Source organism: Lotus japonicus, chromosome 4 (genome assembly GCF_012489685.1).
Source record: "Lotus japonicus ecotype B-129 chromosome 4, LjGifu_v1.2".
In the NCBI taxonomy this organism is placed as follows: Eukaryota; Viridiplantae; Streptophyta; class Magnoliopsida; order Fabales; family Fabaceae; genus Lotus; species Lotus japonicus.
In genome coordinates, this window is record NC_080044.1 from 55347659 (window position 1) to 55414543 (window position 66885).

A 66885-nucleotide genomic window follows, 5' to 3' on the forward strand; every position below is an offset into this window, starting at 1 on the left:
TTTGGGGACAGGGTAGTTTTCCTACCGGTAGCTTTGTGTGGTTTCCTATGGAGATCACAGAGAGCTGGTTGGATTTAGGGGGTCTTTTCTTAGGCCGCTGGGCCAACTTGCTCTCAGTTTTTGTAGGTTAGTGTTGCGGACACAGTATCTTCATCTTGGACTGTACATATTGCCTTCGGGCGTTACTCTTTTCTGTCACCCGACACGAGGCATGTATATATAGTTGTATAGTAGTTCCTTTTATCTTTGTTGGGGAGTTTTATTGCTTTTTGTCTTTAGTTATATTGTCGAAAAAATAATTCACGTTTTTCCGCTTAAAGTATTTTCTTTTGGTTACTAAAGTGACGCCACCGAAATCGGGGTGTTACATTTGTGGTATCAGAGCTTAGTCGAGTCTTTCGGGAGTCTTTGGGGAATAGGTCTTCTGTGCTAGGTTGTGTGACTCTGCAAAGAGTAAAAATTGATTGTCTGCCAAGCGATTTTTCGCTTAGAATTGTTTGAAGTTATTGCTTAATCATATTGTATAGTTATTTTGGATGCTATCTTATGATGAGCACTAACTGTTTGTTAATTTAGCAGAACATGGTGAACGCTAACCAACTAGCTGAGATGATGGCCACTATGGCCCAAGCTGTGACTGCACAGGCAAACGATAATGCTATGAGGCGTGCTGCTGAGGAGGCACGTGATCAGCACCAACGCCAGAGGGAAGTGGCAATGGATCAGAACAGAGGCCTGAATGATTTTAGGAGACAGGATCCACCTAAGTTCTCGGGGGGTACGGACCCGGACAAAGCGGATCTCTGGATCCAGGAGATTGAAAAGATCTTCGGTGTATTGCAGACTGCTGAGGGGGCCAAGGTGGGAATGGCAACCTTTCTACTGTTGGGTGATGCTGAGTACTGGTGGAGAGGCGCCAGAGGAATGATGGAAGCAAACAACCTGGAAGTGAACTGGACTTCGTTTCGTGCTGCTTTTCTGGAAAAGTATTTTCCAGATAGTGCGCGGGACGAGCGTGAGTCGCAATTCCTGACACTTCGTCAGGGTAGCATGTCCATCCCGGAATATGCTGCCAAGCTGGAATCGTTGGCCAAGCACTTTCGATTCTTCCGCAATGGGGTCGATGAACCCTACATGTGCAAGCGCTTTGTGAATGGGCTGAGGCCCGATATTGAAGACTCGGTGAAACCGTTGGGGATCACTCGTTTTCAGACTTTGGTTGAGAAAGCCACTGAGGTGGAGATAATGAAGAACAGGAGACTGAACCGTGTTGGGACAGGAGGGCCGATGAGGTCGGGCTCTCAAAATTTTCAAGGCAGAGGGAGATTTCAGAGTAGGAAGCCGTATCAACGTCCTGCAGGTAGAGGAATTGCTTCAGGATCTTATAGGCCCATGGTGGGTACTGCTGGAGGTTCTGGAGGTCAGACTGTGAACAGGGAGATGACCTGTTACAGATGTGGGCAGCCTGGGCACTATGCCAATGCTTGTACTGACATGAGGCCCAAATGCTTTAACTGTAACAAGTTGGGGCATACTGCTGCTCAATGCAGAGCACCTAAGACAGAACCAGCTGTAAACACTGCTCGTGGGAAGCGTCCTGCTGCCAAGGCAAGAGTCTACACCATGGATGGTGAAGAAGCTGAAGATGTTGATGGTCTGATCAGGGGAGATTGCGAGATTGACGGTAATCTCCTAACTGTACTTTTTGATTCCGGAGCAACGCACTCTTTTATCTCTAGGGAATGTGCTACTAGATTAAAACTTCCCGTTACTGCTTTGAGTTTCGATCTTATAGTTACCACACCTGCCAAAACTCTGCTTGCCAATACTGCATGCATGTATTGCCCAGTAACCTATAGGGATAAAGTTTACCATGCTAACCTAGTGTGCCTAACTCTCAAGAACCTAGATGTTATCCTAGGGATGGACTGGTTGTCTCACTACCATTGTCTTCTGGACTGTAGCCGAAAGAGAGTGGTATTTCCTGACTCGGACCTTTCCGAGTGTCTATCCGCCAATCATATTAATGTCTCTCTGAATGAAGGATCTCAAGAGTATTCAGTTTTGTTGAGCTTGGAGAGTAAAGGAAATTCGGAAGTGAGTAATATTCCAGTTGTGAGGGACTTCGCGGATGTTTTTCCTGTCGATGTACCTGGTTTGCCGCCTGTACGCGACATTGAGTTTGCTATTGACATCGTACCGGGAACAGGACCGATTTCGATTGCACCATATCGGGTGGCACCTGCGGAATTGGTGGAGTTGAAGTCTCAACTTGAGGATCTTCTGTCGAAAGGATTCATCCGACCAAGCGTTTCACCTTGGGGAGCACCCGTCTTATTGGTGAAGAAGAAGGATGGGAAATCTAGACTTTGTGTCGACTATCGACAACTGAACAAAGTAACCGTCAAGAATAGGTATCCGCTACCCAGAATTGATGATTTGATGGATCAACTACGAGGAGCTGCGATATTCTCAAAGATAGACCTGAAGTCGGGTTACCATCAAATTAGAGTAAAGACTGAGGATATCCAGAAGACGGCATTCCGGACTCGTTATGGACACTATGAGTATCTAGTGATGCCATTTGGGGTGACAAACGCACCTGCTATCTTCATGGATTACATGAACAGGACATTCCATCCGTTCTTGGATCGATTCGTCGTGGTGTTTATCGACGACATTCTGATCTACTCAAAGAACGCTGAAGATCATGAAGGGCACTTGCGTCAGGTTTTACAAGTGTTGAGAGAGACAAAGTTGTACGCCAACCCTTCTAAGTGTGAATTTTGGCTCGAAGAGGTAAAATTCTTGGGCCATGTGATTTCTAAAGAAGGTATAGCTGTGGATCCAGCAAAGGTAGAGACGGTGTTGTCATGGGAACGGCCAAAGACCGTGACTGAGATCAGGAGTTTTGTCGGTTTGGCGGGATACTATCGTCGCTTCATTGAGAATTTCGCCAAGATCGTTGGACCCTTGACTCAACTCACGAGAAAGGATCAACCTTTTGCATGGACCGAAGCGTGCGAAACTAGTTTTCAGACAATGAAGGAACGTTTGACGACGTCACCTGTACTCGTCTTACCGCAACCAGAGGAACCGTATGAAGTGTACTGTGATGCTTCGCATCAAGGTTTGGGATGTGTGCTGATGCAGCATCGGAAAGTGGTGGCTTATGCTTCACGACAACTGAAGACTCATGAGAAGAACTATCCGACTCATGACTTAGAACTTGCTGCCATTGTGTTTTCGTTGAAGATCTGGAGACATCACTTATATGGATGCAATTTCACCATATTTAGCGATCACAAGAGCTTGAAGTACTTGTTTGACCAGAAGGAGTTGAACATGAGACAACGACGTTGGATGGAGTTTCTCAAGGATTACGATTTTACCTTACAATACCATCCTGGAAAAGCTAATGTTGTTGCTGATGCATTGAGCAGGAAAATGCATATCTCGTCAATGATGGTGAAGGAGCTACAACTGCTGGAACAATTCCGAGATTTGAGTTTGGACGTAAGATTATCCGAGGGAGAACTGAGGTTCGGGATGATCAGGATTACCAATGGATTGATGGAAGAAATCCGAGACCAACAGTTACAAGATGAATTTTTACTCGGAAAAAGGAATTTGGTAATTCAGGGTAAGGACCCGGAATTCAAGGTAGGAAGTGACAATATCCTACGGTGTAAGGGTAGAGTTTGCGTACCCAACAACCCTGACCTAAGGAGGTTGATACTGGACGAAGGTCATAAAAGTAAGCTGAGCATTCACCCTGGAATGAAAAAGATGCACCAGGACTTGAAGGTGAATTTTTGGTGGCCAGGAATGAAAAGACAAGTGGCAGAATATGTAGCTGCATGTTTGACCTGTCAAAAGGCGAAGGTGGAACATCAGAAATCTGCGGGTATGCTACAAAGCTTGGATGTACCTCAATGGAAATGGGATAGCATATCGATGGATTTTGTCGTGGCATTACCAAGAACTCAAAGAGGATATGACTCGATTTGGGTAATCGTGGATCGACTGACTAAGTCGGCTCATTTCATACCGGTGAGAACTACGTACAACGTGGATAAGCTATCAGAGATTTATATAGCTAAGATTGTGCGACTTCATGGAGTGCCAACAAGTATCGTTTCCGATAGAGACCCGAAGTTTACTTCACATCTGTGGGGAGCTCTTCATGAGGCTTTGGGAACGAGGCTGAGATTAAGCTCTGCTTATCATCCACAGACTGATGGGCAAACTGAGAGAACTATCCAATCATTGGAGGATTTGCTACGAGCTTGCGTGTTAGACAATAAGGGCAGTTGGGACACCCTATTGCCACTGATTGAATTCACATATAACAACAGTTTTCATACGACCATAGGTATGGCACCGTATGAGGCATTGTATGGCCGCAAGTGTAGAACACCTTTATGTTGGTATCAAGATGGAGAGAATTTGTTAGTAGGACCGGAACTTCTGCAACAGACAACTGAGAAGATTAAACAGATCAGGGAGAAGATGAAGGCTTCTCAGAGTAGACAGAAGAGCTATGCAGATCAAAGGCGCAGAACCCTGGAATTCGAAGAAGGAGATCATGTGTTTCTGCGAGTTACCCAGACTACAGGAGTTGGTCGAGCAATCAAGTCAAGAAAGCTGACGCCAAAGTTCATTGGACCTTATCAGATTACTCGTCGTGTAGGACCGGTAGCTTATCAGATCGCATTACCGCCTTTTCTATCAAACGTTCACGATGTATTCCATGTGTCACAACTGCGGAAGTATATTGCTGATCCGATGCACGTCATCGAGCTGGATGACATTGAGTTGAAGGATAACTTGTCTTTCGAGACACCGCCAATCAGCATTGGTGACACAAGGGTAAAGCAGTTGAGGGGTAAAGAGATCGAGTTAGTGAAGGTTATTTGGAACAAGGACACCGGTGATGCAACGTGGGAGCTGAAGGAAAAGATCAAGGAACAGTATCCAGAACTTTTTACTGACCCTTAAGTTTCGAGGTCGAAACTTTCTTTTTGGAGGGTAGTAATGTAAGGCCCAAGTTTTAACGTTTTGGATAAGTGAATAAAATAAATAAGTTATTTGATTAAGATAAATTTGGGAAGGAAAGAGGTTCAGGAAAAGTCCAAGAATGTATCGAAAAACCGAAAGAGTTATAGCACGACTAACATACGCTTAATCCTAGGTCGAAGGTATTAGTGAATAGTTAATTTACGCTTTAGGACACGATGGAAACTAATTCCAAAAATCCTCAGAGAAATGTTAGAACTTCTCTTTTCCGTCCTTAAACAACCATTTCGATGCGAAATCCTGGAATGTACGAACGTCAAATTCCAATTCTCGGAAGTTTGCCGAAACGGAATCCCTGATAGTTCGGAAAACCTAAGATCGACAGACGATGAAGACTTTTTCTATCCGGAAACTCAAACGAAGATTCCACCCGCGTTCTCCTACATCTCTCATCATTCCTAATCTTTCTTCAGAAGGAAGTTTTCTCATCCGACGATCACTGCAAAAAGTAGTTTTTCGGGATAAACCGACTTACACCGACTTATGCCGATTTTGGATCTTTTGGTTTAATTCCAAGAATTCTATTTTGAGTTCTGGAATTCTGTCGCCAGAACCTATCTTAGAATGCGCAGAGGAACGCGCAGGAAAGATCGGAATCGCAAAAAAATCATTTTTCCGTTTTTTCCAAAACCTATAAATAGTTGAAAAATTAGATTTTTTTCACAAAACCCATTTTCCCCACCCCCCAAAGCCGCGAGTTTCTAGAGAGAGAGAGAGATCCGGATCTTCGTCGATTCTTGCCCGTTTGCTTCACCGTTCGTCACTAATCGAAGACCTCGAGGTAGGTAATCTATACTCTCCTTCGAATCGTCGTTTCTGTCCATTTCTCCTGCGACTTTCTGAGTTCAAAATTTTGAGGTTTTTGAAAAACTGTTCAAATCAGTTGATTTCAGCGTCTAAACTTCTTCCCTGCATGCTCCTGAGCGTGTTCTGCGGATTAGATTTTGTCAAATGTCGACGAAATGCCGCCGGGATCAATTTCTACCCTAAATACCCATTTTTCGCCAAAGTCGCAACCTTTACGCTCTAATCTATCGACTTGGCTTAGTGCTAGTAGGATTTGTCGTCATAAACGTCGTTGTGGACGTCCCCATCCAATTTGTTTTTCAAAAATCCAATTTTGAAATTCTGAGCTAAAAATAATGACCAAACTACCCCTATATCAGTTTTCGATCCGAAAATTTTTCCGAGCCTAGAACCGTCTTAGTTACGGCTTATGTTAACCTAGGAACCAAGTTTGATCGAAGAAAAATCGACCCTCCCAATTAAGGAAAGTGGCCGAGAGCTATATCAAGGGGGGAGGAGAATCCGATTTTTCGAAAACTTGTCTTAACGCGTTAGATTGTCGTACCACGGAGGTAGTAGTGTACTGTGTAACCCTAGGACTCTTTGATTGCTGAGTTTCTGACTCTTGGTGTTGATTTCTGTGATTTTTGCTTAAGGTTCGTTTGAGGAGATTCCAAGAAACCAAGGAGAAGAGCTTGAAGAACATTTGGAGGAGGAAGCTGGAAGACCCACCGGTGAGGGCTACTCTCTGAATTACTAGATAATGCTTTAGGTGTCGATGAAATTCGACTTGATTTATGTGTTATGCACCTAATTGCTAAATGTCTGAAATGATTTCTGAGGCTTCGGCCGAACTTGTTGAGTACTTGATGCCATGATATTGTGTGCTAAATGATTCACATGCTATGTGCTACATGGTTAACTTAGGATGTGTTGGAATATGCTGTTTATGTCTTTTGGTTGAGCTGTTTCAATGATGCTATTCCACTTGTACCTGAGATTCTGAAAAGTGAGGATTACGGGCAGGTCATGCCGAATTTTTATGAGATTTTGAGAGAGTTTTAAAAGGACGAACGGAGTTCGGACCTTGTCATGCTCCAATGGATCGAGACCTTCTCAGGGAATTACTTGGGTTTATGGGAACTTTGAACTCATAGGGAATACGATAAGACTAAAAAGAGCTATTTTTATAAAGAAATTCATAAGATATTAAACAACCTCTAAACCTTTAAATAAAGATAACAATCTCGGATGCAAGCTTTGGATTGAAGTTTAGTTTTGGAAAATGAGAAGTGTCGTCGGATCCAAGTGTTGGGAAGATTTCGAGTTTTGGGTATGTTGATACTCATTCGCTCTGGGAGCAGTTTGTTTAGCCATCCAAGGGATGAGCCGAGAAGCTTCACGGAGGTGTGAGACCTTGTGAATGCGTGATACTCCACTGAGGCGTGAGACCTTGTGGAAAGCATGGATCTTCACTGAGGCGTGAGACCTCGTGAACAGCATGATACTTCATTGAAGCGTGAGACTTCGTGCAAGTGTGTAAATTCACTGAGGCGTGAGACCTTGTGAAAGCATAAAACTTCACTGAAGCGTGAGACTTTGTGAATGTGTGAGACTCCACAGAAGCGTGAGACTTCGTGAGAGCATTGATGACTCGAAGAGTTGTCGTGAGTGGTTGCACTCTTTTGTTTATGATTAATTGTATTTTGTCGCAGAATCGACATTTACCTTAGGGTATTCTTTTAGAGACTTTAAGTTAATCTAGAACACGTGGCGACGTGTCGGGTGAGGTCGGAGACGTTGTTTGGCTAATCACTTGCATTCATGCACTCATTTTGAGGTTAATACACGGCGTGATACCGGACCTCGGTGGATTCCAAAATGGTCATAAGACCCGGATTTCCATATTTAGGACACTACGGTGGTCCTCAGTAGCAGACGGAATGGCAGACCTACGGGTTCACTGCTGATCTGACTACTTTTGTGTGGTGTAAGAGACACGCGAGCAGGAAGGTACCCACCGTGGCTGGTGTTAGGGCCGTCTCGTTGATGTCCATCCTTCTTCCGGAATGCATTTTGTTACTCAGCATTGCATTTCATGCAACATACATGCTAACTTAGTTGCTGAGTGTGATTGGTAACGGTTTATCCTATTTTTGAGGCATGCTACTTGTTTTTATGGCTCTTTATATTTATTGTGATACATGCAACCCTAGGAAGCTATCCCAAAACTTATAAGCCTGAGAGGCTAGTATTTATTATCCTATAATTATATCTGGTTTTATTAATTATATAATTCTTTGGAGTTGACCCTCGCGTCTGCTGTGTGTGTTTGGGCGGACTACGCCATTTGTCAGATGAGTATGGGGGATTGGTTTACCATGGTCAGCCCGTCAGGGGGGACCAGGTACGAGATGCTTGACCAAGACGACCCAGGTGCATGGGTGGTCGATCCCGAGGGCCACCGTGCGACCTACACCGGTCGGATCATGGAGGACCGTGTCGATCGATTCGGACGCTTGACGGAGGGAGTGATGAGGAGGCACATAGTGAGCTTCAACCTGCCTCCAGGAGTACACTGTGGACCCGGCTTGGGAGTACCTCCACCGCCACCATCTCCTTCAGATGATGAGGACCCTTCTGAGGAGTTGCCAGTAGGTGGGGCTTCGACGGAGTCTAGTCCGTCTACTGCTGCTGCTGTCGTTGCGGATCTCGTTCCGGGCCCCGAGCCCGAGAGTCCAGTGCGGGAGCGCATTAGGGTGGACAGAGAGGGCAGTGTTGAGTACGTCGACCTAGTCGTCCTGGATGCAGATTCGGATGACGACCGCGCTAGCATGTAGGATCGAGTGCTAGTGTGGGCTCCTCGGGTAGGGATAGTGTAGGAGTTGTGTCGATGCTCTGACCGTCATGCTTCCGTTTTGGGGACAGGGTAGTTTTCCTACCGGTAGCTTTTGTGTGGTTTCCTATGGAGATCACAGAGAGCTGGTTGGATTTAGGGGGTCTTTTCTTAGGCCGCTGGGCCAACTTGCTCTCAGTTTTTGTAGGTTAGTGTTGCGGACACAGTATCTTCATCTTGGACTGTACATATTGCCTTCGGGCGTTACTCTTTTCTGTCACCCGACACGAGGCATGTATATATAGTTGTATAGTAGTTCCTTTTATCTTTTGTTGGGGAGTTTTATTGCTTTTTGTCTTTAGTTATATTGTCGAAAAAAAATAATTCACGTTTTTCCGCTTAAAGTATTTTCTTTTGGTTACTAAAGTGACGCCACCGAAATCGGGGTGTTACATTATTTGTCTTAGTCCTTCTGTTTGTTGTGAACAAACCTTACTCACTGATTCTATAAAGCAATCACTATGGTAGTGGTTGAGAGAAAGTGAGAGGGACTCTCATACTTAGGTCGATATACTAAGTAGAAATACACTGGGTAGATTAGGAAGAGAACTATGAGTTGTGGTGTTCATGAGTGTTTGTAGTTCCTACATCTTGAGATAGTGGATGTCCTTTCTTTGGGTGAAAACCCTGCAGACGTAGGTGAAGTTTCACCGAACTGGGTTAACAACTTTGGTGTTGTGCTTTGTTTATTTTATGCTTGAATTGTTTACTGTTGTGCAATTGTCGAAGCAATTGTTCCAGCATTGCGTAGAACATCTGTCATACGGGAACCAGAGTTTCAGTTGCTTACTCATAAAGTTATCATCATTAGCTGGAATATACTTACTACTACTACTTTATTCAAATCCGACATCAACTTCTAGATAATTTTTTGCGAAATGGGATAAAGGTATGAAAGTTTGGGTGGTTATGGGGTTTTCCGACAATAAATTCCGGCAAGGGATTGCGCAGAAGCGAGGAAAAAAAAGTAATGAGTTAAAGAAGGAAAATTAGTTTTTTTAGATTTTTATTATGCATGACCTAAGAGCCTTTCTTGTGACATTAGGTTCCTTTTTTTTCTGTTTTTTTAGGCCTTCTTGGAAGCTCCTCTTTGATCTTAGTAAGGGGTGTTCTTTTTCCTTCACTATGTTTTCTCAAGGGGTTTTTTTAGTAAGGTTTTAATGAGACTACTTCCTAAGATATTTCTTCCAACGAGGGGGTGAGATACCATTAGCAATTTTTCTTTTCTCTGTAATTTTTATCTTCTATATTCAATTGTATTGCGTTGAAGTACTATTATACTTCTCTTCAATATATATATTTCATTTCTATAAATAAAAAAAATGATCTAAGAGCCATGCAAGAGGCAATTGTGTTTGGAGTATTTGAGGGATTTGTCTGTTGATGAAATTAAGGCTGAGCTCTCTGTTTTCAAAGGAATTGGTCCCAAAACAGTAATCTTCTTTTGCTCATTTCTCCTTTTTCAGCTTATTTGATTAGTAATGTTTGGTTCTTAGTCATGGTTCTGGTTTTAATTAATTGATGATGGCTACGATGCTCTATTGAACCACATTATATATGTGATTATCCTAAGTTTTCTTACACAGAAGTGGATCAAAGACAGGAGTAATCTGTAAGTTGAAATCATGTTTCTACTTTGGCTTTAAAGCAAAGAAAATTTTGTATTATTTTCTCTTCCACTGTTAAGCAATGGTGATATAAAAGTCAAGGGTAGAAGTAGAAGTGAAGTAGCAAAAATGTCAGTCCCAATTCTTAAGGTACGTTCAAGTGGGTTCCACAAAACCAGATACAGGAATGCTTGCTAGATTTGAAACTTGCTGCTGTAGGAATCGTAATTTGATTCCCTTATCTGAAAAAAATCTTTATAGTGAATTGTGGTTATGATGTCTCCATCAGATACATTTTATGAACAAGCATTTGATGATAAGAAATCTTCTAAAGGAGAAAACGGAGGACCATACCTGTGTTCGTGTGTTGAGTCCATGTTGCTGCCTCTTCTATCTGCTAGAACCCTGCCTGGAGGAGGTTGATCTTTTTTGGTTGAGGAAAAGCAGAAAATATAGGAGGGGATGGGGTGAGATGTGATGAATGAAAGCAAAATAGCAAATGAAATCCACATCGGTTTGAATTGGCACTCTTTGCATGTCTCAGGTAAGCATATCAATGTCGTTTTCTGTTATTTGTACTTTACCAGCAAGCTGACGTTATGTGAGAACGCTGAATATAATGAAATCAATCTAAGAATAAATCGTTAGATGCATTAGGCCACCAAAACATGAGAGAAAAGGAAGAAGACATATATACCTCGTAAAGTGATAAAGTCATAAAACTATTGTTCTTGACTTTGATTTGATACCCTTGAATGTCTTAATTGCTTTGATTTATAAGATGAGATCTTTCTCTCTCTTTTTTTCCCTCAAATTTAACTAGATTTTGATTTATTCTTTTTACAAAGATTTTAAACCTTGGAAGGGGCAGTAAAAAGTTGTTGCCATGAGATTGTGATCAAGGGACTCATTCCCAAACCCGTGCATGTGAGATCTTTATTCACTAGACTTTTGATCTTGACGAATGTCGTCACCCGTTCAGGAAACAGTTGCACATCTCTCCCAACATGTGTCTTTCCCAAGGTTCGAACTTATGCTTCATTCCTTGTGGAGGTTTAGCTTACTACCAGGCGAAGAAGTTGTTGGTTTTGTGCCCGAGACGACTGTTCACTTCAGTTGGACCACTGAGATGATATTGATTGTTGGGGACAAGCATATCCAGACAAAAGTTCCATTAAGGCTACTTTATCACATTCTACATCTAATCTTCATTCTGTTCACTTCTCCATTTGTACGTAGTTTTTATTGAGTTCTACACATTCGTCTCTCAATTATTTGAGGAAGTAAGGTTTTAAACTTATTTAATAATAAAACACTAAGCATATGTTCCAACCTGTTTGTGCAAGGCACGAGGGATATTGGTTTTGTTAGCGGAGTACCATTTTAAAATAATTGTGTTATTTTGTAGCGTTCATAAAAAGAAAGCTTATGAAAATAAAAAGCATATGAATTTAAGGGAAAAAATGAATTTACCATAAAAAATTATAACGTTGATTTCGATATGAGAAAACATAAATTTCCTTTTTTTTTTTTGCAATGCACGTATCATATTAAGTTTGCTAGTTGTGTAATATTTAAACTAGGTCGTGTTGTTTTTTGTTTGTATATCAGAATGGTGCATCATTTAATAAAAAAAAAATCATTCAATAATTTGATAATATATATTGCAGAGAGTTGTATAAAAAACATATATGAGCTAATAAAAGATGAGAAAGTTATTATATTAATTCAAATCTGTAACTAGAATAACTATATTGAGGAGAAAGCCGACAGTTATGATTGTTGTAACGTATTGAATGAAAAAAACAGGGAAAAAATAATAATTGGTATGATGTGATAAATTACTTGATTTTGCTTAGTAATTTGGATAAAATAAAAAGCAAACAAGCAGAGCCTGGGTTTAATTGTCACACCTACATGAAAGAGAATTAATTGTGAGTTTACGAACAGTGAAAATCCCACTCTCTCTAATGATGACTCAAATTTATAAGATATGCGTAGATTTATAACTGAGACAAAAGCAAATTCTCTTGAAAAGAGTACACACTGGCAAACTCTCTTGCACTAATATGTTTTAAAACAATAATCTCCTACTGAGAAAGGTAAGCTATCACATGTAGAGCACCTGTTGAGCTCAAACAAGCTAGCCTGCGATAGAAAAATTCTATTCTACCACGTCTTTCTTGCAGGGTGCAAAGAACTAATACTGAAGTTCAGTGTAAAATGGGTAATATCTGTGGTATATGTATGCAGAGAATGGATTCTTGTCCATCAATATTTTCAGGATAACTGATGCCTTCCCTGCTAGTTACTTGTTGGAAATTTGATCGAGTAGGTCCACGACTTGTTAGGGTTATTGGTTGATGGCGGAAAAGGCAATAGAGCAAATACATTGTTTCGTGGCGGATTTTATTGTTTAGTGCATGGAAAATTCTATTCCTCAGAATAAAAAGAAAAGATGCTGCATCCAATAATTGTGTCCATTGCATATTTCATATTTATAGAAATGGGGGCAAATGTTTCCCATTTTACATACCTACTAACATTACTCATTCTTTTTTTTATCAAAGGGAAGGGGGAAGAGCCAGAAAGCACAGGACCTAGCTGGATGCTACAATCATTCTAATAACTGGATATCAATATGAAGTAATATGAAGGTATTAACACAATCTTTTTCTACCTGCAAGCCACTGTTGCAAACCAGTGATATTATCCACAAAATTCAGATGTAATCCATTTACCGGAAAAGCCTAGGGACTGATCTCTTAAAGACTTTCCCTTCAAGCTTTAGTCGTCTATATGCTTCTCTCAGATGACATGGCCGGATAGGTCCAGATTCCTTCCTCTCTTTGATAACTATTCTAGCTGCAAGAATAGTAGTACCTTTGATTAATGGAAACAGCATACTGCAAAATTTTGAATTTAAAAACACTACATGCATAGAATGAAGATTCTCATGCTTGCAAGGAAAAACTAGCCAACCTGTTTCCACAACTTCACCAACAAACATTTTTGCGATCCCTGATACTACAATTGTTATTGGTATAGTAATTTTCTGGGTCCCAGTGATGCTTGCTAATAACTGCTTTCATGAATCAAGAAAGGAGAGAAGGCAGCTTGTGAGCAATCATATCTTATCTTTCTATAATATAAATTAATGTGCCGAATGGGATGCAACTCATGCAAGAATGGCAGTCTGTAAGTTACTACTAAAGCGCGTGAGTACCATAGCCGCGATAATGTACAAACCGTGGTCACAGAACCATTGTAGAATTAAATAACCAAGGAGAAAACACGAACAAGGTTACTCAAGTGGCTAAGCATGGGACAAATCTGATAGTAATTGTTGCAAATAATCTGAAAGGTTTAAAATTTCCACGTTTGACAATGTCTTATGCCATCAGAATTGATTTTTTTCCCAAAACATACACAGCGAAACGTTGGCTCATGATGCAGGACGCACTAGGAGCATCAAGAAAACTAAAGTTTAAAGACAAAATCATATGCTACATTTGTTTCATATTGTGTGACACAGCTTAGTCAAATCCCAATTTACCCACAAAAGAATGTAAAGCAAACAGCCCTGTTGTGAGCAATCATATCTTATCTTTCTATAATATAAATTAATGTGCCGAATGGGATGCAACTCATGCAAGAATGGCAGTCTGTAAGTTACTACTAAAGCGCGTGAGTACCATAGCCGCGATAATGTACAAACCGTGGTCACAGAACCATTGTAGAATTAAATAACCAAGGAGAAAACACGAACAAGGTTACTCAAGTGGCTAAGCATGGGACAAATCTGATAGTAATTGTTGCAAATAATCTGAAAGGTTTAAAATTTCCACGTTTGACAATGTCTTATGCCATCAGAATTGATTTTTTTCCCAAAACATACACAGCGAAACGTTGGCTCATGATGCAGGACGCACTAGGAGCATCAAGAAAACTAAAGTTTAAAGACAAAATCATATGCTACATTTGTTTCATATTGTGTGACACAGCTTAGTCAAATCCCAATTTACCCACAAAAGAATGTAAAGCAAACAGCCCTGTTGTGTCTTTCAAAAAAATTCAACAATCCATAAGAGTTGCCCATTATTCCTTTTTTTCTTCTCTTAAGAACCACCAAACCCCAAATGCTGATTCCACAAGGTACAGTTGATGGCAGTAATACAGCCACAGACCTGGCCATTGAAACTCACCCCATGCCTTCAACCAGACCAAATTACACTCAAATATATGTCTACTCTATTTGATTTTCAGTTAGGAAGTCCGTTTGAAGCATTGGAATTCGAGATCACGATTTCCAATGCACATTCAGCCAACAGAATGCACTTGTTGGGTTGAGTGAATGTGCTTTCACATTCACCCAACTGAAAACCAAACAGGCTCGACGTCATCCCGCTAGAAAATCCTAATCCTGACCTAAACTATTAACCCCAATCCTAAATGAAGTACTGGCATAATTTGTATAAAAAAAAGTGAAAAATAAAAAATACCCTTTTCATGTTAGCTTTCTGGAATCCAGCCCTCCTAAAAGACTCATATCTGCTCATCTGTTCTTCAGTGAATTGTGACAAAATAGCCCTGAGGAAGATAAACATTAAGAATTCATGAAATGATTATAGTATAAAATGATATTGGAGTGAAAAGTGATGTTACTGACTGCATCTTGGCCATTTTTTGGGGGTCACCGGTGGGCTGGAGCTTGGTAAGCTCAACATCCATGTTGTCCTCCTCCTCTTCCTCATCATCATCTTTATTCTTGCCACCACCACTTGTGCCTGTGCCTGTTTTACTCGGCTTTTTCCCGAGACCATAGTCTTCCTGAGCTTGGGTGACTTGTGCAACCCCAGAACTAGATGCAGGGTTTTGTGCCTCAGCATCTACCTCAGCCTCGATTTCAACAGGGGATTCAGGTGGTGATTCCACAAATGCAGCTTCGAATGGATCCTTTGATTGCTTCATTCTCTTCTAACAAACCTAGTCACATACACAAGCACTGATTGCATTGTATCGATGTTGGTAACACATGTTTAGTTAAGAACGGAATTATATGTCTGATCAATAAGATACCAAAAATCATCTAAAACAAAAATGCTATCATATGCAATCTGCCAAAAAAATTGAGAATACATGTCTAGGCAAGAATTAAGATCATAAGATGATAAATTCAAATTAACAAGCAATAAAGATCAAAACAGCAACAACTAAACCCATCAAGCAAAAACACAACAAATTGAGCACCGAGCAAAATTTCAACCATCACCATGCAAATTAGTTAGCAGAAACAGTACAGCATCACCATAGTCCTGCAAGCATGAATTATCCTCTTGAAAGCATGCATGAATCTCTTCTTTTCCTAAAGTACCCGATAATTTAATCACAATCAACCAACACTTCTTAATCCAGAAATCAGAAATTGTACTAGAATTTCATAATCCCTCATAAAATTCTACTACCCGAAATCAATTCAGCGTTGAAATCAAAAGACAAGTTTTGGGTAGTAGTATTACCTGGGTTGGTGAGTTCGACCGAACAACTGAGAGCACAGAATCGGAATGAGAGAGTGGAGAAGAGTTCGCCGCCGATTCGGGTTTGATGAAGTGGCTGAGATTGATACGGATGATTGATGTGGTGATGAAATTTGGGAATTAGGGTTTGTGCTTGGGAATTGGGATTCGTATGATATGAGAGGTGAGCTTCTTCTCTTCGAAACTTCAGGACGAGGGAGATTTCAGAATGAAATTGAAATATATATTTTCACTTGTCATATTTATAAGTCACTTTAAAATATTAATGAGTTAAATATTACAATTTTTTTCTTTCATCGGAACGATAAATTGTACATGTCAGAAATTGATTCATGGACCTTCCCGACTCAACCTATGTGTCTCGTAACTCTTACCACTTAAGATTTAGTATTTTAGATTCAATTTAACACTTACAACGACAAAAATTAGATTTTCAATGAGGTTCTTTTTTAAAAAATATCATTTTTTATAAATTTGAAATTAATAACTCATCTTAACTAGTTTTTTTAATTTGTGTTAATGTGTTAAAAGTGACTTGTAAATAGAAAAAAAAATTATTATCTAAGGCCCTGTTCGGGATGTTTTTAGTTTTATATTTTGAAAATTTTTAAAACTCGATTTTAGTTTTACATATCTAGTTTTTTTTTTTTTTTAGTTTTGAGTTTTAAAAAACTTGTTCTCAGCTTTGTAAGTTCATGATAGTCCCAACAATTATCAACTTTGTGAATTCACAACAATGAGTGGTAGAGGCAAGGCAGCGGTGGTAGAGTTTCGACGTTACTTAACAATAGTGACAATGGTGCGGGTGGCAGCGGCAACGGTGGAGGTGGAGTGTGGCAGTGTCCATTTTCAGTGGTAATGTGCTTTTTTTTTCCTGCGCATTTTTTGGCAATTTTTAACCAAAACTAGTTAAGAATGTGTCATTATCTTTGTACTTTGTAATACCCCTCAAACCCTAATAGTATATATATATGAGTAGAGGTTGCATCTAGCAGACACCTCTCATTCCACAATTTGTATGACTCTTGCTTCTCTTTTCCTCTTTGAGTCTCTCACCTATACTACATTCAATTCATAACAAAGTTAATATTATTTAGTTACTCATTAATTTAATTAAAAATGGACTAATTTAATAATGGTGAAAGTACTGAATTTACACATATAAAATGATGGATAAATTGGTGCTTACTTGTATACATTGATTCAATCCTATCCATTATGATCCAACCATCAATTGTTTGATATTATAACCTTATTCATGAGATTTGTCATTAATGCAAATCTTCAATAAATAACATGGACCATGCTCCTCTTTTTATCAATCAAACTCCACTCCAAAATCAACTCAATTCAAATCAATTTTTTTCCTCTTGACCACGGCAGCCTCTGAAGCCTCTAGCATCTCTGCCACCAAGAAAGAAGGAATTTTCATCTCCCACAAAGCTGGTATTGAAGACAACGGTGACGACAACAACAACAAGGTGCTGAAAATGAAGGAAAAGATAGACGAAGAGGGTTCCAACGGATCCAGTTCCAAGAATATTCTTGATTTTGAGAACCTCTCCAAAGATAATTTGGCTCGTGGATCAGAGGTGCAAGAACTTGATTTTTTCAACCTGGGAAAAAACGTGGTGGGTTCTTCGTCATCTAGCTGGGCTATTAACGCTAACAACAATGAAGGTAGAGATGAAAAGAATGAGGTAAAAACCTCGGAGTCCAAGAATTTCTCTTGCAATTTTTGCATGAGACAATTTTCTTCGGCACAAGCCTTAGGAGGGCATCAAAATGCCCACAAGCCTGAACGTGAACTTGCGAAGCGTAGACTAGAGCTTCACCAAGCTGGTGCTCTTTGTCAGCCTCATTTTCCTTATTACACTTATCCAAGTCTTCCAACACCACCTTATTATAGCTCCTATAACAATGCACTTGGTATTAGGAGAGATTCCATGATTCACAAGTCAACTTATCCTCACACCCCACCAGGTTTCAGGTTTGGTCAAGGGGCCACTTGGTCAGACATGTTAAACATTATGCAACTTCTAGATAATTTGTTGCGAAATGGGATAAAGGTATGAAAGTTTGGGTGGTTGTGGGGTTTTCCGACGACAAATTCCGACAAGGGATTGCGCAGAAGCGAGGAAAAAAAAGTAAAGAGTTAAAGAAGGAAAAATAGTTTTTTAGATTTTTGCTATGCATGATCTAGCTAAGAGCCTTTCTTGTGACATTAGGTTCTTTAATTTTCTTTCTGATTTTTAGGCCTCTTGGAAGCTCGTCTTTGATCTTAATAAGGGTACTTTTTTTTCTTCACTAGGTTTTCTCAAGGGTTTTTCTTAGTAAGGTTTTAATGAGGCATCTTCCTAAGATCTTTCTTCCAAGGAGGGGGTGAGATACCATTAGCAATTTTTCTTTTCTCTGTAATTTTTTCTCTTCTATCTTCAATTGTATTGCATTGAAGTACCCCTTATACATCTCTTCAATATATATTTCATTGCCTATAAAAAAAAAATGCATGATCTAAGAGGCATGCAAGAGGCAATATAATTGGAAATGATGATGTGGGAAACATTTATGTAGAGCTCCATTAGCCATATTGATTTTTTGCAAACTAGTTAAAACTGAAATTGAGATGTTTACTTTCAAAAAAAAAGAAATTGAGATGTTTTGAAATTGATGGACTAAAACCATTATTATCCTATTTTGCAAGGATAAAAGCATAATAAATAAAATAAAATATGACCATTAGAAGAAAAAGAAAGGAAGAGCAAAACGAAGTTGATCAGAGAGAATGGAGAAGAGGCGGAAAAGGAAGCAGCAGGAGGTGGCGGAGCTCAAGGAACAACCTCCGCCTCAGCCGAAATCGGTTCGTGTGGAAGAGAATCTGAAGAACCCATTCCCATCTCACACTCGACCCACTCCACAAGAATGCCAAACCGTACGCGACACTCTCTTATCCCTCCACGGCATCCCGCCGGAACTCGCCAAGTACCGCCAACTCCAACCACCCAACTCCGGCACGGAACCGGAGGAAACCGTTCTCGACGGTCTCGTCCGAACCGTGCTCTCTCAGAACACCACAGAGGCCAATTCCCAAAAGGCTTTCGCTTCTCTCAAATCCTCCTTCCCCGATTGGGAACTTGTACGTATATAGGTAACAGTTTACAGCTAGGGTTTTGTGTTTGCGTGAGTTAGGGTTTTGAAACGGTGCCGTTTTTGTTGTTGAAGGTGCTTGGTGCTGAGGCTAAGGATTTGGAGGATGCTATTCGCTGCGGTGGTTTAGCTCCGACGAAGGCGAAATGTATTAAGAATGTGTTAAGTTGCTTACTTGAGAGGAGAGGGAAATTGTGTTTGGAGTATTTGAGGGATTTGTCTGTTGATGAAATTAAGGCTGAGCTCTCTGTTTTCAAAGGAATTGGTCCCAAAACAGTAATCTTCGTTTGCTCATTTCTCCTTTTTCAGCTTATTTGATTAGTAATGTTGGGTTCTTTATGGCATTGTTGTGGTTTTAGTTCATTGATTATGGCAAATGTTTTACTTTGAATAATGACATAGTTGCTACTTGCTACTGCTGCATTGTCCTATGTTGGTCACTTTTGTCACTTACTCTAATTGTGCCTAAGAGTATGTCTTCATCTACGGAAAGGAGTGGAATGGCATTGAAATGAATTACATTAGGTTCGAGTTGTGGAAACTAGGATGGAATGAAATGAATTATGATGAGTGGATTCAAGTTTATTACATCCAATTTCATTCCCTAGAATTTGAGGGAATTGGAACTTGGAAGGAGCAAGTTTTCATTTTATTGATTCCATCATTAAAATATTCAAACAATAGAATTGTAATTTTATTCCATTCCGTTTTATTCTATTCCTCTTCACTTTATTCTATCCCATTCCATTTCATTTTACTTTCCATCAAATATCCATACATAGCAAGAAAGTATGTATTAGGGGAGTAGTTTCAGGTCTTCCTTTGCCTTTGCTTCAGCAAACCATATCTTGAACATTTCTAACTTCCTATTATTCAATTGGCAGTAATTCTCCAAGTAAAACTTAAGCATACTTTTTTTGGCTTCACCCACTTAGCAGTCTTGTCAATTAGCCAGATATATGTGAACTGATGAATGCTTTGCATTGCATTTGTCCCTCTTTTGAAGGCACTGCTATTTGATAGGAATTAGAATTGCTTTTGAAGGCATCCCTAGAAATTAGATTAAGCAATTGATCTAACATTTTATTTTCTTTGTTGATTGAATTACTTAGTGTACGATATTTTCTACATGGCTTATATGCAAAACCTTTGTTATATTTCTTCTTCAATTGCAATGTTATGATAGCAGTCCACCACAAATAATGGAAGTTATTATCATGAGCATTAGATGAGCATTAGTATGTGAATGCAAAGCTAATTCATCCTGAAAAATGAGATGATTTGTTATAACTTGATAAAAATGTGAACTCTGGCACAAATGTGGTTTCCCTCTCTCCATTCAATTTCTTGTACGCGATCTCTTTTCGATATTAATGCCTGCTTCTGTACTTTGTTTCTCATTCAGCTGCAACTATTCTCCAAGATCAAAAGTTTAAATTGATCTCAACATCTGTATACATTTTGTGGAAACCTTGAGAAAATTATAAACATTCCTATGATGATTTGTAAGTGTGTGAACTGCTCTCAGTACAATGGATAAAGTATGACAGATGTTATTCATTGGATCATTTATTCTGTCAACAAAATATAGATTGTATTTTATTGCATTCTTAGCAACACCATGTCAAATTTAGAACATATTAAAATTCCATTGAACCTAAATGTGCATGACTTTTCTCCCTTTGTATTGATTTCTCTAATTACGTGATTGTGATAGGTGGCTTGTGTGTTGATGTTCAATCTTCGGCAAGATGATTTTCCAGTGGACACTCACGTATGTATGATTCCATCTTTCTTTTACAGCATTTGACTCCATTGAGTTATTTCTAAGGCTTGAATATTTATGCAGATATTTGAGATTGCAAAAACTATCGGTTGGGTACCAGCTGCTGCAGACAGAAATAAAACGTATCTTCATCTAAACCAGAGGATCCCAAATGAACTTATGTTTGACTTGAATTGCCTTCTGTATACGCACGGGAAGCTCTGCAGTAAATGCTCCAGTAAGAGGGGTAACCAGAAACAACAAAAGTGTAATGATAATCCATGCCCTTTATTGGATTATTATAAAGAGTTCGAACCTTGACTTTTGCTAACAAATTAAGGTAATGATGGTATGAACTTAGGCAGGAAGAAATTTCTTAAATTAGTTAAGAAATGCTAACAAATTTTGTGCTTGTGCATCAAACACTTGTACAGTTTGGACTTTCTGAAGATGTTCTTTCTTTCAAGCCAGTAAATAGGTCTCACCCGAAAAATGTAAACTATTTCACCAAATCAACATTGTGGCCTTTTTACTCGTGGCTTTTTGAACATATTATAGATTATGTGAGTGTGAAACTCAACGGTATCTCAAATGACGTAATTAGATTCAACTTGCTTCTTTTTCTCCTTTAGGGAAAAGGTAAGTTCGTGGTTACACTCTTCAAATTGGATCCATTACAACATGAGTTCAAATGGTGCAACTATTCCTTGATAAGTATCCTAACGAGAAAGACAACTGAGTTCAAGAGTGTAATAGTTAGTTTCACTTGGGACAAATGCAAGAGACTTTAATTTTTCTTATGTGCCAAAACCACGGTGTTAGAGATTGTTGGTAGTCTATATATTGATTATATTCTATAATGAACTATCTTACCCCACCAAGGATCAGGTAAACGAAGCAGCATAATGAACTCTGAAACAAGAATTTGAGCTGACTGAAACATAGCACGAAATCACCACTAGTGGGGGTGAATGAGAAGAATGAGATTAGAAAGGGGGTGACCCCTAATGTGGACCACTTTTAAAGTGGTCTAATTTTAGACCACTTTTTTTAACCTGCTATAATAGGTCAACACATCTTTTTTTAAAAGAAATTTAATACATAATAAATTTTTAATGATATTTTTTCTTTAAATAAATAATGTGTTGACCTACTATACCCAGTCAAAGTAGGTGGTGTAAAATTACACCACCTAAAATTGGTGCATATTAGGTTCACCCTAGAAAGGGACGAAAATATGAGTTAATGCTCCGAGAAAATAACACATATAAATCGTAACTTGCGAGATAATATATATCAACGTAAAACTGAATAAACTAAAAAAATCTACTTGAAAAGAAGTTATCATTAATGTAGTTACATGATAAAATATCAAAGTTCTTTAATTCTTTTAGAAAAAAGTTCATTTCATAAAAAAAGAAAAACTAAGTGTAGTGCAAATTCAATGAACTAATAATAATATTGAATTTTGCAATAATGCAATGCTAGAGAATCCCCCCTATGATGAGTTTAGTGTAACGTTGATGCCTTCGTGCTCAATTCAGGGAGGAGTGCTAGCTGCGGAGGGGTATTTAGAGATTGGTGGTTAGGTGGATGGGAGGATTTTGCAAAAACTTAGGGTTGGTTTCTACTCTTATGGCTTAACTTTGGGCTATATTCATAGCTTCAAAATCGGCATGCGAGTGAACTATAATCCCATGTGGATAGAGAGTGATTCTCTAGTTGCGGTAACGACAATCAATCATTCAACTATGTCTCCCTCAACACCCTTTTGGTGCAATCATACGGAGAGAAGGTAACTAAGTGACGGATTGTTTAGCTACTTTGGCTCGTTGTGGAAACACTGAATTGCGTGTGTTGCAAGCTACTCCTCCGAAGTGTACTAGGTTTCTCTTTTGTGACATGTGTGGAACTTCTTTCCCACAAGGCTTTGTTTGTTAGTTTGGGCCTAAGCCCACCCTATAACCAAAAAAATTATTGATTGATGCAAATAGATAACTTATGTAGAGTATAAGGTTTTTATGAATGATACTAATAGAGATTTCATTTTGTATACGAAAAAGCACCCAAAGAATACTCAAAGTATACAAATAGTATCCAAATTTCCTTTGTTCAAAAATTCATTTGGGTAACAAGTATCCAACAAGCGAGTACGTGCACAGTGCCAAAAATTGAGTACTTATCCATGGTTTGCTTGAAATGGAAATTGAATTGAGGGAATATTGTGATTTTTATATAAAGTCTTGATCCATTCCACGTGATGAGACCGATGCAGATCTTCCCTTATTCCCCTGTGCTTTCAATTTCAATTGGAGTTTCAAACCAAGTCCGCGAAACAACCAACCCATGTTTCCTCCTCGCAACTACTCAGCATCATGCTTCCTTCTTTCTCTCCTTCTACTTTCCACCTTCACCTTGTCCCTCTCTCAATCCCATTCCGCCGCCAAGAAAAAGCGCATGAGAGAAAAAGTTCGCCAAATGTAAGCAATTTCATTTCTATCGTTTCCCACATTTCAATTTCAATTCACTGTTCCTCCGTGAAACCTATCTGAATTTTTAGATTTGGTAACTAATTTGTTAGCTAACAATTCATCATCATGATAGAAAACCAGGCTCAAATTTCGTTAGCAAAATCGAAGACATTGATTAGTTTTATTCATGTTTGGCATCGAATGCTTATGGTTATTTTTTTCTTTTGTAGGTTTTACCATGCTTATGACAACTACATGACTCACGCATTTCCGGTCAGTTAATGTTATTCATTGTTTGTTGTCTATTTAACACATACATACATGTACCGTGCAATGTCAAGATTGTTGCTATGTTCTTGCAGCATGATGAGCTGAAACCTCTCACTAAATCTTTCACTGATTCCCTAAGCGAGCTGGGAAATTTGAAGGTAAATGAATTGTCAACTATCTGAGAACATGAGAAGAAAATTCGTAACCAAATTGCTGAAGTAACTGTTTGATATTGCAGCTTGAACACTTGCCTCGAGACTACAGCGGCTCCGCCCTTACGCTTATTGAATCGCTGTCTAGGTATATATCCAGCTATTAGTTTGTTTGATTCTGTATTTTTAATCAATTTGGTTCTTTTTTCTTATGAGCATGGCTTGTGGTGTATCTTGATGAACTGGGAACTGATGGAAATTACTTTATTGTCTTTTAAAGCCTTGTTATTATGGGCAACAATACTGAATTCGAGAGGGCGGTGCTCTGGCTTTCGGAGAATCTGACATTTGATGTCGATGCGCGTATAAATCTTTTTGAGGTAAATCTTTTATTTGGTTGAAATTATTGATTCTATAGTAGCTTTCCGGAGCATGACATCAGACTGCTCGAAAGTGGCTTTAATTTACTTCTGAATGATTTTGAAAGAGTAGTATTTATTACGAACTCTTGAATTCTGAATCACAATTATATGTTTTCCTTATCGCTTGGTTGTGATCATTCAGTGCAACATAAGAGTTCTTGGAGGACTCGTGTCTGCTCATTTACTTGCATCCGATCCTTCAAAGAAGTTGTTTCAAGGAGCTTACAATAATCAGCTGCTAGTTCTGGCTGAGGATTTAGGGAAACGCTTTCTACCGGCATTCAATACGCCCACTGGATTGCCATATGCATGGATTAACTTAAAGGTAACATATAGAGCATTAAACTCTGGCGTTTTATAAAGTATTATTTAATGTGGGGACATCATACTTACAATTTATTATCATTTAATTCAGTGTTCTCAAATATAGAGCACTATGAGGGCTCGCCGCTATTTTCCGCTTTACATAGCAGATTTGAATATTTATGGATAAATGATAATACTCTTCAATACCTTAATAGTCAGCAGACAGAAGTTCTCATTGCGTCATTAATATTCAAGAAAAGCTAGTTAAGTAAAAATCCTTCTATACCATACCATTTTTAAGCTAGAAAGGAGTATGGAGGGATCATCACTCTCTGCAGTGAAGAGTTATTTCTGTTAGAATATTATGACTCTTATTGTTGTGGATTCTAATAGGCTAGCCTTAAACTAGTTGTATCACACTAATACTTGAACTGGGATGTATTAGTATAAATTGGAACCATGACAATGTCTGGCGTAGTGGACTTAACCATTTGATGGTCAGGGCTTGGCCAAATGGCGTCCGCCACTTTTATTGCGGGTATGGTGGTTCCACAGTCATGGCGGAAATAGCGGCTAAGTCATTAAAAAAAATGGAAAGTTGGGATGTTGTGCAGTTGTGAGAAACATGGTAAACAGTCCAAATCCATTCAAGACAGATCAAGTTTTTGACATTCCATACATGTTTTCGAAAGTTTCTAGATTTTCAGACTTCCATTTTGAGGTTATTCTTGTCGTTTGAACTCTCCAGATGTGCTTTGAAAAAGTTCGGGCCTTGCCACACATGGTTGCTTGCCCACTATTAGAATATTAGAATCTGAGAGGCCTAACTCTAATCAATTTGGGACTTCTCAACACCCACTATGAATAATTCTAATGGTGTTTTGTTTTCTCTTATCGAAAGCATTGAAGTGTCAACAGCAACAACAATCAAAGCCTTTTCCTGCTCTGTAGAATCAGCTACATGAGTCAAACAATGCCATAATCCTGCAGTCAAATGAGCTTAAATTGTTAAAAGAAATTAAACTAAAGAAGTGCTATTGAATACAACTTTTTTTAATTATTTCATTACTTGTTTTTATTCTTCTAAAACAGGGGCTCACACGGCCACTCAATCACTTTCTCACAGTGGCTTCACACTATTGCCTGCTCACTCTATGCACACCTTATTTGGCTATACCTTTATTCTATTTTCATTTCGACTAAGATTTTGTTTTGCGAGGCTTATGGTTTAGTTGTTTTGTCAATTCCTAATTTATAATTACTACATCAATCACTATACATAATTTATACGATATATTTCAACTTTTTTTGCTATGTTTATAAATCTTACAATTGATACGATTCTTAATCTTCATGATTCACGATTTGATAGATATGATACAACCATATATAAATGAACCGGATCTTAACCTTTCATGTAGATAGTGCGTTCAGGATTAACTCCTCTTTGTGACAGTTCACTTTTTTAGAATATAAGATGTTTATCTTTATATTTGAACCATGTTGCTTCAAATTTTTAGGGATATAAAATTTATAAATTATATGATTATATCATATTGCTTTTTCTTCTTTTGTTTTTCATCCTGTTAGAAGGATATATAACTCCACACCAATGCAAAATATTCTGTGAACAGTATGGAGTAATGGAGAATGAGACTACAGAAACAAGCACTTCAGGGTGTGGTGAGAGGTCTAGCTTAGTGTTTTAAGACTAGGTTATAGTAAAATGATGTGTCTGGTTGCTTATAATTTTCCATCTTTGTGCAGGTTCTCTGATTCTTGAAATGGGAGCTTTATCAAAACTGACTGGTGACCCCAGATATGAATCAGCAGCTTTACGAGCTCTTCGTAAGCTATGGAGTATGCAGAGCTCATTAAAATTATTTGGAACCACGCTGGATGTGGCAACCGGGCAATGGATTGAATATTCTTCAGGAATTGGAGCTGGTAGGTTAGCTCTGAAGTGGGATATTCTAATCTTCAACTTCAATTCATGAGATATTCTAGCACATCAAGTCTGTGATTATCGTCCATTGACTTCATAAATTAACTGTTTGCTGATGTTGACAATAATGCTATTCGATATTTTTAGTTTCATCTAAACTTATATATGCTGAAGGGCTGACCTTGATGTTTCTAATGTTTGATTCTTTTGTGCATTGTTCTAGGGGTTGATTCCTTCTATGAGTATCTACTTAAAGCCCATATTCTTTTTGGAAAGGAAGACTTTTGGAGAATGTTTCATTCTTCTTATATTGCTGTTCAGAAATATTTCAGACATGGTCCTTGGTATAACACTAACAACAAAAATGTTTACTTTTACATCACAATCCAAGATAGTATTCTTATCCAGTACTTTAAAGTCACAGGGTATTGATGGGAGAATATGATCAACGGTTCTAAGACGGATTCGTTGTGTAAATGCAGGTACCATGAAGCAGATATGAGGACAGGAAGAGCAACATATTGGCAGCTCACAAGTCTTCAAGCATTTTGGCCCGGCCTACAGGCTAGTAGCTCGACTTAGAAACTCACTTAGAAAATTTGCTCGATATATTTCTGAGTTTATCTATGACATATGGAAACCAGGTTCTTATGGGGGATATATTTGCTGCTAATTCATCTCACCGTGAGTTCTTCCATGTGTGGAAGAGATTCGGAGTGCTACCAGAGAGGTATTTTCCTGAGCTTGCTAGTTTCATTATAGCATTGGTCTCATTGTATATCACGCCAATCTGTCATTAGGTTTTTATTATTGGGGTACTATATAACGTATCATATTGTGTCATAAATTCATGTAAAAGGTATTTGCTGGACCATCAGATGCTACATCCTACTGAAAAATATTATCCATTACGCCCTGAATTGGCCGAGTCAACATTCTACTTATATCAAGCTACTAAAGGTTCGATAGTTCTTCTATATTTGTAATTCAGTTTATGATATTGTGGCATAATGTTTGGCTTCTCTAAAATACCATACTCCCAAGATTGTTGCGCTTGTAAATACTTATTTTAGATAATAAAAGGGGTCTCAACTTTAAATTTAAGGATGTCTATTTTCAATCAGAGACATGTAACTTGAATAATTTTGTAGCTAGGCTTGTTCAATTTGTATTACATTAGCATTTGACCTAGAATATTATGATAAAAATATGAGTAATAGCTTAGTGTTTTCTATCAACACAACATCATAAACAAATTAACAATATCACAATTATTCAGATTTGTATTGATGAAATATATTCTCTTTTTAAGTTAGCCCCTATAATGCCAATGGAGTGTCGTATCTGACCCATAGCGATATTAACATGTTTGGATCAATTTCTCTTTTTACAAAATCAATTATGAGATCCAGAAGCTACTCATATAAGCTTCTCTCCAAAATTGATTATGTCTTCAAAATCAATTATAGAAGGGTTTAAAAACATGCACATAATCATAGCACTTCTTCACGTTATTAGCCTTTGCTAATTTCAGATCCATGGTATATTGAAGTCGGGGAATCAATAGTCAATTCTCTTAATTTATACACCAAAGTAGAAGGTGGGTTTGCAAGCGTCAAGGATGTGACAACTATGCAGTTGGAAGATCATCAACATAGCTTTTTTCTTGCTGAAACGTGAGTTCTTCTTGTCTCTCCTCTTGTATTTTAAAAATAAAATAAAAAAGAAATAAAAATGGAACTTCTCACTCTAATAATTGCTGAACTTAAGATTTTCTCTGAGTAGTGATCCTGTGCTTGCTGCAGGTGCAAATATTTATATCTTCTATTTGATGATTCATTTATGCTTGGGAGTAATTATATATTTACGACCGAAGGTCATCCCCTTCCAGTACTAAACACTTGGCATGAAGAGCTTCCAGAAGCTTACATTCCTACTAATTGGACTATCATGAAGGTAAGTTAGCAATTTGCTATATGATATGGAACTAATAATTTTTAGGGATCATTTTAAGATGATATCAGAGTTTATCTTAGTTCGGTAAATTGGGCCACCCATACATGGGCCACCGCAGATGTTTATTCCTTCAAATTCCACGTTCCATATGTTTAGCCTTGGTGTGTTAAGAAGTGCACATTGACTAGAGATATGACCAAAATAGTTATTATAAAGGGTAGAACAACCATCACCATTAAGCCTTTTGGGATAGAGTTAGGTCTAACCCTATATAGAAGGCCTGAACTTGAAAAGTGCAAATTTTATTGTGCAGAGACAAGCAGCAGCAAATAGAGTCAGTGCAATGTCTTTGCAAGAATGTCCTGCTATGACCTTAAATTCAGGTCAACATATAGAGAGTTGTTGCCACATCTCGGATGCTCGTAGTGATCACAGGTGTTTGACTGATGAAGATTGTGGAGTTGATGCCACTACCTGCAGAAGAAGATCATGTAGCATGGCTGGTTATTGTGGGCTATGGATCTTCATATGATAGATAATTAGATACCATGTTATTAAGAGGTTAATAGTAACAGAAAATATAAGTCAGAGTTACAATATAATGAAGGATAAATTGCAATCGCTTCTTTGCCAAAAATTGATTGGCACCAATATAATGATACAGGATTTTTGGTAGGCACATATTTGACAGTTTTGTTTAAAAGGGCAGTAATTGGCTTTTTAATCTGAAGCATGCTTTTATAGAAGTAAAGATGGAAGAAAGTTAGCTCACTGTATTTTGCCATGATCTGTGCATTTTTTTTTTGTATTCATTTTCTCATGTGGCTCTTACCCTTTCCATTTTTGACATATTGACCACATAATATATTTTTTTTCAATATAAAAATGAAAATTTATGCATACTTGTCTTGCTTTTTTTGTTTTATTTTAGGATTCATAAACTTCATGCATTACTCTCTTTCTTCATCTTTCTTCATAATTATGCTTTCATATTAAATTTTTTTTAATGTTGACTTAGGATAAGTAAAGGTGTCCCTAATTAGGCTCCAATGACTATGAATTGATTGAAATGGATGAAATGAGTAAACTCTTATTTCTTCCCAGTTCCTAAGATTCTTTATACTAGACACTATTTCCTTCATTTATGCTTCTATATGAAAGAAACAATGGAGGTCCTTGACTTATGCTTTTGTTGGACAATTTAATGATTTAGTGCTCAAATTTTATTTGCCATATTAGTCCTCTATTAGGTATTTACATCATCCTCATAAAATAGTTCAGGGGCATAGCCAATGGAGGGTTTCCAGGGGCCACGCTTCCTCCTTCAATTTACATCATCCTCATAAAAATTTTACATCATCCTCATAAAATACTAGAGGAATGAGGTCCTTCCACGGTGGAGCAGTCCCACAAAGTATCCCTTCCACATTGTCATCGTCCTTATTTAGGTTCAGTAATTCCTTGCTAGAACATTGACCACATTTGTGGAAAAATTGATAAATTGTATTTTCATCCGTCTCTACTATGACGAACTCGAGATGGCCGCAAAGGAGTCGCAGTCCCCCCCGTAGAGGGCAGTGTTGTCAAATCGCGATCGCGGAAAATCGCGGAGAGGCAAAAATCCGCTATTTCGTTTCGCAGATCGCGTCGCGGGCAAATAGCGGTTACCGCATAGCGGTTAAAATAAGTACAATATTATACAAAAAAACAGCTAAAAACAACATCATTTTAACTCAAAGTCTCAAAACAACATAATTCAAGGCTGTCCAACAGCTCAAAACAGATAACAAAAGTACTTAAAACAACTCAATTTTAACGCAAGTCTCAAAAGAACATAATTCAAGGCTGCCCAGCAGCTCAAAACAAATAACAGAAGTACTTAAAACAACAAAATTTAAACAGAAGCCTCAAAACAGTAAAGGTAATGCAACAAAAGTCAATTCTACTCGTTATCCTCTTCCTCCTCCCTAGAATTTTCATCATCCACTTCATCAGAAAGTGAAACATATCCATCAGCTTCTATTTCAGAGTCCTCCAAATCATTATCTGAAATCTCTTCTTCTTCATCTTCAATAACAATCGGCTCTTTTCCGTTCTTGGAAGCAGTAGCACCTTTCTTCTTCTTAGATGAATTACCTGCAGCAGTTGTGACCTCTTTTCTCTTTCTAGTTCCTCGCCTAGTGTTAGTACTAGGCTCTCCAATTCCCGAAGCTTTGTAAACAACATCCCAAGTGAGGTCGTCCTCCGGAAATACCCTATCATTTCCAGCATCATCTTCATCCTCTTCCATTGTCCCCACTAGCCATTCATTGCTCTCATCAATGTCATCCAAGGAGATAGGGTCCAACTCATCTCTAATATTGTACCTTCTTACTAGTGCTTGATTATACTTGACAAACACCAAGTCCTCAAGTCTCTTATGCTCAAGCTTATTTCTTTTCTTTGTATGAATCTATAAAGATGATAAGGTAATAAAATTAAAATCTAAACTAAAGTAGAGTTGATAAAAGTTAGCAAGTACAAGAATAAATATTAGCAAATAGTAGAGTTGATTAGTTGAAGAGCTTACTTGCTCAAACACACTCCAATTCCGTTCACACCCTGAAGCACTGCAAGTCAAACTTAAAATCTTTATTGCCAACTTCGTCAAATTTGGTGTTGATTGTCCATACATTCTCCACCATTGAGCTACAAAAGCATAAGTTCAAAATCCAATTATAAGTCAAATGTTATGCAATCCAAATGCATTAACAATTTAACATATAAAGATATTCAATTCTGCTCACCTGGTGCAATTGTGCCCCTTTGTTCAATTGCAAACTTGCTTCCAAACATACCACCACCAGATTTGTAAATTGGTAGCTCGGTGAGTATCTTCTTCCTTAGCTCATCAGTAGGTGACAACCTTTCTACACAATCATAGACTCCTTTCTGCACCTCAAAATCATAGTCCAATTCTGAATCATTGTAGTAGTACTCTGGGTTTAGGAAGTGGCCAGCAGCATGCAATGGTCGATGTAGTTGGCTATTCCACCTATTGTCTATGATGTCCCAGATTTTTTGATATTTGCTTTTGTCATCACGAAGGGAAGCTCTGATTGCTTCTTTGGCCTTATCCATAGCCTCATAGATATAACCCATAGCGGGTTTCTTCTCGCTGTCCGCTAAGCGTAGTACACGTACCAATGGACCCATGACCTTGAGTGTATGGAAAAAAAGAGAGTGAAAAAACAGTTTCAGATTTGAAAAAAATAGAAAAACTGAAAAACAGAAACAGTAAAATGTGAAAAAAATAGAAAAACAAAAACAGCAAAATTACCTTTAATATAAAACACACACTGTTCCAGAAAGAGTTCATCAAAACGATTTTTGTGGCTTGCTTTCCTTTTGGCTCGTTGGACAGCTTGTTATTTGTCCAAGTGTGTGACACAAACATCTCCCTCAATTTCCCCTTCTCCTTCCGCAATCTTTTCAATGTAAGATAGGATGTTGCAAATCTTGTAACAGCATGCCTTACCAATTCTCTTTTCTTGGTATAGTACCTCAACAAGCTCAATGTACTAGTGTGACCGTAAATGAAACCAACAAGTGATATGGCTCTTTGAATTGTTTTCTTTATGAGAGGAATCTTCCCAATGTCTTCCAACATTAAATCTATGCAGTGAGCTGCACATGGTGTCCAATATAAGTTGGGTCTTTTTTCTTCTAGCATCTTTCCCGCACTCACATAGTTGCTGCCATTGTCAGTTATAACCTGAACTACATTCTCTTCCCCAACCTCATCAATTATGGAGTCAAGCAGCTCAAATAGTTTCTCACCAGTTTTCACATAATCAGAGGCATCAACCGATTTAAGAAACATTGTTCCAGCTGAACAATTCACCATGAAGTTAATAATTGATCTTTGTTTTCTATCAGTCCATGCATCGGACATAATAGAGCAACCAAATCTTTTCCATTGCTCCTTCTGGCCCTTCAACAAATTCTCAGTGTAGTCTACCTCCTTTGCAAGAAGTGGAACCCTTATGTCATGATATGAAGGCGGTTTTAAATGAGGTCCGAAGCTTCCAACAGTCGCAAGCATGTCACGAAAGCTTTGCAACTTAACCATGTTAAAAGACAAGCCTGCTTGATACCAAAAGCGGGCAATATACTGATGAACTCTTGCTGTAGACTCCTTATCACATGAGGCTCTGATGCTTTCCTGCCTTAACTTCTCATTCTTCTTCTTTGCAATGGCACTTTCTGGTTTTTGGAGGTACATATCAATCTGGCCCTTTAGAACCTTTTTATTTTTATTTTCTCTAGTTGCAATCTCCAGCCCTTCATCCATAGCACGTTCCTCATCACTATCACCACGGAGGCAGTCATCATCAAGAAGATTAAGGCGAACCCTTTCATATGCTTCGCTGTCTTTCTTTTTCTTGTCATTCAAAATTGCCCACAGTTCATCTCGAACTTCTTTCGGGCACTTAGGGCAAGGTGCAACATTCCCTGGCTTAGCCATCAAGTGCTCCTTCATTCTTGTAATTCCCCCCTTCGTCATTTTACCACAAAAATTACAAATACAGCGGCTGGTATCATGCGCATCATATGGCTTACAAAACTTCCAGCCAGGATCAGCTCTTTGAGGTACTTCAAGGGTTGCATTGGAACCTTGTGCAGCCATGGTTCTGAGTTTTCAAAATAAAACAGTACATGTAAGAGATAAGATTACGTAAGAGATAAGTTAAGAGAAAAGGAAGAAGAAACAATGGAAAACAGAGCATGAGTTTTGAAATTTGAACAGAGAAGAAAACTGTGATTCTGTGAAACAGGAAGATATTATAAGTTTAGTAAAGGAAGAAACAATGGAAAACAGAGCATGAGTTTTGAAATTTGAACAGAGAAGTAAACTGTGATTCTGTGAAACAGGAAGATATTATAAGTTTAGTAAAGGAAGAAACAATGGAAAACAGAGCATGAGTTTTGAACAAAAATAAAAGAAAAAGAGAAGAGAAGATGACTGTTAAAGGAGGAAAAACATTGAAAAACAGAGAAGAAAACCGTGAAACAGGGTAGAGGAGGAAGAAACAATGAAAAACAGAGTATACGTTTTCAACAAAAAACAGAGGAATAGGATGCGGAAAACGAATAAACGATCTACTCACCATAAAGCAGAAACTCTGAGAAGGTTTGTTTGCAAGTTGCAACCGTGCTGCAGAGTCAGAGTGTAGTCTCTGAGAAGTGAGAACCAGAGAGAAATCAGAGAATTTGAAAGAGAGGAGAGGAGAGTTGAAGCGTTAATATAGAGAGTAGTTATTAGGGAATTAGGGTAATTAATGGGAATAGACGGTGGCCCATTATATTCCTTATTTAAAATCCTAAAAACTAGCCAGAAAACGTTTGAATTCCTAAAAATCCGTTATTTCCGTTTCTGGCATAACGCCGCTATGGCGTTCGCGACCGCGATCGCGATTATCGCGGTGGCCGCGATGTAGCGGCATAACGATTGCGGTGAGGCAAATTCCCGCTACGCTATAGCGGGTCGCGGCCGCTATAGCCGCTATTTAACAACACTGGTAGAGGGTAACCAACAATCACCATGATCCAAGTGACGACTACACGATGAGCTACAAACGACAAACTCCTTGTCCTTGTCGGCTACTCGTCCCAAACGAGGAAGGATTAGGAGACCACGCATCCCTAGATCCTGAGATGTTGGTCATCTCTAGCGGAGGACCCTCAGCGACAACCCAAAAGAAGTTCCATATGGTGGTAATGAAAATCTTCTCGTTTCCACTTGTTTGACCCACATGAGCCAAGATCCCCCTAACGTGGTCATCATATTTAAGTTTAAAAACCACAATTTAGGGCGTATCAATTGTGATCATGACGAACCCATCATGACCGAGGCAAAAATCAACAATGTGATAGTGACCAGAATACTTGTTGACCTAGAAAGTTCGGTTGCTATACTATTATACCCTTGTGTTTAAAGATGGGGTTGAGTAATAAGGATATGAATTTCAAAAAAAAAGTAATAAGGATATGATTCCCTTTTCTTATGTTCTCGTTGGATTGGAGGAGTTCATATTGTCTATTTTGCCTCTTACGAGGCTTGGTTGACTCTTGAGGATCAACGTGACTCCATGACAATTAGTTGTAGGTTTCTAGCAGTAGACTGCCCAACCTCGTACAACGCAATCTTAGGTCGACCTTCGCTTAGTGTGTTCGTTGTCTGTATGTTTGCAAAAAGGCTCACACTGAAATTCCTGGCGAATAATGGTGAGATCATCTGTCCAAGGAGACAAAGAGGTGACTCAGACATGCTACGGGATGAGCCTCCAAATAACACAAGGATCACCAAGAGCTGACTATAAGTGAGAGAAACCAAAGCACACTAGGAGTATAGAGAACAAAGTAACTAGAAAATGGGGGAAAAGATTTGTTTAATACTCTTCTTCGACATGGCTCCTGCATTGTCTTCGCAAATGATGAAGTTTATCTCTTACGCATGCAGCTCAAAGAGAAGATAATGGTCCCAAATGGACAAACTCCCGACAACTATAGCCAAGTCAGCTCAAGTCTAAGTATGACTGACAAAAATCAGTTGGTTCAATTCTTCAAAGCCAACATTGGCTTATTCACTTGGATGTCAACAGACACGTGCGAAATAGATGAAAACTTATGTTGCCACAGTCTATCAATTGATTCGAAGTATAATTTTGTTGCTCAGAAGATAAGGAAGTTTGGCCCTTAAAAGGCAGTTAGTAATTTGAGAGAATGTGAAGAAATTGTTGGATGCCTGAATTATCGAGAAAGTAGGCTGCAACAACTTGTTGTACAACATGGTGCTTGTAAAGAAGTCAAATGACAAATGACGTATGTGTAGATTTCAGATACCTTAATAAGTCATGCCCAAATGTCTCATTTTCCTAGCCAAATATGGATAATCTGGTGGATAATTCCTCATGGTACCACATCCTCTCGTTCATGGATGCATATTCTGACGACAACAAAATCCCCTTGTGGAGGGAAGACCAAGATAAGATTGCCTTCATTGCTGAAGACGCCATCTACTGTTGCAGTGTAATGCCCTTCAGACTAAAAAATGTCAAAGCCATATTTACTAAAGGATGATGAGTAAAGTCTTCAAAAATAAAATATGCTTTAACATCGAGGTGTATATTGAAGATATGATCGTCAAAACACCTGACCAGCGAGACCATCTAGCTGACATTTGAGAGATTTTTCAAGAGCTTAAGAAACCCAACATGAACATCATTCCGAGCAAGTGTGTTTTTGGGGTGGAAGCAAGAAAGTTTGTAGGGTTCATGATCACCAACAAGGAAAGTGATGCAAAGCCCACAAAGTGTTAGGGAAGTTCAAACACTTGCTAGCCTGATCGCAAAAACTCTCGTGGTTCATAGTTGGCTCAACTAATAAGCCAATCTCATTATACCATCTTTTGAGAAAGAATAAAAGGTGTCAATGGACTGAAGAATGTGAGCAAGCACTTAGAGCCTTCAAGCTAGCTTTGACCACGTCGCCACTCCTTTGAAGCCTTATAAGCAGAGAATGCCTCGACTTGTACCTTTCCATATCGACCACTTCCCTTAATTTCGGTCTCATCCGGGAAGAAAAAGATGGTCATCAATCAATCTTCTTCATTAGCAAAGTGTTTGAAGGAGCGGATTGGAGGTACCATCAAGTGGAGTATGTAGCCTTCGTTGTCATATTTACTACGTTAGAGCGACATTAGGACTTCTTTCAGGCTTACCCAATGTCGATAAGGACCACCCTGCCCATGAAGTCCATGCTCCATAAAGCCAATTTAGTAGGCCGCATGATCGAATGGTCATTTAAACTCTCCTAATTCTATATTACATATGAAACACAAAACGCTATAAAGGTCCAAGTCTAGCAGTTTTCGTCGTTAATCTTACAGATGTTCAACCTCAGCTTGAAGTAGTACCATAAGAGAATGGATGATTCACGCCAACGATTCCTCTAATTTAAGAGTAAGTGGAGTAGAGGTCGTCTTGGAGAATCTCTGAGAGATTTCACTAGAACCATCCCTCATATTCAACTATCCAACATATAACAACTAGTAAGAATATGAAGCATGTCTGACCCATTTGTAGTAGGCGTGCCATATTTTCATTGTTCCTATTTTCATTGTTTGACATTCTCAAGTATTATGTGTCAAATAATGCGTACACACACATTAAAAATATCTTTAGGCATTCCAGCGCAATGCTTTCACCAATTCGAACATCACCCACACTGTCAGTAGGTCATCCATATGTCATCATGCAAATAATGGATTTTTTTTTCTGAATAATGTTAAAAATAAATTTAATTAGTAAAAAGGGGTGAAAAAATCTTTATTTAGCGAAATGAGGTAGTTTTGGACATGTAGGATCTGATGTAGATAGGGTACTTTGAATTCGCAAGAATTTTTGCGAATTGCAGGGAATCTCATGCACGGACTCCAAAGCTGCTGACAAACTCACTAAATTCGCAATAAATTTTACAAATTCGTAAAGGTTAAATATTTAATGCTTCAGAAAATCGAACAAAATGTTTGTTGGCCACGGTTCAAGTCCTACGTGGGGCGTTTTTGAACATTTTCTCCAGCATTATTTCTTTTCTTTTATAATTATTTGCTCCATTTTTTTTTAAGGTACTCCATCATTATTTCTAAGATTATACATGATAATTCTTATTCAATTATAAAAATAATAAGTTTTGCCAATACTAATGTGTTTTTTAATTATGTGAATTTGATTTTTTCGAAATCTTTTAGACTTTAATTTTAATACTTATTCCTTTTATTTATCAATTAAAAATATAAAAGAAAATCAAGTATTATAAATATAATTTGTGGGAGAAAAAATTAAAAACAAAATTATTCAAATTAATGTAGATCAATTATCATATAAATATATTTAAGGAGTATTAGGAAAAATAAATTATAAAATTGTTAAACTCTTTGGTAAAAAAAAGAGGTAATTAAAAATGTCTTGGGTAGGATTTGAACCATGGACAATTAAGTAAATGGAATATGTCCACACCACTAAGCCAACATTAATTTCATTCTATTTATTGAAACATTAAATATATTAGTATATTACCTTTACGTATTCGCGAAATTTATTGTAAATTCAATGAGAATGTCAACAGTTTTGGGAGTCCGTGCATGCATAGATTCTCTACAATTCGCAAAAATAATTGCGAATTCAAAGTACACCATCCATGTCACATTCTACACGTTCAAAACTACCCCATTTCGCAAAATAAAATTTTTTCCACCCTTTTTGCTAATTAAATTTATTTTTAACATTATTTAGAAAAAAAATCCAAATAATGACAATGCATTTTTGCAATGTGAAAGACCCCTTCTTGGAATTGCATCAATCCTCATATCAGAATATTTATCATGATTGCCAATTTTGCATTTGAAACATTTTTTCTATGTATTCAAAGTTTTTGGAGAAGTAGTATGTCATTCTTTATGAAATCGCTTTATCACTTTTTTTTTTTCATTTGTGCTAACCCACAAGGTGATAAATATCTTCTTACGGTGTTGATAAATGTATTCTCACACATGATAATCATAAACTAATATGGTCAAACTGTTAGTGCATTAAACAGTAGGAGACCGACCAATAACACATCTAAGTCATACATTAGAGGAAATGAGGGATGATCCTATCTAGTACCAAAAATAGCCATAGAAAATCCCGGGATATTTCTTAGACCATTCACAATGGTTAAACAAAAAAAGTTTTGTTTACCCCTTTTTTACCCCACTTTTTCTCTTCCCAACACTCCACATCATCTTCTCTCTCCAATTCAACAAACTCTCAACAATTACCCACTCCAATGATTTTCTCTCTCAACACCCTACCCCACCACTCACCCTACCCCACCACTTTTTATTTCATATTTTTATTTAATTTTATATTATTGTTTTTATTATTTACATAAAATTACAATTATTATTTTAAATTAAATTAAATAATAAACACTCAACAATTTTTTTTTTACTATAGACAATAATTTATTTTATTTCCTTAACCAAAAGAAAAGCTAATAGAAAGATAATAAGATGGTGAGAGAGATAATAAGAGAGTGAAAAAACTTGGTTTTTTTTTGTGTCCAAATCAAACGAACCAAGTCTCTATTTATAGAGAAAAAAAAATCATGAATTTTGGTATATATATTTTTTTTTCAGAAAATATTTTTTTTGATGAAATAATTGAGTTTAAAAGATAAGGATAAAAGAAATCCGGACAGCCAACAGAAACGTGACACCTGGCGGCTGCAGAAAAAAAAAAAATTTTTCCTCTCTCCTCCCAGGCGCGTCACGCGCCTTGTCTGGCCGTGTGGCCCACGCGCCTGGGAGAGGCCATCCGAACGCTGATGCGTGGCGTGCAGCAGGAGGCTCAACAATGTTGAGGAAGCTCAACATTTTACCCGTTTCTCTCTCCTCCCAATCACTCTCAACAAAGTTTCACACCCATTGCAACCCCTAAACAAAACTTAACAAACATTTTAAACATCCATTGTAAGTGGTCTTAGTTGTGAACAGGCTGGATGGATCATGAAATATTGCTTTTGAAGCACGTTACTGAGCGTGGCTAAGTACGGAAGGTACTTTAATTTACCCCATGAAATCATTACGATTCTCTCAACTTTACTTGCTTTTTTTTTCTTTCTTTGTACCGATTTTAACTTTACTTGAAGCTACGGATAAGTACTACTCTACATTTCCCATATAACAATTAATAGTAGTATTTTTACTAACTTGTAGTGCCTGAATTGGGGTCCAATTTGTTCTCACTCACCGAGTAATGTGATAAGGATGGAAGATAGCTAGGGATGAAAGAACAGTGAGATCGAGCTGTTTACAACTTTCATCCAGCTGTCTGCAATGCAATGAATACTCTCATTTCAATGCTCTCAACTTGGCATAGCATGGGGTTTTTCTTCCTCTTCTTTTCTCACACAGTACGCTGTTAGGATTTGGACGCATGCAAGTTGCAACCAAAGTTGGACTTATTTGACCCAAAACAAGTATTAGTAATAAAACAAAACAGAGTGAGTGGACCGTGGTCTTGTCCTCTTCGCCAACAATCCTGTACGGGTTTTTGGTATCCTCCAAAAGCCATAAACTTTCATAATCTTTGTTTAAATCCTTATTGCAAATCCGACTCAAGTATGTGACTATTTCAAGTTGTATATATTTGTCTGATAAATGAAAAGTTCCCGTTCAAAGAGCTACTCACCATAATGTAGATTTTTTTTTATAAACATCACCATAATATGAATATTTCCCAACTTGAACATAATTATTTTTCCTGGCCATATATTATAAACAAACGTCTGATTATGCTTTTGTGTTTTTTGTAACATTCAGCAAATGCTATCTAAATAAGTAACTATGGATTGGTATTGAACCGACTCTAATTCGTGGCTAACATTAGCACTAAACACGTAGAGTGCTATGGAACTATGTAGTCTAGTCTGTAAGTAAATTTCACAAAATCTCAAACATAGTTTAATTAATAATTAATTAATAACAAATGTCTATGTACCGAATGATATCTTTTAGGAAGTAACAAATTAAAAATGAAGTGACCTCACATATCCCCAAATTAAATAAAAAGTAGTAAAATTGAAGGGCCTTGCACATCCCCAAATTAAACATATTCTTTAAAATTACCTTAAATTCGAAAGCCCCAAATTTTAAATCAAGCTTATTTCTTTCTTCTTTGTTTCGACGATCAAAGTGATCTTTTCTCTCACTCAATCTAGAAACTTTCAACCAAGTGAGTTGGTGTAGTGGTTCAGCACTTCATCATTTAAGCAAGTAGCTGGGGTTCGAATCTCAACTCTTGTGAATAGATAAAACTCATTGGCCAGTCCCCTACCGCTTAGTGCGCTGACCCCCGGAGGGGATTAGTCTCACGGCTGTCGGTTGTGGGATACCTTGGTCAAGACAAAAAAAAAATCTAGAAACTTTCACCTTACTTTGAAAATGTCACATTGTTTTATCAAATTATGGAATAAATTGGCACAATCAAATGACCTAAAGGATGAAATTTTTCTGAGTTCCTCGCAGATGCACATGGTACTTTCAGATATAATATCGAGTCATTTCTTGAATTGGCGGATATAAAGGATTATACATCGTCAAAAATCTAGTTGTATGTCTTCTTCTCTTTTAGTAAGAAGAAAAAACCTTCTTTCCTCTCGATATAATATCAGAATACATGATGAAACCAAGACAAAATGAAAGTTTGAATGAATCTTGCCAAAATCTTCATTCACATTTTCATGTTGTCTTGACTTCTTCGTGTCTTTTATAATTATGCTGAAAAAGTGATGAAAGTATTTTCTTCTTCCTAAAAGAGAAGAAGGCATACGACTGGATTTTTGACGAGTATATAGTCATATATCTCCACCAATTCAAGAAATGACTTCATATTATCTCTATATGTACCGCTTGCATAACTCTAAAACATTTCATTTTTTAAGTCATTTGCTTTGCCAGCTTTATTTCATGGCTCGATAAAATAGTGCAATGTGTTCAGGTGAGAGTTTTTAGACTCGAAAACAGAAAATGCCACTTCAATCGTCTGACATACGAAAAAAAGAAAGAAACTTGATTCCGAATTCCGCAATTTCAAATTTGGGAGATTTTAAAGAATGGGTTTAATTTGGGGACTTAAGTACCAATTGAAAAATCAATTCAAAAACTAAAAATAAACCACTCTTTCATATGTTTTTTCTTTCAAAAAGTGAGTAATGTTTTTTTAGTTACAAGAGGGAAAAGAAAAAGTTAGTTAATTTAGTGGTTTAATACTTCATTACTTAAATAAGTTACTGTTAGGGTTTAATTGTTAACTTTTATCACCCTAGCACTAAATATGTTGATGTATGACAAGTCACACGATTATTGATTATAGTGAATATACCTAATTGAGTAAAGTGAATTTTGTGGTACCTACATTTTTTATGGGTGTGATAACTCACATTAGGTATTGTACCTACAATTTTTTTATAATTCTCGAAGTTATAATTCTAGTGCAATAGTGTTCTTGTTTACTTGACATCTCAACTGTCCTCTAGCGATCTTTGTTGGCGTCCACTAGATCATGAAGCAGTTACTGTGAATATCTATCCTAGCATTGGGCTTGAGCAACATGGTTTCCATTAAGGGAGAGGCCTAGTACTGATTAAGTCGACGCCATTGATCTTAAGGTACATTATTAAAATATGTAATTGCTGATTCATGTGAAACATGAGTCTTTATTACTATGTTAACACATTTTGAATATCATACCTTAACCTCGCGCAAGGTAGCCAAAAATAGTAGGGGATATTTCAGACATGCATTTAATTTCATCAATCAACAACAATATGATGTCATTTGTTGGGTTGTTCCTGTAATTTCATGTTGCAAGATATTAGCAGGGAGACCCCTTTTTACCTCTATATAAATGCTAGTAATGTGCAGAGTGAGATATAGCCACCACCAACTCCACATACATTCTTGCTTGAGGTTGAACTTGAAGTTCCTTCTTTATTAATTCTAAAACTCTAGACCTGTTCTTCTGCAATGGCATCACGCGACTTTCTTGTTTTGGGGATGTTGCTTCTGGTGTGCCTTGCAAAGGTACTAACAAACATTAGCTATTTTATCTTGCAGATATATACTCAACATATTAATTAAGTGCTCTGTTTAATATTTAATTTATATTCATTTGAAACTTACAGTGATCTTTTCTTTTTATGTTTCGTCGGTGTATTGTTGTGCAGGTTTCGTCTGATGTTAACATAGAAAAGGAAGAAGATGAAGAACTGCACTTACCTGATGAGCCGGTACATATATATATGCTCTGTTTTTTTTCCTCTGTATTTTTTCTTTTGGTAGAATAGTAGCTCAGAAATCAGAATTATTTCATTACTTGACTAGTAATGTTTTTCTGGAATTTCTCTTCAGCTTACTGTGCGAGATGGGAACCGAAGGCTAATGCAAGATATAGGTAAGTTAAAATAAAAGAAATTGCTGGTGTTGTCTACTTTATTATTATAGTCTTTGGATAAAATAATAAATAACTGAATGGTGGAGATTTTGTACATACTAATTGTAACTTACTCCCTCCGTTTCTTATTATAATGTCATTTTTCAGAGTTTTTTTTTCCCTAAATATAAGTTCATTTCAAATATTTAAGTAGCATTGATTAGTTTTTTCCAAACTTACTCTTACATTTAAAACTTAATATTTCAGTTTTTCATATTTTAGTCTATTTCCAATGCCACTATCATTCACTAACCTTAACTCTACAAATTGAAGTTTTTCATCTATTGGATTACTTAGTGGACTACAAGAGTATTAATTAAATGTATTATATGGAGTACAATTCTAGAGATAGTGGGATATTAATTTGGACTGATAATTAGTAATTGAAGTGTTTATAAGTAAGGATAATTTAGTTAAGTTAATTAAAAAGTCTTACAAATTTATTGCACTTAACTAACTTTAACCACTTTTCTTAATCCTAGATATTTAGGTAAAATGACTTATAATAAGGAACGGAGGGAGTATAAATTTTAAGACTTCTGAAATTTTGCAAATGAATCCCCAATCTAAAGTGTAAGCATAGACCATTAATTTTGACATTGTGATATTGTTTCCTTGTATAACATTGTAATAACCTGAGGTGGGAGATGCATATGCTGGTTCCAAAGTTGTCATTAAAGTCCACAACTCAAATTTTTGGACAGTGTCAAACTCAGCGTACATAGATAGTTGGAGAAATTATCGGAGTTGAACATAACAAAAGATGGTTGATCCCAAAGTGAGTAACCTGTCGCAAACATGCCGAGATTTTATATGTGGAACATGAGCGTCATGCATAATGCATGAAGGTTTGCTCATTCCTCTTATGGAATCAACGCAGAACGATATTGACCATTGCTATTAGGTATCAAGTTCCGATACGAAGAAATCACATCTTCGATGTGTCTCCTTGTGTCGAAGGAGTAAAGTAGTGTGGCCTTGTCATCCCGACCAAGTCTCCTTAATTTGACCCGCTCTGAATCCTTTTTCACTATTTGTCCTAGTGACCAAGGAGTAAAGAAACCTAAAATGATCATATCAAGGAGTGAGTTACACTGCTTTACTCATTGGCATGAGGGGATACAACAAAAGCATGATCTCTTCTCTAACCGAAATCCGATAGTGATTATTTTTTGCCGATTCAGCAAGGAAGAAGAGTATCAATTCTTTCGCACCTACACAATTCCCATGTCCTCACACCAATCCGATAATGATCATTTTATTTGTGCTAACTTTTTTTTTTCTTATCTCTTTCAATATTTAACTTATTATATCTTATTTTTTTTCTTTTCATCTCACTTTTGGTGCAGTTGATTTGTAGTGTGATTGAAGTATTATTGTTTTATGACATTTGGAACTATCCATCCATATAACGAAAATGAAATAAAGTATGGAAAACTAAGTTTTAATTTATTTTTCTTGTATTGTGGACTAATTTTGCAGATTGTGGGGGATTGTGCAAGTCTCGGTGCAGTGTGCATTCTCGGCCCAACTTATGCAAGAGGGCTTGTGGGACATGCTGTGTGAGGTGCAAGTGTGTCCCACCTGGTACCGCTGGCAACAGAGAACTCTGTGGGACTTGCTATACTGATATGGTCACCCATGGCAATAAGACCAAGTGCCCTTAATCAGAGATAAACAACCCCAGGCCCAAGCCCATATGTCATGAGTGATTGGGCCCCTTTGAATTCCTAGTGTAAATGGGTGTGTGTTGTTGACTACTTGTTATAATCTTAGGCTTTTAAACTTAAGGGTGTGTGTTCTAGTTTTTGTCTAAGTTATGGTGCGGTATGTAGTAAAGTATGTTTTCAACAGTATGAACTTTGTGCTTTTGATCGCTTAATATATTTGTTTCAGATTATCTCATCTTCATATTTTCTCCCAATTTTAACCTGATCCAATTTTTACCGAAACTTCATTAAATTTTCTAATTTGATTGTGGTTTTAGAAGTTATTCCAAACAAATTAAGTTAAACGAACAAGTGTATAAATGTGTGAAATCATAGAATTATATATAAATCTAGGCTTAATTGCACTTTTCGCCCTTGATCTATCACTATTGTGCGATTTTGGTCCCCTTATTTTAAAACGAGCGATTTGCATCCCACATGTTTTTACCGTCAACAATTTTGGTCCTTCTGTTACTGTTCCGTCCAAAACTTGACAGAAATGAGTGATTTGAACTTTATTAAATTAGCTGGCACCAAAAAAAAAATTCCAAGTAGATAATTAGTATGCACATCATTTTTATTTTACAAATAATACATTATAACCCCAAAAAAAATTAAAAACAAAATCCCCAAACCCTGATTCCTATCATTTTCAACTTTCAGCCCCCACCACCATCTTCAACCTCCAGCCCCCCCACTCGCATGCCACCACCACAACGTCCCCTCCGGCCACCATGCCCCCTCCCTCCAACCCTCCAAACGGCGAACTAGACCACAACAATCCCTCATCCTCCACCTTCATAGCCTCATCCCCAACTTGCTCCGATCTCAATGACCCTCAACAACCCCTCAATTCCTCACCTCACACCGCGAGTCAAACCACCTTGTGCCACCGAGTATGGCCGCGACCCAGCGTTTTGCAGATCGATGGAGGCGAAGAAAACAGAACAATAAGCAAAGTAATTGTGTGTTTAAGCTTTTGGCTGAGGTTTGATTTCTGGGTTTTTTTGAGTTAAAAGTGAGGGAAGAAACTGAACAATAAACAAATAACTCAAAAACTAAACTGATTGTGTTGTTGGGTGGCTAAGTAACTCAAAAACCAACTCAATTTCACACTCTTCTTGTTATGTTTTTGTTAAAAAAGAAACTTTGATGAATCAATTGGGTTGGTTACGTTGTTGAATGAGCAGATTTTAGCCTAATAAGAAGAAGACTGATGGTAGTGGGATGGTGAGAGATGGCGGTGAGAGGGAAGAAGAAGATGGTGGTTGAGAAAGGAGGAAGAAGAACTGAAGAAGCGATTGGGATTTTTTTTTGTTTTAATTTATTAATTGAAATACAAAAGTGATTTGGATAATCTATATCTATATATATATATGTAAAGCACACTTGTGTTTTTGCATGCAATTAATGTATTAAATCAAGAAAGCTCACATACATTTATATTAAATACATTAAAAAATAAAAAAATTAATAAACTAAAAACTGAAAAAAAATGTATTATAAAAACCTATTCAACTACTTATATTAAATAACAACATTCATAGACTTAAAATTGACTTGAGCTTTGCATTTGACAAATTTAAAAAATCAAAATAAAAAACAAAATAATATTTATTAATAAATAATTTAGATAAAATACTTTTAAAATAAAAAAATTTCTATCAATATATATCTATCTATATTGTACTTGGGGCTCTTATTTCCCAAAGTAATTATTTATATATATATTTGGTTTTTCCAAAAAAAAAATATCTATCTATCTATCTATATATCTACATATATAAGTAAAGCACACTCGAACCATTACATTAAATACATTAGTAAAGATTACATGTATTATAATGCATTAACTAATAATAAATTATCTTTGTAATAAATATATTAAATAATAAGATTAAAAACTGAAAAAAAAATTGTATTGTCAAAAGCTATTCAACTACCTTCATTAAATATTCAAAAAAATACCTATATTAAATAATAATAGTTATAATTTAAAAAAAAAAACTTGAATTGACAAATATTAAGAATTAAAATTAATTAATTATAAAGGCTTAATAGCTCTTTTGGTCCCTCACTTATCACGATTTTGCACTTTTGGTCCCCAATAAAAAAAATTAGCATTTTTGATCCTCCACATTGCTTAATTCTTTGCAAAAATATCCCTATTTGAGACTAAAGTGGCAAAAGTGTGTAATTGTGAGGGACTAATTTTGCTAATTTTTTTCTACAGGGACCTAAAGCGCAAAATCGTGATAAGTGAGGGACAAAAGAGCTTGAATATCTATAACAAAGTAAAATAACTATGACCAAAGTTCAATAAATTTAAATTTAATAAATAATTATTTACACTAAAAATTAATTTCTTATTATAATTTTTAAAGTTAAAATTACTTCATTGTGGATATAAAGTGTAAGAAAATATGTCACTATAACTTATTTATGATATTAAAAACTTATTACTTGAATATATTTCAAATTCACATAATGAATTTCTATATTTTTAAATGAATAAAATATTAAGACTATTTCAAGGCTAATTATTACCAGAGAGAAATGCATGTGTGTTTAATAACAAAATCATTTCTCTTGAACATATATAAGACTATTGCTTGGTTTGTGTGCTTTGGTGGGTTAAGGGAAAGTAGAATGATTGTCCATATGATTTGGAACAGTTTGCTAGAGGCTTTGAGCATAATGAATGGCCACGAAAACAAAAGATGCCACGTACAATGTATTGGGAGTCACCGCCAGCCACTGTTTTGAAGTGTAATGTGGATGGAGCGTCGAAAGGGAACCCAGTGGTGAGTGGTATTGGCAGGGTTTTGAGGGATCAAGAAGGGGAGGTTTCAGGTTACTTTGCAAAATGATTTGAATAGTTGTGGGCTTTTGACGAAGGTTCAAGTAATGTTACATGCTTTGTTATTTTTCTAGCAATTTAAATTTTCAAATGTGGTGGTTGAGAGTGATTCCTCCTTAGTGGTTGGGTGAATGTCTAGAGGAGATAAGAGGTCATGAAAATTGGAACATGTATTTAATCATATAGATCATCAGATGTCTATAATTCAGTGTGTTGGTGTGGTGCATGTATTGCATGAGGGTAACACTGTGACAAACGTTTTGGCAAATCAAGGGTGTGGTAAGGAACAACAGATATGAGTATGTGACCCAATGCAATTATCTAAATGAGAAGGTTGTTATCATTTTGATTGTGTTTCATTAAAGTTTTATTTTTTTTTAAATCAATTATTAAATTTGAGTAATATTAATTATTTAGATCTAGAGAACTCTAATTCTATTCAATGAAATGTCTCACCTCCATTATTATTTAATTTATTATATTTTATAATTAAAAATATTTTTATATTTATATATTTATTAAAACTATAATAATCATATATAATTTTTTAAAAATTATAAATAAACCCGTGCAACGCACGAGTATAATTTCTAGTAATTATGTATGTGGATCTATGTTTTGGGTGTCATGTCAATCAATGAAGTCCAAATCATCCAATTTAGATGGAATATTGACAGAAGGACTAAAAGTGTTGACGGTAAAAACATGTGTGGTGGAAATTGCTCGTTTTAAAATAAGGGGACTCAAATCACATAATCGTGATACATCAGGGACGAAAAGTGGAATTAAGCCATAAATCTATATATAAATGAGCGTCATGTATAGTCACTTATCAAATAAAATAACCTAAAGAAATTAAATTTCTCTGGTACCATCTAAAAGTAGATGAGTTTTATACCTTTAAGCTTAATTTGCTATAATTTCTTTTTTTGCTATAACTTCTTCTACAATAACTTTTATAATAATTTATAATTTAATTATTGATACGTTAAATAATGAACTAAATCCTTTTATTTTAAAAGAGTAACAGAGCAATTTTCATCATTATGTACATAAATATCATTTAACTTCCAGTTCAAATATCATCTAATTGTCTCCGTATTCCGTATGTAGTTTAAGTGGTAGGAGCTGAGGAACATATGAGTTGGGTATGAGATGGTTCAGGGATCGATTCTTGGCGGATGCAATTTATCTTTCCGATGTATAAAAAAAAATATCATCTAATTGTAGTTATGTATATATGTTGCTCCAATAGGACGGCCATTCAAATCCTGAGAGCATGGACACATTGAATTATTCAGTAGCTAGCAAGCAAGGTGGGATGGGATTTGGGTTTAACACCCCACTCATGAGGCTCCCCATCCCATTTTATTAAAAACGAGATTTAAATTTCCATTTTTAATACAAATAAAACGGAACTTAAAAAACCGTTTTGTATTTTAACATATGTGGCAGATTTTCAACCATTTATTGTATACTAAAAAAAATGAAATATTAAATTTCATTTTAAAAACGGAAATTTAAATCTCGTTTTCAATAAAAGTGGGGTGGAGTGTTAAACTCAAATCCCAAGCAAGATTGGGCAGTTGAATCTCGATCTCTTGCCTTTTAGAGCTTTATTTAGTTTGTCCAGACGCTCGGATTTGAATCGTACATGCTTTGTGAATGTCCTGGGGTTTTTAGTGTATGTGATTATAATAATGTCCAATCTTTTAAGGCAAATTTAGCTGTTTGATGCCTCAATGTTCGTCATTTGTATTTTCTAAAGAAAAAAAATGTTCATCATTTTCTTGACAAGATTTGGCTTGCATGAGGGAGAATCAGGGCAGTGTACATGTGTCAGGATAAATCAAATCTATGTGCATTATTGCAGATGTCACGTCGCAAATGGCTTTATAAAATGGTAAGATGACATTTGTCGGCTGGTCTAGCTTGTAATTAAACAACATTGATTCAATTTGTGGTCTATTCTTAAGCTAATTATTGATTACTGATAAGTGATAAGGAGGGTCATTATCCAGATACCCACAAGTCAGCCTTACGTGATATACCCACAAGCATATATATATATATATTTTGACATCAATTTACTCAAAGAAGTACCTTATTGTGAAGCTTACTTTACTTAAAATTTTATAATTTTTGAAATTCTGGCAATTGTAGGGGTCTACGACATCATGTACAACATATGACATGTAGAAAGTTCAGTTCAGTAATAACAAAAAAAAAACTGTAAAGATTAACACAAAGAGATGGTAACTCAGTTCGGTGCAATGTCACTTACCTATGGAGAGTTTTCATCCGAGAAAGCAAATCTACTATTAGTGTAACAATGATTTTACAGAAGCAGACATTGCTTAATACCCACGTCACCTAATACTACCCAGTGATTTGTACTTAGTCTTCCCTCTAAGTATGAGAGTCTCTCTCATAATCACTGCCACGGTGATTGATCCCTTACAACAAGAGTAAAGACAAATTACATGATCAAACACAAACAACCAAAGACCTCTCAGCCAAACAATAACAAGTAGGACTGCTGAGAGAGTTACAAAACAACAGTGTGAACTCACAAGAATAAAACCCTAAAATCTTGACAAATCCACATCTAGCAGCTAGGTTTAGGTCTTCTAATACAGTAGTTCTTCAGGCCTTATCTTCGATGGGCTTGAACGAATAAAAAGTCCACAACAAAATCAGGAAGTGAATCTTTTAAAACAGCAACAAATCTTCACGAATAAGATTTGAATAAAAGATAAAAAAAATTCCACATAATAAATCTCAATCAAATCCTTCATAACCGATTTGATTACACTTGACATATTCTCTGATAACTTCATGGAAGTTTCTTCAACAACCCTAACTTGTTGATCACGTAAACAATCCAAAGCTTCTAGAACAAATCAAATAACACACAGCAGATCCACAGGGATAAATGTTGCACGCAAGATGCTAAAACATCTTGACAGAAAACACACCTTAGCTAAAATGCAGACAATCATGAACAAAAGAACAATAATTTTTCATCATTGAAATATATTGAAAATAAAAGAGACAAGAATAAAAGAGAGGATTTTTGATACATTTATACTCAGTTTTTTATTCACTTCAATTTCATTTTTTTTTTGTCTTTTTACATTTTAGATTACAATCCCTAATTTTAATGAAGGTATGAAGTTTTGAAAAAGACAAGAGGATTAAAGGTCATCATAATGCAAGGAAGCCCAATTTGGAAGTATGGAGATTGCTTGAGCTAGCTCTAAGCAGCTATTTTTCAGACTTAAAGGGGATCAATAGCTCAAGATGAAGAAAAGGCTCGTTTGAGAGTGCCTTGATTGAGCGAGCTAAGGCGGCCAAAACACACTATTTAAGGCCATAAAGTTATCTTTCTTGCATCTCTTGCCATTTTTCACATTCTTAGACACTTAGAATAAGGGAGAACTCTATTTAAGCTTGAAGGATGTGTTCTACAACGCGACATCGTGATGGATTCCATTCTTCTTTATTTCTCTTCATGATTGTCAAGTTGTTCATGGAAATGAACAACTAATTTCTCTTTGTTTGGGATTAGATGGTTGACCAACTTTTAAGTATGAGATTTGATTCATTCTATATATAATTCTATATAATCATGCTCCTTGATTTATGATTCAGTGGTTTTCTCTTGATTTTCATGCTATGTTTTAGATTGATCACCTAAGACCTTTTTGCTAGATTTGACTTGAGGCGAATCTACAATGTTTTGAGTTTGAATTAGAGTTAATCATCCAATAAGCTTAGTGTCATGAATGGAAATTATGATTTGTTAGTCATAGAACACCTAAACTTTGAGATAATAATAATCTTTCTTAATTATGTGAGGAATATGCTTGAGCATGGTATGTATTTGAATCACTAAAATACACATAGTTCAAACAATGAAATCTAATCTAGTAAGTTCGCATCCATATTGTTTCTCCAATCTCCATCATTTTATTTGCTTTCATTTATATTTTCATGTTCCAACAAACGAACAATCGATTTACAGTGAATCTATCATTCATGTATGCAAGCTATTGAACGACATTAGTGTCTCACCTTCATGTGAAAAACGAAAACTCGTTACTATTATACTACAATTGAATGTTAAAGGTTTAATTCTAAAAGCATTATAATGAAGAATCAATGTCATCTCTCTATCCTAGCCAACTAAAAGCATGATCTTCTTTTAGTTTATCGACTGACCCCAATCTTAACTGTTATATCCAAGAACATTGAGGTGAGGTATAGTACCTAGAGTGTAAGGAACGTGATGTGAGATTCCTAGAAAGAATGAAAGTGTAACCGCTTTAGAGAGAGAAAGTAACTGAATTTCAATCTTATTATTTCTCAAATGAGCTAAGAGTCCTTTACAATTGGTACTCGTCCCCTACTTATAGATGTGGAACTGGGCCTGGCGCTTCTATCTCCTCCTAATGGGCCAGTTGGGCCTCTGGGAGGAGGCCCAAATCCCTGGTCCGCTCCTTGCCCTAAGCTGGCACTCCTGGGCGAAGAACCCTGGGGTCTGGCCCAGTCCACAAGTCCACAAGACATCGAGCTCGAAGTATGAGAGCTAAGTGTGTCTTTACGTAGAAAAACTAAGGCGACGACCATGAGAAGCTGACTAATGCCTAAACTTGAGGTCTAACAACAAAGAATAATGGCCAACATGGCTTGGTAATTAAAGCTTTAAAATTAACATTTTGAACGTCTTGCCACGTTCCCTTGGCGACTCAAGTCCACAAGCGGGCTTGCGGCGATGACGCTTGGTTCCCTCGCTTCAATTTTAGCTGTGGCCACCAGAGTCCACGATGTCTTGATGTGTGTACGCCACATGTAATGTGCTGAAACAGTGCAAAGGTCAATGAATCTGTAGAACCTCAACTGCTATTCTCGAAATGCCCCTTCAAATCACAATTGAACCTGTCGATTTGAATTTGAACCAATGAGCTTCAGCCGTTGTAACCTTTCGCTTAACGCGTTGTTCCCACTTCCCGAATTCCGCCTCACACTCCCTCGAGTAATCATTTTATCTTGCCACGTCGAGGCACGATTTCCCAACCGCTATTCTCCCTAGCCTTTAAATTCTTCCTCTTTCCATCATTCATCACTTACTGTCAACTGTTCCCATATTCGTCCCTGGCTCTCATACTGGTTCCTTTCGCCAATCTTGTGAACTCAAAGCTCCGGCTCTTCTTGCTCTTCTTCTCACAGTCCCTTCCTGGTTAGTTTTTTATCCCTTCTTTCTTCTTCCACTTTTTACGATGCCCTCAGCTGGGGCATTTTCCTCCATGGAGGAAATCAAAGCTCATCGCTTGGCAACCTTTGCCACTCTCCCTTCACCCATCTCGGAAGCTCCTTAACAGGGGATTCTTGACCAACCATCAGAGCTTTCTACCAACGGCTCTATTTCTGACCTTGCCCGCAGGGTTGGTGGGCTTTGCTGTTCCCCGTTATTAGAGGACCTTCTTCGTACCACCGGATGCTTGGGGCAAGACCGCCCTTGGCAACACCGTGTGTTTAATGACCCCAAGTACTCCTACTTCTTCTTTGTATATGAATACTTGTTTCTTGACCTTGGCGTTAAACTCCCCTTCTCACCCTTTCTTACCCAAGTGTTGTGCGATATCAACGTTTCTCCTTGCCAACTTCACCCTCGCTACTGGACCTATATGAGGTGCTTTGAAATTCTCTGTCGTAGTGTTGATGTGGCGCCTTCCCATGCCCTCTTTTCGCTTTTCTTTGAAGCAGATTCTCGATCCCTGGGGACCCACGGTTGGGTCGCTCTGGTGCCCCGGCCGGGTCGACAACGGTTTGCTCCTTATCAGGTTGGCTCCGAATCTTACTTGGCCCGCCGGTACTTCCGGGCGTCGTCCACCCTGCTTACCCCTCGTCATTCACACAGAAGGAAGGGAGAACCCTTTTTCCATTTTATTGGACATAGTGTCCCAAACCCAAATCCGATTCTCCCAAAACGTCTTCCTCTTCTAGAGAAAGTTTCGCCATTGGGGTCTTATCCCAGCTTCCTCTTTTCAGTTGCGCTGAACTACTTGGCGCTCCTCCGGGCTCCAAACTGTTCCCTCGATTAGGTTTACCCTTTTACCGTCTTCTTCACACCTTCCTCATAATCTCTTCGTTTCTGATGACTCTCCCTTTTTCTTTTCAAGAAATATGAAGTTCTCTACTGCCGATCTGCTGGAGGCCTTCCTCTCCGGGAACGTTAAGGCGCCGTCTCCGGTCCAGGTTAGAGAGAAAAGGCGAAGCTCGCCGGTGGGCGATGGTTCTCCCAAGAAGAGGAAGCTCCCAAGTTGCACCTTTGACTGTCGCGGGCGATGGGTCCATCGCGCCCGACCCCATTGTTTTGGATAGCGCACACGATTCCTTGGCGCTCGATCAGCACGGCGAGGTGAACCCTTCCCTAGCCGTGGGTACCTCTCGCCCCCTGACTTCAATGGCGGGCCAGCAGCCACCGTCCTCTGTCCGCCCTCCGTCTCCTCCGCCCGTCCAGACTACTCTTGGTTCATCAGCCCCTAGCTCTCCTAGGGTTGGTGGCAGGGAAGAAAATCTTTCCTCGGACCGCCCAAAGGACCCTTCCAGCAGCTTTTCCGCCAACCCTTTTTCCTTCTTGCTTTCTCACCCTTATCTTGAAAAATTGAGGGAAGTTCCCAGCCAAAACCCGCAGGACGTTGCCCAAGAAGCTGTGTCAAATCGTCTCTGCGCCGGTTGTCTGTTCGCCCAAGTGGCTTGGCAGGCTCGGCCCCTCACCGGAATTGCAGGGCTTCGTCAGGAGGTGGAAAAACTGCATTCTATCAACCTTCAGGCCAACAAGACCTGCTCCAAGTTGTCCAACCAGTTGGCATCTGAGGTGGATAAGACAAAGAAGATGCAGAAGAAACTCGCAGAAGCGAAGCTTGCACAGGTAGCGACGGACGAGAAAGAAAGGAAGCTTGAAGCCCAGGTTGAGGAGCTCCGTAAGGACCTTGGCGCCAAGGAGGCCATCATTGCTTCTCAGGAGGAAACCCTTGCTGCTAAGGACAAGGAGATTGCTGATTTGCGCGAAGGACTGGCGGACAAGGGTAAGATACTTGCTGAGGCCCGGTCGGGTTTGGAATCGAAGTGCAAACTCTTGGCTGAGAAGGATGCCCAGGCCATCGCCTTGGAGGAGCAGATAAGGAGAAAGGTTGCTCACGCGGCGGCTAATGAGCGTATCTGTGGCTTCCTAATTGCCAAGGCTCAAGTCCAGCACCTCCATCCTACTATTAACCTTGACCTCCTGGGGATTTTTAAGAAGGTTACGCCCACCGGAAGTTGCTCGCGTTGACCTTGGAGACGCTGTGGAATAAGAGAAAAAGATAAAATGTTAACTTATTTTGAGTTATTGTAACACTTAGTACCTCTTTACGTCGTTTAAACTTTTTGTTTGTATTTTACTTTCAGGTTAATCGATTCAGCTTTACATCTTTATGTTTTATGCTTGTTTTAGCGCTTTTAGAGTTTTTCTCTCTCGCTCCCCCCATAGTTCCCTTGTTCCTGAATTACGTCTGACGACATTGATGGTGTGCCTTGTTTAACTAGGACTTTTGCTCAGTTTTTGAACTGAGGCTTTGTCCACACCATATTTCCCGTAAGAGCAGGTGCGACCTCGCCAGTTTTGTCCTGTCGAGGACTTATTGCTGCTAGGGACCCAATGGTCATATAGGTTTACCCAGACTTATGCCTAGTTAGGTTCGCTCGCCCATATTTCGGGGAGGTTTTTAGGATAAGAAGCTTATTCGCACACATCGCCAACGAGTGATGGCGAGCTGCGTCGGCTTTTCCGGAGCGATCCCCAGACATCAAGGTCGTGTTGGGATCGCGACCTTCAGGGAATTTTTCCCACTAGCTCTCGCCGCAATTCAGTGTGATTGAAATTGCTGGATATAATTTTTGTATTTTCAATCAGACGTGATAGTCAACAAACTCCCGAGATGAAGAACAAGAACGTGTCTTTGTTTTTACTATTTAGGCGCTTTGGCCAACAAACTCCCGAAATGGAGAACAAGAATATGCTTCTTCGTTTTTAATCCTACAATCTTCGCGAGACGCGCCCAGCTGATCATCCTCGCGCCGAAGCCAGCTCCCTGTCAATCCTTTAGCTGTAATAGTATTTCAGGCTCGCCGCGTTCCAGGAACGCGGCACTCGCCTTCTGTCTAAGCTCTCCAAGTGATAAGCCCCCTTTCCTAAGGCCTTAAAAATTCTGTAGGGGCCTTCCTAGAATGGACTCAACTTGTTCCCAGTGTTCCCGATTCGTTTCTTAAGCACCGGGTCTCCCTTCTGCATCGCCCTCGGACGTACTTTTGTGTCATACTTCGCCGCAGCTCGCTGCTTCGTCGCAGCCTCTCTGATGCGAGCATCATCGTGTGTTTCCGATAACAAATCTAACACCACCGCCATGTTGGAAGAATTCTCGCTCAACAGCTTTGATAATCTCTGTTCTTGGACCTCAGTCAGTCTGGTCCCTATTTTGAGTACTTTCTCAACAAATTTCAGTTCCTTGGTTTCCTCGATTGGCGTGGGCCTGTTGACTCGCCCTTCGCCCCTTGGATCTAGGTTTTCTTCCGGCGCCTCGACCTCGTTGCATCGGTGTCCTACCGAGGCGCTCCTTTTCCCGTACCGATCTAACGCGTTGCAGTAGCACTCCCTTGCAGTCTTCTGGTCCACAGCAATTCTCCCAATTCGTCCATTTGGCAAAGGATATTTAACCGCCAAATGTGTCGTCGAGACCACGACGCACAGTCGGTTCAAGGTGTTTCTGCCAATTATCATGCTGTAAGATCCCTCCGCTCCTAGGATTAAGTAACTCACCTTCAGCGTCCTAGCGTTCTCTCGCTCGTCAAATGTGGTGTCAAGGTCAAGGATGTCTCTCACCCATACTTGCTCGCCCGCAAATCCCACTAGAGTCCCTGCATAAGGAGTGAGGTCTCCCTCATTCAAACCTAGCCGATCAAACGCTTCGCCGTAAATGATGTCCGCTGAACTCCCTTGATCCAAAAGTACTCGTTGTACATTGAGTCAGTTGACGCGAAGGAGGATTACAATCGGATCGTCCAGATGTGGCTTTACTCCAAAGAAGTCATCGGACGGAAAGGTATTGTCTGGGTGTGAAAAGCCGAAATGAACCTCCGTGACTGCGTTCACCGCCCTGGCGTATCGCTTTCTAGCTGCACTAGTGACTCCTCCTCCTCCAAACCCTCCAGCGATCGTGTTTACTCCTTTAGGTATCAAAGCATTACCGCCCTGTGTTCTAATAGGTTCTCCTGCCGCTATCAGCTTTCTTACCTCGCGCTGCAACGTGCGACATTCCTCTGTGACGCGGCCCATGGCATGGTGATAAGCGCACCATTCACCTCCCGGTTTGCCGCTCATTCGCGTCGCTCGCTGTTCCTGGAGATTCTCTGCTTTGCACGATCTGTCCAAGCACGCCAGCTTTCCTTTTGGAGACGAATTCCTCCACTCCCTCGAGGATTTCCAATAGCTTTTCCTTTGCAATGTCCAAGGCTCCGCTGTTGTATTCGCCCTTCGGACCTCTGTGTCCTGCTGCTTCAGGCGACTATTGACGTCGCAAATCAGCCGCCTCCAATCCTTGCGAGCGTCCAACGGCTGAGGTGATGGAAGTCCTTCTCTTGAAGGTTCCAACAAGGAGACTGAGGACTCCGCTTCCTCACCGCGCCTCCTTCCATACGCGCGGCGCGAATCACACGTGTTTCATCCTTCTTTTACTTCGTCGATGTTGCGCTTCCATCAAGCGTCACTAACGAATCAAGAATTTAACCGAAAATCAAGAAACCCAAGAGAATTGCACGGAAAATCGACCTTCTCTCAGCCAAATCAGAATCCACATAGTCCGGGAATCGAAATCTACCGATCCCCACAGACGGTGCCAAATGTTCTATCCAAGAACATTGAGGTGAAGTATAGTACCTAGAGTGTAAGGAACGTGATGTGAGAATCCTAGAGAGAATGAAAGCGTAACCGCTTTAGAGAGAGAAAGTAACTGAATTTCAATCTTGTTATTTCTCAAATGAGCTAAGAGTCCTTTACAATTGGTATCCGTCCCCTACTTATAGATGTGGGGTTGGGCCTGGCGCTTCTATCTCCTCCTAAGGGGCCAGTTGGGCCTCTGGGAGGAGGCCCAAATCCCTGGTCCGCTCGTCGCCCTAAGCTGGCGTTCATGGGCGAGGAACCCTGGGGTCTCGCCCAGTCTATTAACAAAAAAATTCCATATTATTTGAATCTGGTTGATATCCTCATGGCTGGGGTGAAGTGCAAGAGTCGTTCACATTTATAGGGAAGCAAACCTCTTAGCTGACTACCTAGCTAAGACCGGTTGTGACAGGGTGTCCCCCTTTATGTATTCTTTGTTGGAAATATTAGGAAGATAACTGCGCCGTGGACGAACCACTGCCTTGAAAGCAAAAATTCCGGCATACCTCTGGTGCAATCTATTGCCGGGTTTGCTCCCCAAGGTTAACACAGCCACATGCAAGATATTGTGCACTCATAACCTACACATGTTGGAGTATCTACAACAATTCTCAAAGAGAGGAAGAACTATTCTATTTTTTTATCCTATATACATTGTTCACGCCCTCTTCTTCTTATATGGAAAGCAAGAATGCTCATTTACCTTCCATCTGTTGCTTTTCCATTGAATGCTCATAAAAGGTAGTCAAGAATGCCCATAAACAATTGAACATCAGAAATCAAATTGATTTCAACTTATATTTCGGCATAAAGGCCGTTGAATATCCAACGGTTACATAATTAAGGCTATAAAAATTTGATAAGATAACTGAAAATATAATTGAGTGCCATTAACTCTAACAATCCCCCACTAATGACAATCAAATTATTGAAAAATTTCCGAGCAAAGAAAGTTAATTTTGTGCTTAAGTGTTAATGTCCAAAGGATTGAATTAACACGTAGTGAAGTGAGGCAACAACGTTTGTCAAAAGAGTGAACGAATCATGAACTAGTTTGACTTGGTTGGAACCCCCACTACACACACCATAACTTTAAGATGCAGAGACTCCACGATAGAATATTAAAGCCATTTTCCGAACCTTGGGATACATGTGAGCGTTTAAGAAAGATTTCTCAAGTCTTTCATAGATGGCGGCTTTTACCATCTCACTCACATATTTATTCACAAATTTTAAATTCGTCTCATAAGCATTTAAGTGCGTCTCACAAAGCACTTTCATATGTCTACTGTGAATAAATGCGTCTCATAAGCATTTAAGTGCGTCTCACAAAGCACTTTCACACATGTCAATTGTGAATAAACTTCATTTTATAATCTTATTTGAAAGTAAATCAAGTGCGTCTCAATAGCACTTTATCATAGATACATCAAGTGCGTCTCAATAGCACCACCACAAATTGCTATGTATCTCTTTCAAAAACAACATCACTTCGCGTCATAGGGATGAGAATGTAATGCATAAGAGTAATCATACGGCTTAGTTTGACCAACAAATGGGTATCCACCATATTTTCCTCTTTCTCAAGGCTTAAGCCTCATCCCCCTCGACGTATCCAAGACAATTTTCTTGGTCAATCCTTTAGTAAGAAGATCAACAAGACTCTTTTATCTTCTTACATACTAAAAGAAAATCAACATTTCTTAATCAATTTCTTAGCAACATGTATGACATGTATATGTCTTTTCTCTCCATTGCAGGCATCGTCGTTGCCAACTCCAGTTGCTTCTTGTGAGTCACAAACACAAACGCAAATAAATCATTCATAAAACTAAAGACATCTCAATCCAATAATCATATTATCATTCAAGCTCAATATTTTATAGACAAGAACATCATGAGCATAACCAGTGAAGCAATATGCCTTGACACCAATATTCTTTCTCTTATCATCTGGTGTTCTTACTTTAGTCAAATACCCCCACAATTAAATGAATTTGAAGTATGAGAAAAGATATTTCTACACTTCTTATAAAGTCTTCACAAATTTTACTAGGAACTCTATTAAGAATATAACAAGCACTTACAAAGGCTTTCCCCATATGATCAGGCATTAACATGATTAAACAACAAAGCATGTGTTTATGTATTTATGAAACTTAAATACAATTTCTTCATAAAATTCAACAAAAAAGATCAAATAAGACAGCAGAGAAAAACTTCCCTGGAGCCTGACATCTAAACCAATTTCTTGGCCATATACTTTCCAAACCTTCGTCCAATGTGACAAGGTCTGCACATATCCTCTAGAATCATTTCTCATATTTGATTACTAGCAAAACAATTATAACTATTTCATCAATAGACATTTCTATATTTAAGTAGTCATTCATCAAGGTCTAATTTTTCCAAACTAAATAAAAATGATGTACTGTATTTCTCTCTGTAATTCAACTTAAAGAGATTAAAGTTTGTATCACAAGAAAAGGCGTAAATATCTAATCCTACCAAATGGCTCAGAGTAAAACACTAGATAGTACCTGTCCAGAATCCACACACTAGCAATATATATATAGTCATATTTTGGAGGATCTTGGTGATACCATACTCATTTTCACCATCAATGTTCCATTCATAGACATTGTTGGCACTGAAGCTTTTGAAGTTTGAAGACTCTTCTAAAAGAAGATCAGGAGCAGTAGCTCTAGGATAATAGAGCTTGGTTTTTACTGTAAAATTATATATATATATATATATATATATATATATTCCATACCGCAAGAAATGAACAATGTTAGCAATACATTCATAATTTAGGACAAAGTGATACTTATCTATTAAGCGATTTGCCTCTCTTTTCCTAACTTTGTTGAGCAGTAGTCTCATCATCATCAGCACGAACAAATTTTTGTTTTCAAATTGTTGGAAATATTATGAAGATAGCTGCGCCGTGGACGAACCACTGCCTTGAAAGCAAAAGTTCCGGCAGACCTCTGGTGCAATCTATTGTCGGGTTTGCTCTCCAAGGTTAACACAGCCACATGCAAGGTATTGTGCACTCCGAACCTATATATGTTGGAGTCTCTACAACAATGCTCAAAATTCTCAAAGGGAGGAAGAACTATTCTATTTTTTTATCCTATATACATTGTTCACGCCCTCTTCTTCTTATATGGAAAGCAAGAATGCTCATTTACCTTCCATCCGTTGCTTTTCCATTAAATGCTCATAAAAGGTAGTCAAGGAGGCCCATAAACAATTGAATATCAGAAATCAAATTGATTTCAACGTATATTTCAGCATAAAGGCCTTTGAATATCCAACGGTTACATAATTAAGGCTATAAAGATTTAATAAGATAACTGAAAATATATGAGTAAAATACACTCACCCCCCTCAAGATTTGCAAGAATGACACTCCATCCCATTCTTTTTTTAAATCTACACTCCACCCCATTTTTTATAAAGACAAAATTTAGTGACGAAAACAAATTCGTCACTAATAAAAAATAATTACTAATTAGTTAAAATTTAAATAAGTTTAATGAATATACACTATCATACATTAATTTATGAAAATAATTTTACTGAATATACTCTGTCTGTTAAGTCCACGTCCTATCTGTCTCCAAATCATATTTCTCACCACAAACGGTCACCACCAAGCCTTTGCTCCCTTTAACACGACGGCCACTGTCCCAAAATGTGAAACCCCATGGCACCACCATGCATCAAGGTTTTGTTGCGACCTGAACCACAGAACGTGAACTTCACCCCCTTTAAGTTGCGAGCGAACGCTCAGTTGGTTTAAGATGTCGTTGGATTTTGTTAAAAACGGTGCTCCACCGCATCGTTGGGTTCTAATAACCTCTGATCCACTTCATATTTCTTAATTCTGTTTCTCTATTTTCTTCACCCATTTGTCTTGCTTTTTGGGTCTACAATCCAATTTTCAAAATTTGAGGTATAAAGAGATTATTTTGATTAAAATTGAATTATTACCAAATATGAAAACACAAGCATGTTTCCCTATGTTCGATATATGGTTTGTAAACCGGTCGGGTGTGCTATTGCAGAATTTGCATTGTGAATTTATGGAGGAAGACCGCGATTGAAAGAATGAAGAGGACTGTGATGTTTTCATTTTTAAATTTATTGGATTATATTGAAAATATTTTTTGAAATTATTGATTAACAATTTAAATAATAATTAATTATTAATGAAGAATAATTTTCGTCACTAAATTTGCATCTATATAAAATGGGGTGGGGTGTAGATTTTAGACAAAAATGGGGTGGAGTGTAATTTTAATAAACCTTGAGAGGGGTGAGTGTACTTTACTCAAAATATATTTGAGTGCCATTAACTCTAACATTCTTTGGGGCTGGGATTGCTGACCTTTTCTCTTAGCCTACTTGAGAGGGTTAGTTTCAAAGCTTTTTCTATCTAATAATATGTTTTGCTCTTTCGAAAAAAAATTAAGGAATGTATCATTTCCAATTTTCGAGCTGGCAAACCTTAGAATTTGAATAAATATTACGACTATAATTAGGATCCTAATCTTCATCAATTATCATTTCAATGTCTGTCTTCTTAAACAACTCAATGCTATACTTCACGCACGCACCTTCCATGGTTCGGCTCCATTAGTTTTTAGTTGTTCAAATCATCATTTCCACCAGGACTACTTTGATTAACCACATTAGATCCCTGGGGGAGGTTCGGCTCGATTACTTGCCATACTTATAGTCTTACCACTTCTTAAGTGCATGTAAGAAACAAATCACACAAGCAGGTAACGAGTAACAAGTAACAAGTAACATGCAATAAACAAAACACACAAAACACTTATGTAAAACTTAGTTTTCACAAAAATGGTCTCACCGGACGTGCCAATTTCACTACACCAAAAAAAGGAATAAGTAGCGGGCTAATGGTAGCAGATTTGAAGTAACTGCTACGTTATCATGTTTTTTTCAAAAAATTTAGCAAAAAAGGGGCTAAGGTAGTGGTTAAAAGACAACTGCAACCTTTAAGCAAACAATAGGTAGCGGGCCTAGTAATAAATCAAGGAAAGTGGGCTTTGGCATCGGGTAAAAACAACCTGCTACCATAAAAAAATGCAACCTTGGAGTAATTTTGAAAAAAAAAATACGGGTTTCTCCACAACGTGCGCGCCCTAGCTCTCCACACATAAATCGTGCGCGGTTTTCACTCTCGTTCTTCTGATGCCTTGTTGCGTTTTCTTCCCACACTTTATCTCTGCCCAACTCCATCTTATTGCTGTCAAAAAAGGAGAGAAAGGGCAAAAGCGGTGGTGGGTGAGTGAAGATGGTTGTGTCGCTGTGGGTGAGGGAGTGAGGCGGTGGGTGAAGACTGAAGAGGGTCGTGTGGTTCTTGGAGAGAATGGAGAAGACTAAGGTGAGGAGGAATGTGAGTGAATGAAGACGAAGGTGGGAAAGCAAAACTGTTTTGTAAATGAAATTGCAATGCAAGTGGGTTTAAAGGTCGTTGTGGGTGAGGGAGTGAGGCGGTCGGTGAGTGAATGAGACGGTGGGTGAGTGAGTGAGGCTTGTTGAGCAGCTCGAGAAGATGGTGGGAAATTGGGAATGGGAAGAGTGAGAAGTGAATTAGGAAAATGTGGCTAGTCTTAAATTCTCCAAGTTCACTCAATGTAGCACTGCAGTTTACAGGTTTGTTTAGTTTTTTGATCCAATTGCTTTGGAATGTTCTCTCAATTTGTTCTTCCATTGGTGTAATTTGTGACTGTTATCAACTGGCAATTGATCTAATCTGTTTTTAGATTGTGCCTATTCAGATGTATTTGTGAACTATCTGAAATTTGCTGGCTTTAGTTTGATAGTTTCTTTCACTGGGTTTGGACATCAGGGAAGCCGATTCAATTGATTCTATGCGTTATTCATGAACAAAGGTGAAAAGTCTATTTTTTTATGCCTTCGGACTTTGTAAGCAGAATCTTGCTTCATTTTGAAATTTCCAAATGTCTAATGTTGCTACTGATTTCACGTTAGGTTATATATTTAGTTAGGATAGAAATTGGGATCTTATTATCCTTGATAGTTAGGTTAGGTGCCCTTGGTAATGATTTGTTTTTCTGAAAATCTGAATTGGGTTTTGTTTGTCTTAAGATGAGTCTATTGTACAATTTATACTTGCAATCACACAAGGTTGTGATGATTGTTGCAGGAATGACATAAACATTTGTAAGAAAATTGATGCTTCATGTAATACTTTTCTTGTTAAACTCCAAGCACTACGTATCATTGCTTGTTGTTCTCACTCAACCCTCAGCACCAGCCTCAGCCTCTCGACCCCGACAAGCTCCAGGACCACTTTAACAATTTCTATGAAGATCTCTTTCAGGCGCTCAGCAAGTATGGCCAGATCCAGAGCTTGAATATTTGTGACAATTTGGCTGATGTAACCGTAATTTTTGTGATGTTTGTTGCTTTTTCCTCAGGTTGGAAATGTATATGTTCAGTAAAAAGAGGAAGATCATGCCCCCAATGCTCTGATGAACCTCACTGGAAGATTTTATTCATGTACTCAATTTCCCCCTTTTCTCATCCAGTTAAGGTTTTTCTCCATTTTTTCCTCTATAACGAGTCCCTGATTTTGTGAGCTACTGCTTTCATTATTCATGGTTTGGTTCTAACTTGTGAATTGTTACAACTATAAACTAATTGGTGGGATGTTTGTGTTTATGATAAGAAAGCCATTTTCTAGCTTAAAAAGCCATTTTTCAATGTTGTTTGTATTTTGTAATTTTCTTTGTGTAAGCAAAGTTAATAATTTAATATTACTGGTTTCAGGTCAATATATTGGAGATGCCCAAATGGTTTGACATTGAGTCATTTTTAATTACCTTACTGTTTGTTGTTAGTAGTACTAATTTGTTAGTCAGTTTGATACTGCAGTGGTTAGGTAGTTGTGTGGATTTGCGTTTCTAAAGTTTGCCCAGACTTCACAAAAATCTTGGCTCCACCACTGGTTGCAACCAACACATGTCTCCCTTTTTTGTTTTTCTGCAAATTAGGGCCTATGACAAGGCAGCTCTCAAGTGCAATGGAAGAGAGGCAGTGACCAACTTTGAGCCATGTACATATGAAAGCGAGATGAAACCCGAAGCTATTAATGAAGGTAAACACTTCATACCAACATCTTATGTTATTTTTGATTTCCAAGTGATTACCAGTTTTAGAAAAAAGTTCTATATGTGAAGGGATTTATGTTGTCTTCAACACAGGTGGTAATCACAATCTTGACCTCAATTTGGTTATGGCAACCCCAGGAAATGGTCCCAAAGATAACAGGGGTCATCTTCAGTCCCAGCCCGTCCCTTACAACATGCATCCTGGAAGAATTTCAAAGGTATATAGCTGAACCTTACATCCCTTACTTTAATATCTCTCAAATTATCGGGAGGATTTATATCACAGTATTATTCTCTATGCACCCAAACTAGTTCGGACATTATAGTTGTTTATCAGATCTTTTTAATGGAAGCAGAGTGAATTTGACCTTGGTGGGCTCACCAGTAGCTAATTAATACCTGCTTTTGTTTGACACTGTTGATCTCTGAAACATTTGTTTTGTAACGGTGAATCAGATAGGATAATTAGCTAGTTAGCATTTTAAAAATTAGTTTCAATAAGATGTTAGTATTCTGCTATTAGGAGTTAGTTTTGGTTTTGTAACGGTGAATCAGATAGGATAATTAGCTAGTTAGCATTTTAAAAATTAGTTTCAATAAGATGTTAGTATTCTGCTATTAGGAGTTAGTTTTGGTCACTGTTGCTCACTTCTATATTACAGAACTTGTATGTCATTGTTGTTTGTTCAATTTCTTGTGTTTATTTTTGGGTGGCATGGACCTCTTGCTACCTGTTGTGTACTCTTTGTTTTGTTTTGTTTACCTATTCAACAATATCTTCCATTTTCTAAAAAAAATAATGTACAGCTAAGGGTTGGGTTCATTGTTAAAATCTTACTTTTGCTAGAGTAGCTAAAATAGAAGTTGTGAGGACCAAATTTAATTGTGTCGGTTGATTTTTATGCCAATACCCTCTTTGCTCATGCTTTGATAATGTTGTAATTGTATTATCAAATGTTGACTTGTTTGGATTCTTGTTTAATTGATGCAGGTTTATGGTGATAGTGAAGTCTTTTGGATTTTAATGAGCAAGCTTTTGGAGAATTTAGTTGTCATCTTTTTGTATCGTACTTACTCTTTCATTATTATATGTGTAAGCGTACACTTAATATGTTTGTTTATTTTAGCCAATTTTGTTTGGCAACCTTAAAAGATTAACTTTGTCATTTTTTAATTGTATTTCCTTCTATCAAATATTATTACATGATAATCAAGAGATTTGTGAACTATGTAAATTTTCATTTGGACAAATATTTAACAGGTTTCTTTAGCTAGCAATGGCAGATGCATGTGTTTCCAACAGTTCATTTTAAAAAAAATTAATCTAACGCAGCGGTTACAACCGCTACTATTTCTATCCAAAGGCAGCGGTTACAACTGCTACGTTTGAAGTTCACTGAGTCATTTGTGCAGTATTGGTAGCGGTTCCTTAAAAATCAACCGCTGCCTTTAGTGTTTAAAGGTAGCGGTTAAGAACCGCTACTTTTGCCCTTGCTTAAAGGCTACGCCTTGCTTTTCTGCGGTTAAAACCACTACCTTTGCTATATTTTAACCGCTACCTTATCTAATTTTTGTACTAGTGTTTGTTTACAGTGATATTTGGTAAACAAACATTCTCCAAATTAGACTGGAAAAAGTTTAAGAGTTAGGGGTTCTTTTGGGAAAACGTCTTGCCAAAGTGGTGTGTGCAACGTGATTCTCGACGAACAAATGTTCAAAGGCTGAATTCGTAACTTAAAACAAATATTCAAGCGTGCTGGAAACTGAATTTCATTGAACAAAAGGGGAAAATTACACAAAGCGAGTCGAAAAGCTAAAAATTACATTCAAGTAAAGGAAATCGACAGAAATTCAAATGAACAAAGCAACAAGTTTAAAGCATTCAATGCAGGAATCATAAATGGCTGGTTCTGCAACATACTTCTTCATGATCACGTTAGGCTCGTTGAGTCTCTTTGGTGCGGACATATGAGCTTTTTAGTGAGTTTTTAGAGTTGAGTTGGGAACCCTTTTTCTGAATGAGATTCCTCTACTTATAGGATTCCCTTGCCTCATATGTCCTTGGCGGTTTTTCCTTTTTGCTGGATGAATTAGTGGACTTAGTGATCCACAATCTCTTACTTGCTCTAGAAGCTTCTTACATCGTGGGGGAGGGGTGTACCTCAACCGCTCGCCTGCGTTGTGGGTGGCCATCGTGGGTGCAGACATGCTCCTCTAACCATTTCTGTTGCAACGTGGGTATTGTGAACGTGCCAATTGTCCGCTTTTCTAGTAACTGCTTTCAACGTTATGCTCGTCGAATTGTGCCATTGACTTGTATTTTTTCTAGCATCTCCTAAACCAGTTCTCGACTAGCTTGTGTCGACAAGTCTTGAGCCACATTTTGGGTCAACACTTAGTCTTTACAAATGACGACTAATGGATCTTTAACAGGTACCGCGATTTGCTAGAACACTTATTTCCTTTTTCAATAGTATTTCCCAAATCCATAGCATTAAGATGAATTTCAGTATCAAGTCCTCATGACAGCAAATAATTTCTTCAAGAAATATCAAGAGTAAAGAATTCAAGTTTTGCAAGATTTGTCATTATAAATAAACTTCGAAAAAAATAAGAAAATCTAAAATTCAATAAATATTTAAGAATTTAAACAACAGAAATGTTCATATAGCATATTACAAAACCTGATGGCAAAAATCTTACAAGTGAAAGCATAATGTTTGAGTAAACAAAAATCTTACA

At 37.9% G+C, this 66885-nt stretch overlaps 7 protein-coding genes across 11 annotated transcripts; 5 read left to right on the top strand and 2 right to left on the bottom strand.

Annotated features, from left to right (window-relative positions):
* Positions 1-12834: 12834 nt before the first annotated feature.
* Positions 12835-16126, bottom strand: LOC130713660 (transcription initiation factor TFIID subunit 11-like). 2 transcript variants are annotated; one of them, XM_057563444.1, is made up of 5 exons: positions 15888-16126; positions 15038-15373; positions 14871-14958; positions 13351-13450; positions 12835-13233 (listed from the first exon to the last, which is right to left on the bottom strand). In XM_057563444.1, exons 2-5 carry the CDS (start codon positions 15337-15339, stop codon positions 13106-13108), a joined length of 618 nt encoding a protein of 205 aa, XP_057419427.1. In that variant the 5' UTR covers positions 15340-15373; positions 15888-16126; the 3' UTR covers positions 12835-13105. The 2 variants fall into 2 exon arrangements, with proteins under 2 accessions (XP_057419427.1, XP_057419426.1); XM_057563443.1 differs by having other exon boundaries at positions 15038-15354; positions 15888-16125.
* A 1269-nt stretch (positions 16127-17395) lies between these two features.
* Positions 17396-17980, top strand: LOC130713002 (zinc finger protein 3-like). The gene has a single exon (XM_057562809.1). It carries the CDS (start codon positions 17396-17398, stop codon positions 17978-17980), a length of 585 nt encoding a protein of 194 aa, XP_057418792.1.
* A 663-nt stretch (positions 17981-18643) lies between these two features.
* LOC130715530 (putative DNA glycosylase At3g47830) lies at positions 18644-21367 on the top strand. The gene is made up of 4 exons (XM_057565640.1): positions 18644-19041; positions 19128-19328; positions 20770-20826; positions 20902-21367. The coding sequence occupies exons 1-4, from the start codon at positions 18691-18693 to the stop codon at positions 21136-21138; spliced, it is 846 nt and encodes a 281-aa protein (XP_057421623.1). The 5' UTR covers positions 18644-18690; the 3' UTR covers positions 21139-21367.
* Positions 21368-22932: 1565 nt separating this feature from the next.
* Positions 22933-29042, top strand: LOC130714471 (alpha-mannosidase I MNS5). Its single transcript, XM_057564365.1, has 15 exons — positions 22933-23297; positions 23519-23561; positions 23651-23716; positions 23797-23858; positions 23991-24090; positions 24275-24457; positions 26073-26121; positions 26206-26385; positions 26607-26727; positions 26866-26947; positions 27028-27113; positions 27243-27343; positions 27918-28059; positions 28189-28339; positions 28653-29042. Exons 1-15 carry the CDS (start codon positions 23164-23166, stop codon positions 28869-28871), a joined length of 1719 nt encoding a protein of 572 aa, XP_057420348.1. The 5' UTR covers positions 22933-23163; the 3' UTR covers positions 28872-29042.
* A 1239-nt stretch (positions 29043-30281) lies between these two features.
* On the bottom strand, positions 30282-33008 carry LOC130713003 (uncharacterized). The gene is made up of 4 exons (XM_057562810.1): positions 31659-33008; positions 31126-31537; positions 30909-31027; positions 30282-30791 (listed from the first exon to the last, which is right to left on the bottom strand). The coding sequence occupies exons 1-4, from the start codon at positions 33006-33008 to the stop codon at positions 30282-30284; spliced, it is 2391 nt and encodes a 796-aa protein (XP_057418793.1).
* An 8832-nt stretch (positions 33009-41840) lies between these two features.
* On the top strand, positions 41841-44322 carry LOC130715999 (snakin-2-like). Its single transcript, XM_057566172.1, has 4 exons — positions 41841-42008; positions 42152-42214; positions 42336-42378; positions 43900-44322. The coding sequence occupies exons 1-4, from the start codon at positions 41952-41954 to the stop codon at positions 44082-44084; spliced, it is 348 nt and encodes a 115-aa protein (XP_057422155.1). The 5' UTR covers positions 41841-41951; the 3' UTR covers positions 44085-44322.
* A 17787-nt stretch (positions 44323-62109) lies between these two features.
* On the top strand, positions 62110-65417 carry LOC130715533 (uncharacterized). Of its 4 annotated transcripts, XM_057565644.1 has the most exons (9): positions 62110-62308; positions 62477-62662; positions 62859-62901; positions 63177-63364; positions 63451-63566; positions 63803-63828; positions 64027-64130; positions 64237-64361; positions 65135-65417. In XM_057565644.1, exons 2-9 carry the CDS (start codon positions 62608-62610, stop codon positions 65291-65293), a joined length of 816 nt encoding a protein of 271 aa, XP_057421627.1. In that variant the 5' UTR covers positions 62110-62308; positions 62477-62607; the 3' UTR covers positions 65294-65417. The 4 variants fall into 4 exon arrangements, with proteins under 4 accessions (XP_057421627.1, XP_057421626.1, XP_057421628.1 ...); XM_057565643.1 differs by having other exon boundaries at positions 62110-62662; XM_057565645.1 differs by having other exon boundaries at positions 62110-62662; positions 63451-63560.
* Positions 65418-66885: the final 1468 nt, after the last annotated feature.

What these genes read in the sequence shown, in the direction of transcription:
- LOC130715533 (XM_057565643.1), top strand. Translation starts at nt 62,608, where the DNA reads ATGTGGCTAGTCTTAAATTCTCCAAGTTCACTCAATGTAGCACTGCAG. An exon ending in ATATTGGAGATGCCCAAATG is followed by an intron (nt 63,829 to 64,026) that starts GTTTGACATTGA and finishes TCTGCAAATTAG; the next exon opens with GGCCTATGACAAGGCAGCTC. An exon ending in ATCCTGGAAGAATTTCAAAG is followed by an intron (nt 64,362 to 65,134) that starts GTATATAGCTGA and finishes TAATTGATGCAG; the next exon opens with GTTTATGGTGATAGTGAAGT.
- LOC130713003 (XM_057562810.1), bottom strand. Translation starts at nt 33,008, where the DNA reads ATGGCTGCACAAGGTTCCAATGCAACCCTTGAAGTACCTCAAAGAGCT. An exon ending in GTGTGTGTTTTATATTAAAG is followed by an intron (nt 31,538 to 31,658) that starts GTAATTTTGCTG and finishes CATACACTCAAG; the next exon opens with GTCATGGGTCCATTGGTACG. An exon ending in AAGGGGCACAATTGCACCAG is followed by an intron (nt 31,028 to 31,125) that starts GTGAGCAGAATT and finishes ATGCTTTTGTAG; the next exon opens with CTCAATGGTGGAGAATGTAT.
- LOC130713002 (XM_057562809.1), top strand. Translation starts at nt 17,396, where the DNA reads ATGAAGGAAAAGATAGACGAAGAGGGTTCCAACGGATCCAGTTCCAAG.
- LOC130714471 (XM_057564365.1), top strand. Translation starts at nt 23,164, where the DNA reads ATGTTTCCTCCTCGCAACTACTCAGCATCATGCTTCCTTCTTTCTCTC. An exon ending in ACATGACTCACGCATTTCCG is followed by an intron (nt 23,562 to 23,650) that starts GTCAGTTAATGT and finishes ATGTTCTTGCAG; the next exon opens with CATGATGAGCTGAAACCTCT. An exon ending in CTTATATCAAGCTACTAAAG is followed by an intron (nt 27,344 to 27,917) that starts GTTCGATAGTTC and finishes TGCTAATTTCAG; the next exon opens with ATCCATGGTATATTGAAGTC.
- LOC130713660 (XM_057563444.1), bottom strand. Translation starts at nt 15,339, where the DNA reads ATGAAGCAATCAAAGGATCCATTCGAAGCTGCATTTGTGGAATCACCA. An exon ending in CAAAAAATGGCCAAGATGCA is followed by an intron (nt 14,959 to 15,037) that starts GTCAGTAACATC and finishes TATCTTCCTCAG; the next exon opens with GGCTATTTTGTCACAATTCA. An exon ending in AGAAAGCTAACATGAAAAGG is followed by an intron (nt 13,451 to 14,870) that starts GTATTTTTTATT and finishes TCATGAAAGCAG; the next exon opens with TTATTAGCAAGCATCACTGG.
- LOC130715999 (XM_057566172.1), top strand. Translation starts at nt 41,952, where the DNA reads ATGGCATCACGCGACTTTCTTGTTTTGGGGATGTTGCTTCTGGTGTGC. An exon ending in TTCTGGTGTGCCTTGCAAAG is followed by an intron (nt 42,009 to 42,151) that starts GTACTAACAAAC and finishes ATTGTTGTGCAG; the next exon opens with GTTTCGTCTGATGTTAACAT. An exon ending in AAGGCTAATGCAAGATATAG is followed by an intron (nt 42,379 to 43,899) that starts GTAAGTTAAAAT and finishes CTAATTTTGCAG; the next exon opens with ATTGTGGGGGATTGTGCAAG.
- LOC130715530 (XM_057565640.1), top strand. Translation starts at nt 18,691, where the DNA reads ATGGAGAAGAGGCGGAAAAGGAAGCAGCAGGAGGTGGCGGAGCTCAAG. An exon ending in AAGGAATTGGTCCCAAAACA is followed by an intron (nt 19,329 to 20,769) that starts GTAATCTTCGTT and finishes TGATTGTGATAG; the next exon opens with GTGGCTTGTGTGTTGATGTT. An exon ending in ATTTTCCAGTGGACACTCAC is followed by an intron (nt 20,827 to 20,901) that starts GTATGTATGATT and finishes ATATTTATGCAG; the next exon opens with ATATTTGAGATTGCAAAAAC.